This window comes from Nyctibius grandis, chromosome 5, assembly GCF_013368605.1.
Source record: "Nyctibius grandis isolate bNycGra1 chromosome 5, bNycGra1.pri, whole genome shotgun sequence".
Lineage (NCBI taxonomy): Eukaryota > Metazoa > Chordata > Aves > Nyctibiiformes > Nyctibiidae > Nyctibius > Nyctibius grandis.
Genome location: NC_090662.1, coordinates 57,712,709 through 57,782,778, shown reverse-complemented (window position 1 = coordinate 57,782,778; position 70,070 = coordinate 57,712,709). Strand labels below are relative to the sequence as shown.

At 46.1% G+C, this 70,070-nt stretch overlaps 3 protein-coding genes and 1 long non-coding RNA gene across 5 annotated transcripts; 3 read left to right on the top strand and 1 right to left on the bottom strand.

The window, feature by feature from the left end:
• The first annotated feature begins 12,203 nt into the window (after window positions 1-12,203).
• GSG1 (germ cell associated 1) lies at window positions 12,204-19,114 on the top strand. The gene is made up of 5 exons (XM_068401817.1): window positions 12,204-12,522; window positions 15,514-15,561; window positions 17,332-17,484; window positions 17,608-17,719; window positions 18,799-19,114. The coding sequence occupies exons 1-5, from the start codon at window positions 12,204-12,206 to the stop codon at window positions 19,112-19,114; spliced, it is 948 nt and encodes a 315-aa protein (XP_068257918.1).
• An 822-nt stretch (window positions 19,115-19,936) lies between these two features.
• On the bottom strand, window positions 19,937-41,855 carry FAM234B (family with sequence similarity 234 member B). Of its 2 annotated transcripts, XM_068402150.1 has the most exons (14): window positions 41,819-41,855; window positions 36,105-36,497; window positions 35,073-35,171; window positions 32,228-32,416; window positions 30,591-30,721; window positions 29,778-29,925; window positions 29,291-29,432; window positions 28,507-28,650; window positions 24,922-25,003; window positions 24,536-24,691; window positions 23,809-23,926; window positions 22,428-22,654; window positions 21,769-22,017; window positions 19,937-20,172 (listed from the first exon to the last, which is right to left on the bottom strand). In XM_068402150.1, exons 1-13 carry the CDS (start codon window positions 41,853-41,855, stop codon window positions 22,012-22,014), a joined length of 1,872 nt encoding a protein of 623 aa, XP_068258251.1. In that variant the 3' UTR covers window positions 19,937-20,172; window positions 21,769-22,011. The 2 variants fall into 2 exon arrangements, with proteins under 2 accessions (XP_068258251.1, XP_068258252.1); XM_068402151.1 differs by lacking the exon at window positions 41,819-41,855 and having other exon boundaries at window positions 35,726-36,191.
• A 7,306-nt stretch (window positions 41,856-49,161) lies between these two features.
• LOC137663944 (uncharacterized) lies at window positions 49,162-60,737 on the top strand. The gene is made up of 4 exons (XR_011048237.1): window positions 49,162-49,310; window positions 55,218-55,355; window positions 55,759-55,888; window positions 57,980-60,737. It is a non-coding gene; the product is annotated as an uncharacterized lncRNA (long non-coding RNA).
• Window positions 60,738-61,766: 1,029 nt separating this feature from the next.
• On the top strand, window positions 61,767-67,541 carry HEBP1 (heme binding protein 1). The gene is made up of 4 exons (XM_068401651.1): window positions 61,767-61,876; window positions 62,029-62,167; window positions 63,689-63,869; window positions 65,166-67,541. The coding sequence occupies exons 1-4, from the start codon at window positions 61,799-61,801 to the stop codon at window positions 65,335-65,337; spliced, it is 570 nt and encodes a 189-aa protein (XP_068257752.1). The 5' UTR covers window positions 61,767-61,798; the 3' UTR covers window positions 65,338-67,541.
• The last annotated feature ends 2,529 nt before the right edge of the window (window positions 67,542-70,070 follow it).

Sequence of the window (70,070 nt, the reverse complement as noted above, 5' to 3'; positions counted from 1 at the left end):
TTCTTCTGGGGCCTCAGGGGTCTGGGGCTCCTCAGGACAGCCTCCAACAGTATAGACAGAGGCAAAGAAGGCATTCAGTAACTCTGCCTTCTTTTTATCCTCTGTCTCCAGGGCCCCCACCTCATTCATCAGTGGGCCTACACTGATTAAATCTCTCTGCCTCCGGGATAGGAGGTGGAAGTGGCACTCCCTGCACTCCCTGCTGCTCTCTTCTGTGGGAAGTCTCAGCACCTACACATAACGTAGTAGCCAAGAGGGGCTGTGGGGGCTCAGAAAAAGAGAGAGAAGCTTTTTTGGGGTGGTCCAAGCCATGGGCATTTTCCAAGCAGTGATGGAATAAGCTGGCTGAGATCCTGCAGGAGTCAAGTCACTTTCCCTGGTTATGTGCTAGTGAGATGGGAGTCAGGGCCCCAGCAAAGCCTGGGAGTGAGGACATGGAGAGGGAATAATAGAGGAATCTTCCCATTAGGAAATACAGTAAAGAAGGCCAGATTGGAGGTATGGCTCCTCTGACATCCCTGCCTCTGCTTGCCAGGATACATCCCCAAGACAGCAGTTGGTGCTGTCTGGGACACCTTGTGCCTTACCAGATTTGATCTGTGACCCACAGGTTTTTTCTTTAGCAACAACAAAAATACTTCAGTAGCTCTTCTGTCCTAGAGGATTTCAAAGCCTCTTGAGGACTACATTTGAGCTTTTAAAAGAACAGTCTCCAGACCTTCAGTGCAGAGGTTAAGCCAGCTGTAAAAATGGCTATGAAGGATTGTAGGAAAGTTCAATCACTCTGGTTTTTAATTTTCATTTAATAATTATTAAATGCATCTTAATCTATGAAGAGAGGGGAACAGCAGATCTGCTCCAACAAAGCTGTGAAGCACACGTTTAAGGTCTGTAACAGACTGTGGGTGGAAACACCAGTAAATTCCAAAATGGTTTTGTTGAGAATCTTAGCAATATTGCACTTCAAATATCACCATCATCCCAAACCCGGAGCATGCATTTGCAGAGGGAGGTGTTATCCTGGACTTCTGTGATAACCCAAACCAGGAGGTGTTCCAAGGCTGGAACAGTAAAACGTGGTACAGTAGGACAGACAGACTTTCCTAGGGCTGACTGAGGGTTTCTCAACCCTCAGATTGGACTTCAGGTGCCCATTAGCAGAGCCCTAGGGCATTCTTAGGATTGCAACACAGACAGAATTACCAGGAGTGGTAAAGGGCTGTAGCACAGGCCAGTGACCTCATGAAAGGGAGCTGCTGACCTGTGACTGCATCCAGTCACGAACTGAAGTGCCAGGGATTTTGAAACTCAGGATTGTTGTGCATTGGTAAAGCTGCATGTGAAGCTTCAGGACTGATGGAGTAATTAAGGATGTTTGCTGTGTCCAGCACTGGATTAATGAAAGAGTGAAAGACCAGCTCTGCAATCTCTGTTTTAATCCAGCCCTCTGAAAGCTGATTTCAAACCAAAGCAAACCAGAAAACTCTTGTGTTAGAAGGAAGGAGGGTGGGAGAGAAGCCCCTAATCAAATGTTCTTCTAACAAAAATCCTTTGGTGAAAACTGTCAGGGGAGAGTCACACAGAGAGCTAGAAATGAGCCTTCCCACTTCTTGCCCAGTGCTGAAGACTGACCATGAGTGACCACAGCATGCTTAAGTAAGGTCACGGCTCTCTCAAAGCCACCCTCTTTACTATTGACCTAACCCATAATCCTCACCCACGGTGTCACCTGCACATGCATCAGCCTGGTGGGAGCAGCCCCTCTGAGCTGTGTTCCCTCCTGTTCTCTCCAGCCAGTCTTTCCAGTTTCACAGCTTCTTCGAGGCTGCAGGCTTCTGTTTTTTTTGTGTCATCCAGGAAACACACCCACCTCTCTTTCTCCAGACCCATCTTCTGCCTCACTCAGAGATTCTGTAACTTGTGTGAAGGAATTTAAAGCAATGCAAACTATAGCCAATATAAAAAAAAAAAAACAAACCAGAAATTAGAGATGGGAAAATCTTGCTAGCTCATCCAGTCCATCTTCTCACATTCTAGCCCAGCCCAGTTCCTGCAAGATTCTTGCCTACAGTACATTTTCCAGTGCATTATCCAGTGTGGTTGTGTATGATTTAAGCAATGCGCATCCTTTACTTCCCGTGAGAGACTATTCCGCAGACAACTACTTTTCGCTGTTTGGAAGAGGTTTCTGAAGTTTTCTTCCTGTTCTGCCTGACCTAATTTCTCTAAGCTCTGCCCGTGGTAGCATGCTAGCCAAATGTTCTCCTTCCTTCATGCTTACCCTGATCAGGTGATGGCAAAAAATTCTTGTTCAGTCAAGCTGTTTAGCCATGACGCTTAATACTCAGATGTAAAGCTCAGCAATTATAATCCTTGGCTACCTAGGGAAGACTAATGTTGAGATTAGCATGTTAATGGGTGCGCAGAACATAGAAGACATGGCTAGTAGCATTGCCTCTTCATTATAATAGTCACTTGACACATCCCATCACAAGGTTTGGCTTTGGTTGCTTTTGGCTTTGCCAAACTTGGAGCCAACATCTTCTAGCTCATGTCTGCTTCAGCTGTTTTATTGGGTTCTTTTTGGTTTTGTTTTTCATTTCAGTCAAAACCACTTAGCTGTTTCTGAGAACAAGGCTGGCGAGGGAATATTCTGTTTTATCCACATTTAAAAAAAAAAGTTCTTGATGACTTTTTCTTCTAAAAAGAAAGAGTCAGTAGTAGTCTGACTCTGAGTAGTCTCTTGCTTTAAAATAAATCACAATTTTTCTGTCAGGAACATGCCTTTTGCCATCTATGACAAAATCCGCCCCCCCTCCCCCCCCCCCCCCCCCCCCCCGAATTTGGCTAAATAATGAGCCTTTGAGTAATTGCAGCTTGAGCCGGCTCAGAAAAAAATAATGGGGGCCAGGAAGGACAGTTGTTTATTATTTTTTTTAACTGTGGGCCTGATGGAAATAATAGCACATTATTTCATGATTAAGGCCCGGGTTACAGTGCACTTGCACAAAGGGCCCTGGCTGTGGCTCCAGGGTCACCTTGCTCCGGCCTCCCCTGGCCCGGGATGGTGTCACCGCTCCTGGACCCTCCTGCCCGCGGCCGGGGCCACCGCGGGGAAGCGACATCCCTGCTCCTCCTGTGGGACCGGGGCTGCCCAGGCAAGCGGAAATCTGGCTGCAGGGAAACAGGGAAGTACAGAGAGAGGAGGAGAGAGGAAAGAAAATACAACCAACGAAAATATCAGCAGAGGGGAAGGAGACGCCCAAGTTCTCTGCCGGCCGTCTCCAAAATATTTGTTTCCGTTTCCACTGACCGGGGCCCTCCCTTCCCCCAGGACATGTAGGGAAGCCTGGGCACCCCGCAGTTCCCGGCCACGGCACACACGTGCTGCATCCACCCCGCGCCCGCAGCGTCGACACCGCCTGCTCCCGGCACTGCCTGCTCCCTCCCGGCCTCCAAGGCGCAGGGCTGGGGACCCAAACCTGTGTCTCTGCTGCCCTGTCCTGACCTGTCCCCTCCCCGGCACACAGGCAGCCCCGCCGTGCTGCCCACCGCATCGTGCAAGGGCACGGGAGGCATGAGGACTGGGGATGGTGCTCGACAGCGGGACTGTCCGTGAAGGCACAGCTCCTAAATGCCATGGAGGAATGGAAAGGGATCCGAAATCCTCATTAAATCTGGGAAGAGGAGATGCCCTCAATCCTAGATAATTACCAGGACATCCAGAAAGATAAAAGGTGCAATTATAATATCTAACACTGTTCTTTTCAAAGCACCCACTTTAATATAACCCCTCTGCTCAGAGCTGTAAAGAAAGCTGGTTTTATTACTCCGTTTAGACCAGCGTATTAGACCTTGGCTCCTCTGACCTGTGCTCGCTACCGCCTCTGCTCCGTCAGGGAAGCCAGCCTGAGAAACTCACTTGTGCCTTCTGGCCACCTTGGTTGCTGTACCTCTTGCCATGCTGCCTCTTTATTCATGAACCTTCCACTCCCAGTTTTCTCTCCCTCTTTAATTTTTCTTGCCAAAGCAAGTAGGTTTTAATAGCTAAAGAACGAAAACACCTCCCACGCCTCACCTCAAAAAAGCTAACTCTCTGTCTTACTCACTTCTTTTGATTTCCAAACCTCTCCTGCTAGCTTGGTCTTCCTTTGAAGCACTGGTTCCTCAATCACTAGCGCGTGAGTATAACTTTAGTAAACCATGTAGTTCCAATGGCCTCAAGGGGACAACCCACGTGAGTAAATATTTCAGATGTGAGATGGAGACCATGGCATTTAGTAGAGATGGAAAAGTTTTCTGTTGGATATTGTGATTTGCTTGGAATCAAGATACTACAAGGGAATATACTGACTTCAATCCAGGATGGAGTAGTATTCGCCTTGCAGAAAAATTTAACAGTAGGCTTGAAGGTCTTCAGGGTGTCTAGGTTGTATTGATGCAGGTGGATTGACTAGATAATCTTTGGAGGCTTTCTCTAGCTCTGCTTATTCTGATTCACCATCGTGAAATGGAGGAAAAGATAAATCGAAGCAAAGAACAATTGCTTTGATTTACTAATTTCCATACATGAAACTGAAGCACAGTGTGGTTCAACTGTACTGTTTCAATTTTTCTTTGATTTAAAACTGATATTAAACGTTTCTTTGACTTCAAGATCACCTGCATATGTGATGTACTCTTTGCATATATTAATTTTAGATCCTTGAGTTTTGTCGTTATCAAAACAGAGTGTCTCTTTCCCACTGGCTTTGTGCTGATTCCAACATCAGCAAAGGATCAGCTATGCTGTAGATTTGTGTCTGTGGGAATGACTATGAAGACCCAACTTTATAATGTAGGGAAACAGGAACTATTTTTGAACTATCAGTCCAGCCATGGCAATGTGGAGTTCAGCACAGCTTACTCTGTTTCTGGACTGAGGTTTGTACCCTGCATTGTGCTCCATATTGCTGGAGTGAAATTGCTAGCAACACTCAATTAAAACAAGCACTGGATGTTTACTCCCCATCACTGCCACTGCTTTGACTGCAGTGTAAATGCACCACTAATGACTTGGCCGATGGGAGGGGAAAATTACATGTCAGAGCCAAGTACAGAACGAGGAATTTGGGACATCAGCCAGCTTGTTAGATCACACTGTGTGCCTCTAATGAAATGCATTGATTTGTGACTCTTACAATAACATTTTTAGGAAATCATCTCACTGGCTATTTATTTGTGTGTTGGAGCAGCCTGATGAGGTTGGAAAATTAAAGCAGACATTATGCTTACAAATCAAGAGCAAAATTTTAAGAATAAGGTTAATTAACCATTGGAATAACTTTTCTAAGGATGTAATGGGTTTTCCACCATACTCTGTTGCACAGTCGATACTAGTTAGTTGTATAAAATATGTGCTATAGCTCCAGCAGGAGCTCTGTGTATCACTAGAAATGATTGTCTGAAGTTCTTTGTGTTCTGTTACACCCGAGATGAGACTATGTTGTTGTAATGGTCCCTCTTGATGATAAAAAAAACGATGAGCCTGTGACAGCCATTGAGTCTGAGTTTTTGTGATTCTGTGTAACAGACTGAGATCCTGTAAGTGGTAGATTTATAAACTGGCAACAATTTTTATAAAGAGGCCTACCAAATTACAAAGATGCATTCTGCAGAAGTGGATGCCCTGCCAATCCTGTAGCTGATATAATGTACCGTGATGAATTAGTGAGCTCAGAAAGAATTAACCCATCAATGAAATGACAGACTTGGTACATTTCAAAGCATCTGGTCAGATCTCATGGAATTTCTTGGCTGCTACATGTTCAGTCGGAGAGAAAGAAATAGTGGGGAGAGTCCATGATCACCTTATAGTATTTCAGTGGATGCCTCAGAAGAGCAGATGGGGATAGTGAGCAGTGGATAAGGTAAGCGTTTATGTACTTGGGGGCTTGTATGGACACCCTCCTGGACTGGCTTCTCTTTAATATCCTTATAGATCTATATAAAAAGTTGTCTTTTTCTTGTCTGCTTACAGTTTATGGTTGGCTAAATTTCATAAATAACATTTTTTCTGTGTGCTCAGGTGAACACATCCTAGAGTTTCCAGAGTTTAAGTACTCTGTGAAAAGCAACTCCTTTTAAGTAGCCTTATGTTGCCTATCGAGAAATTGAGGCATCTAGAATCTCTAGTGAGTCCTCAAAGTCTATGTTGTTGCATTTGATTTTTTTTCTTTTCATGTCTACTTTCTATGTGGTTTTTGAATGGTTGATAACCATAAAGATTAGAAAAAAATCCAGCCACGTAGGACTTGTTTTGAGAAAAAGAAAAAAGAAAAAAGAAGTGTGTGTGGGGGGTGAAGTATTTAGATCCAAACTGATGGCAAGCTTGTTTCTTCATCTTTAAGATGATGAAGAATTTACTCCAAGTTAATCTTTACTTCTGTTTTGCCACAGACTTGATGTTGCTCTAAGCTGTTCATGTTTAAAAACAGAATTCACCTTTAAATGTGCTTAGACTAGAAATAATATGCCTGGTGAGGTCATTTGCAGAGCAAGAGTTAATGCATCATGCAAACAGCTAAATAACGGTTACAATGTGAGCGGAATTATTCAGAGCTCAGGCAGAAATCTGGCATTTGCAGTCTGTCACTGGGTTTGAGAAGTCTGGCTGTTTCAGTGTCACTGCCACCCAGAGACATCCTACTTTCTGTGTGGCGGTAAGGGAAGGGACTGCAGCACTGGACAGTCTTCCTGTAAAAACAGCAAAAACAGGAGCAGTGGGAAGTGTCATGTGCGAGGAATGTGTGGAATGAGGGGTGAGTATGAGCCCATCTTTGTCCAGGTTTCACAGAGCGAAGTTATGGGTGCAAACAGACACTCTTCCGCCTCTCTTTTCCTCTTCAGGACAGCTGAAGAGCTAATGTCAGGACAACATGCGATCCCTGATATCCGTGGGGAGGATTGCTGCATGGAGAGCCCTGTGCCTCTTGAGACCTGCCAGTTAAGTATTGCAATTTTTGGGCCCTATCTGGTAAGGGCTTCTTGTCCTACTTTTCCACCAACATCCTTGGGAGTTGAGGGTGTCACTTTGGGGCAGGATACACCCAAAGTATGAATGTGATACAGCCAGGATAAAAATGCATCACTTGTAAATGCCCATGCTTTCTTACATTTGGCAATCTCCATAAAGGTGCTGTGCTAAGATTGTGTTTTGCATTTCGTTTCCTTGTTTTGTTTCTACAAGCCAAGTGCTTGGTTGATTGCGCAGGAAATCAACTGCTATGGGCATTCACTTCAATGGGCGAACTTTAAACGAGTCACCAGGGACCAGCTGCTGCTGAGTTCAAAGAGAGACATCCAAAACTTCTAGCCAAGCCAAGTAATGGTGGGAAATATCAGATACAAAGAGGAGAAAACTGAAAGGCACAGTAGGGTGAAAGACAGATGCAGTTTGGTTTTCCTGTCCATAATTGGTCAGATTAAGGCGAGGTTGGAATGGAGATTTTTTAAAAAAGCCCTACCCTTAAAATTTTGCTAAGGGAAGTTTGTTGAACATCAGGGAATGTGCTCTGGTGTTTATGTTCTATGAGCTGCATGCAATAATCTGGGTATGGAAACACGTTGAGAAAGTTAATATGGTACTTGGCAAAATATTGGAAAATGTATTAGAAAGGATAGTTCCGTGCAGGGCAGAAGGTGGAGCAAATGCCCTGCTAAGGTCCTCCATTCATTCCTCTTTTTTTCTTTCCCCGATTATGTCAGAAGTCTCCCTAGGCTCAGATAACTCAAAGATAACTCAAACACCCCATATCCCCAGGTAAGGTAAAGAAGTTGTGTTCATAGAAAAGGAAAAAAGAGGAAGATAGAGGGGGAAAAACATAAAGGGAAGGAACAGAAGTCTAAGCTTGGGTGTTGCTTCCCCCCAGCACACACGTGAGCAGCAGACTCACAAAAATAAGATTAGGGAAAGATTGCCATCTTCTGGAAGGATAAATATCTGCCATTATTCAGAATACTAAATCTGATGTACGTATATTTTTGAAAACATAGCACATTTCTGATATTTTTTTTTTTAAATTTGAATTCTTATCCATGTAAATCTAATTCAGTTTCATTTAATCAATACATATGCCGTGATCCCAGCTTTGGCAACTGACATAGCATCCTGGGTTTTAATGAGACTCTCATCAAGCTTAAAATTAAGAACATGTTCACATTAAGGATTATGAGTAGAGAGATGGACTTTATCTATTCTTGAGCCTGAAAACCAGGCTTTTTTTTTTACTGAGCATTTAGAAGCCAAACTTAAGGTGTCCAGCTGTGGAGAGACTGAACAATGAAAAATAATAAAAATTACCTCTCTCCTTTTCACCAGCATCAGCTGTTATTCTACCTATTTCAGTAAATTAAGTGCATCTGTGTCACACAGAACCTTTTCATTAATCAAAAAACCTGCAGACAGTCCATGGAGCATGGAAACATTTAGCATTGCTTTCAGTTAGCCTGTCTTAGAAATGATTATCTGTATTCAAGGAGCTTATGCAGTGACTAGGATTAAAATAACCGCAGAGCTAGCAACTGTTCTGCTCAGGGCAGGAAGGGTCAGGAGCCTGTGACAGCACAGCCCACGTACGGAACACGTTGGCTCCGTCTGCTGCCTGTGCTGTGGAGGGGCCATCACAGGCTGTGCTGTCACCAGAGCTATTCCTTCACCTGCCTCCCAGCCTCTGGGCTCTGGTGTTGGAAGCAGGGGATGGGAGCAGATGGACCATTGGATTCCTCTGTCCAGAGCAGCAGGGCAGGCATTCAGGGAACCTGCCTTGTTCCCTCCCAGTGGTGGTGGGAGCCTCACCCGCTCGGCACTGGGCAAAGTCTTTGTGGGGAAGATGGGGTGCATACCTTTGGGATGCTCCTCTCCCTTGCAGTTTGATTCAATGCGGCGCTGCTCCATGCCCTCCAGTGATAGTTCATTCTCATGAGAGATGATGCCATTCTTACTTTTCACTATTCTGATACCAAACGAGGTGTAGCAACACCTTCAGGTATTGTGGAATCCTTTAAACTTTCAGGACAAGAGCTCAGAGGGGACTTTGGGTGAATGTGAATCTTTCTGCCTCTCCTTGCTAGCTTCCCAAATTCATCCGATGCGAAGCTGCTGGGAGCTGGGATTCCTGGTGAACTTTGCGCCTTGGTAAAAGCTGCCACTACAAGGGACACTGAAAGTCTTCCCCATGTTCCCATCCCTTGAGTATTGGACTTCTTTGACTCCTCATCATTTCACATACCTCTGTCACAGTGGTGAAACCATGGTGCCAGTCTGCCACTCAGCAGCACATCTGCTAAGGGGCTCCTTTTGTCATTAAAATCTCCAGTGTCCATGGGGAGAGCTGGATTGACATCTTTTTACGGTCTGAAATCCTCAGTCCTCAGAGCAGATTCAGTTGCATAAACTTTCCTCTCCCCCTTTTTTTCTTCTCCCCATTTCTGCAGGTCTGGCCAGGAAGATAACCCAGGGCTGGGGTGCTTGTGGCCTTTGCCATTCAGCTGAGACTGTGCACAGGGCAAGGGGTGAGCTGATGCCCAAGGGTGCTGGTAGCTTCTGAGCTAAGGTCACTTGTCCCCTGAAGCACTGGCCAGAGAGCCGCCAGCTCGCTCTGTACAAGCTCCCTAAAAGCCACCGCATGGAGATGGCTGTGATCCTTCTGTGTTTTATGGAAACTTTCTTCTCAGTCTGTACAGGTCACCCTTTTGCACTTCATCCCAGCCTGCAGCACCAATCGCTTCCCATATAATCTCCCAGAACAGCTGTGCTGTGATTGCATTGTGGATTATAAAATGACCACTTTCCACAAAACAGCTGCTGCTGGAGGGATAGCATTTAATAATCACTGGGGGGGGGGGGGGGCAAGGGAAGAGGGGAGGAGACAAAGGAGAAAGGGGTTTTGAAGCAATTGGGTTTCTTGGAGGATCTAGAGATGAGCAAAACAGCAGACAAAGCGTGAGTCTCATTTCTGTGTTGCTCCTGCAAATTAACAGGACTTTGAGGACTTGCTGCCAAGGTAAATTCAACTCTTTCCTTTTGGGGCTATCTAGATACTGTGGTCAGTTATTGTCAGTAAGTGCTTGGCTTTTATGGGGGAAATTTTTCTGACAACGTTCTCATGAAGGAGTAGTTCAGATTTGCTTCTCATTCCCTATGTCCTCTGCATCCTTGATCCAGTTCCTTCTTCTGACTCATTTGTTTCTTATGTTTTTGTGCCTTTTACCTTACCACTTGTTCTGAAATTATATGGCCTTTCAAAGATCACAAATCAACTGGAGAGAGTATTTTTCCCACTGCTGAAGATATAAATTAGAAAAATTATTTTTGTCAATATTATGAGCAGAAAGGGTTTTTTAATAAAAGCATGAGCAAACTGAAACCTGATGACAGAAAATCTTATAATCAAGCATTGATGAAAACCTGAAAGAATTTGTGTGCTGAAGGTTTCTATTTCCAGATGAAAAATCATGTTTTTGAGGAGAGCAATTTTATCTATAATTTCCTGTCCAGTCATAAGCCAAATTTTCCACTGAAAAAAACTTCAGTTCGGAATTTGCCACCAACTTTAGCCAGAAACCTTCACATAATTAAGTGTTCCTAGCAAGTATCTGCTCTGTGAAGATGGTGATATCCAACATGCCTTCAGAACATGGAAGTTATTAGTTATGGTATCCCTGAAACATTACCATCTCCAGGGTGCAGCATCTCCATTGCTGAAAGAAAGAAATGCTCTGGGGAAGAGACAAAAGAAGCCAGAGCATAAGACAATACAGGCGTTTTTTGGGAGTTGGGTATTTTCTTGCCTTCAATGAGGGTGTTCTGGATCAGACACTGTTTTCTCAGTGTGATGAGATGCTAATCAAGTCCTGCCTTCCAAGAGGAGTTTCAGCACCATCTTTATTGACCGCATTTCCGAGCTTGCCGGTTAGCAAAACAAATGCTTCTAACTGCACCATTTTTGGCTGTGGTGCTGTCACAAACAATGCGAAGCTCAGTCTTGTATCGTTTATTTATAGTAGTGTCCACAGTGTGCTGGGCCTTTCTCACACGTTCAATGTTGAGTGAGTCAACCCAAGTTACGTGAAGAGGACTGGCAGCAGGCAATGTCTGTACAAACTGAATCTATTCATGGCCAAATAGATTTTGAGAGTCATAAATAGGAAAGGGTGGGAGTATCTGGATGAAGTTGTGCCAAACATAGTGGGTGCCATGTGGGAAGAGGCATGCGTTGATTACATGAAAGTTGATGTGTGGGTGGATGACATCTAATCAATCCATGGAGTGATAAGTTGGGGTTCTCAGAAGTCAGTGCAGGGTTTTGCAGGAACCGTAAAATCTTAAGCTTCCCTCTGAGTGAGAAACCACAGGACCCTGGTACACAAACTGCTTTCTGAATTACTTTTTCTGATGAGATGAAACGGGGAGGAGTGTTTGTGGCAATGTTTGCTCTTAAAAAAAAAGGTTTGGCACTTTGTGTGAGAGCAGAGACACTGTCATCCCCCTACCCTACCAAATTTCTGATGTGCAGAGCAGTGTTTGCTCAGGTGGGAGGTGCTGCTCTGGGGCTTGAACTCAAGCTGCCAGGTCTGGATAGCTGGGTGTCCCTCCCAAGCAGGTCGCTGCTTTAATGTGTGACCTTCAGTAATTGAGGAACATTGCCCTGCCTTTCACCACTGTGAAATCAATACACTCCATACCTTCAGTAACGAATTGCTTGAAAAATTCTTTTCGGACAGCAGCAGTTTTTGGCAGCAAGAATTCTCAGTTTAGTTGGACAGAGCATCCATCATGCCCCATCTAAAGGCAACACATGTTATTTGGGGAAGTTGGTTAACAGCTTTTCCCTGCCATCTCTGAGATGGAGTGAATATGGTGTCCCTTTCATTTTGCTCATGTGCTCCCACACCCCGATGCACTCAGCCCTGCTATGTCCACTGGGTCACCCTCTCTTCCCCAGTACAGATATTCAGTGGACTTCGAAATGGTTGAAGCTGACCTATTGCTCCACCGCCCTGGCTTTCAGGAAAGGATCTTCCATGCTGGGTCAGCTGTTGGGATGTTGTGAGGAGGGCAGAATGCTCATATCCCCTCCCCACACACTGGGAAGAGCTGGGATTTATAAGGCAAGGTGGGAGAAGTGGCTGGTGTGACAGTCCCTCCCATTTGTGTGTTGTAGATGGAGCTGCTGAAGGGATTGCCATGGCGCCGTGGTTTCCTGGCTGTCATCCTGAACCTGCTGGCTCTCAGCCTCTCCACCACTGCCTTTCTTGGCAGCTACTGGTGCACTGGGACCCAGAAAGTGCCCAAGCCTTTATGTGGGAAAACGAAAGCCACCAAGTGCATCAGTGTCCCCATGCCACCTGACACAGGTGCTAGCAATGTTTCATCCCAGGATGTGGTGCACTACAGCTGGGAGACCGGTGATGACCGCTTTGCCTTCAGATACTTCCACACAGGGATGTGGCTTTCCTGTGAAGAAAACATGGAAGGGCCAGGTAGCATCTTTCCCAGGCAGCCACAACTTCTTCCCTTGTATTTACTCCACAGGAGTCTGAAAATGAAAGGCAGGAGGCTGACAACACCTGGGAGAAAAGCCCTCTTCATTTTCCTGGATGGCATCGTCCTTGTTCATTGCTGTGGTCATTGTATTTCTGTCCTTCATTGAGATGTTTACAGAGTGGGGCAACGGAGAAGGGTTGTCTCTGGTGTTGCCTGTGGTCTGGAACAGGGGCTGTGAAGTGCAAGTGGTGGTGGTAGTAGCAGTGACTTTGTGATGGCATTGTTCATCCTGATGTGAACTGGAGTGAGCCTCCTTTCCCTTTCCCCATTTCCTCCATTCCTACACACAGCTTACTTCATGCTCTTCAGGGCACATTTGTGCATGTCCCCTCAGAAATCTAAGCAGGGTGATTTTATGCAGCATTGTCAATTTATAGTTATCACTGTGAGGACTGCAATAGTTGGTGTTCTCCTTAAATCACCAAACTGAGAGGTTTTGTGAATTGAACAGGGACTGGGCTGTTCTTAAAAAAAAAATAGAGAAAGAGAAGTACTGCCTTATAGATACAGAGAAAACCTGCAGGATCTGAACCTAGAGGAACTAAAGCTAGCAGACAAATTGACCTGAGGATTAGAGCTGCAGTATTTTAATTTTTTTAGTTGTTTTTGTGATACTGTGACAGGCTTCACTTGTGATTTTTGACCATGTGGGACTGGCACTGTAAACCCTGGAGTGCCAGGGGCTGGTCATGCATCCTGCACTAGACCCCTTTGGTGCCTTCCTTCACCCTTGCCTTGCTCCTGCCCAGCCCTGCTGAAGTCCTTCTGCTGCAACCTATGCCACGCCAGCACAGGTAGATGCTCTGCAGTGCACAGATGCTCTTTATGGCCTGGCACACACATCAAGGATCAGAACTGACCTGGAAGGTGGCCAACAGGGAGATTTGTATCTAAAGATACACTGATGAAAGTTGCTTTCATCAGGCCCGTTCCCCTGAGCCCACTGGTCTCCCTTCAGCTCTCCCACAAACATCTCACCTTCTCTAACTAAGCTACCGTTGAAGTATAGCATTTCTTGTTTTCTTATTTGTTTTTGTCAGAATTTGAAAATAAAGCACTGGTGAATAAAAGCTGACAGAAGTGGGTGGGAGTACGAGGGAATGTGCTTGAAACTCTCATGTCCTAACGAGAGGGCTGCTTTGTTATGAGCATTTCCAGACATGCTGTGGAAGGAGATGTGTTTATTTGGGACTGGTTTGGGCTGGGGTGTGTTTCCGTGTTTCTCATGGGAATGGGACTACATCCCTTGACAGCTTTTTCTGAAAGACTCGTCTGGCCACCGGGCAGTCCTGGAATAACCCTGATGCCTGAAGGAACGCAGAGAGCATGTTACATCTGGATCGCAGCAGAGCATGGGGTAGAGCACATAGTCAGTCTCAGCCCCCTGCTTCCTGTAAATCAAGTACAACCCACCCACTGCTGTGGGTCTTTGAAGCAAGTGCATAGACAACAAACAACAATAACAAAAAAAAGAGGCTACTATGAGCAAAAGGAGTTTGAGTTGAGCTGGAGAAAGGATTTAATTATTCAGGCTAATCTCAGGATCAGTTTAGATGAGCCATTACTGAATAACCTCATTAAAGTTCTAGGTGAGGCAGCAAACCACAAGTTAATGAGGACTGCAGATGGCACTAAAATGAGTAGTGTCCTGAGAGCTGTGGATAACAGAAGTAATACAGGAGATTGGGAGAGATTAGAACTGTGGATATGTCCTGGTTTTGCAGGGATAAAATTTATAGAATCAATTTTCTGTTACATTTTCTTTCAGTTTGTGGCAAGCTGTGGTATGGTGATCAAGGTCATTAGCAGTGAAAGCCAGGGCAGCTGACCCAGGCTGGCCCACAGGTGTATATTAATATTATTATAGCATTAACGTTGGTTCACTATAAATGGGAAAGCTTGCTGGGGGGTGGGTCCTCTTTGCTCTGCTCTCTTCTTCCTTCCCATCTTGTCCTTTTCCTCTCAACGGCTGCTATCCCTGGAGGGACTTGCCGCCACTGTGTGGGCTAAGTATAATTTGTGTATTTTGTATTCGCATCAATATTTGTTTCCTTATTTTGTTAAATCTGTTTAAATTTTAACCCCTGAGTCTCCCTCCTTTTCCCAATTCCCTTTCTCAGTCGTGGAGGGGACATTGGGTGACAGAAAAACTGCTTGTTGTTTAGCCCTGGGTGTGGGCTAAACAGAGTCAGGATAGAAATTAAGAAAATGAGATTCTTACATGAAAAGTGGCAGGCTGATACTACTGGGAGAAAATACTGTGTCAAGTAGAGGAGAGGATGCTCAAATGCAGTAATGCAGTAGGCAGTAAGAGAAACTTACAAGTAATAACGATGGACCTTCAGCTGAGACAATAGTTTGCATCTGGCCAACATAAAAGCCAAAGCAAATATGAACACCATTTATCTAAATAGCATGCTTAAAATGTGAGGACAGAAGACCATATTTCTGTGTGATTCTCTGCCACAGAAGAAGAACTCTCATCTCTGTCACAAAGCATTTCACTTGCTAGAACTGCTCTGCTGAGAGTGGGGTGAGTGGGAATTCATGTCCTCAGCAGAAGTGGTGGGTCTGCAGCCTGTTGTAAGATACACCCTTCATAGACCTGCCCAACAGTAATGTTGTGAATGAGTAGTAACGGAATTTTATATTCACTAGAGAATCATAAGATTTACAAATGGCTGAAGTTTTTGTCTGGAAAGGCCACTTCTAGTTTTCCAGGCAGATGTTGCCTTACCCTACCTTGCCCCAGTGAAGGTCTGGAAAGATGGTAAGAAAGAGAGCAGAGGTGAGAAGGTATGATATGATGGGTAGACTCAAGGATAACTGGAGCTATGCAGTGAAAAGAGAGTGAGAGGAAGAGATTTTCTTTTCCTTTATGTACCCTGCATCATTTTGCAAACTAATACCTTTGGTTTTTGTTTCAGAAGAGAAATGCCGTAGCTTTATTGAGCTTTCACCACCAGCAGAGAGAGGTAAGAGCAAATCCCCATACTTCATCATAGCTGCCCAGTGCACCTCCTTGGGATGGGGGACCTGCAACATTTCGCCTGTGTGAGGACAGCAGGATGGGTCCCCAAAGAGCCAGGCATGAAATTCTGGAAACCTCAGACCCCTTCCCATATAAAGTGGGATTTGTCTCATCTAGTAAGTTGCCCAGTCTGAGCTTGTCACCTTGCTGCAGTCTCTCCCACATATGCTACATGTTGACTCAGTGCTTCAGTTTTGAGGTCTACTGTGATGACTCTGGAAGCTGAATCACCTCTTACTTTGTGGTAAGTGATCAGGACATCCATTGCATATGTACACATGCCTCCAGGTATACTGAAGCTATTCCCCAGCATAATTTGAAAAATTAGTCCTGTGACAATGACAGGAGAAGTGAGCTCTCCAACCCAAATGAAGTTTTGTATTTGACTCTTGCATTTACCACAAAACACTCACTTCACAGGCAGTAGCAACGCATTTTTCTGCTTTCTCACCTTCTTGTGCTTAATTCCCTGCCCAGGCCTCTGGCTCTGTTGCTTCCAGCGTCTTCCTTATAGACTGTTTTCCTAAGAAAGCAGGTTTATGCAACCAGACTATGTGTCCTTGTAAATCTGTCCCCCCTCACACTCCTCCTACTGCTAGTTGTCCAGCTGCAGCCCAACATTGATAGAAAGGCCATGTTCTGTAAGTCATTGAGCTCCTACAAATTAATTGGAAGATCCCTGTGAGCTTAAGCATGATGGTCCTGCAGCAAGCAGGCCAGCTCCTTTAAGCAGGGAATGCAGCTCATCAATTCCTGCTAAAGAGCTGGGTGACTCTATGGCAGTAATGATGTTGAGGAGCCAAGTCAGTGCCACATTAATGAGGATTTTCTTTATACTCCTTTTCCCCAGATGAATGTCTCCTCTACAGCCATTAATAGTTGCTAACAGTAGTGGTCACAGTGCTGCTTCATTTGTCAGATTAATGTTTCTTCCTCAGTGAATCCCATGCTCTTCCACAGCCCAGAATTACCAAATGCCTTTTCTCATTCTCCTCCAAGTCCTACTGCACAGTGAGCTCAGCTGAGGACTGTGGTATCACTTAAGTCCCACTGATAATCCCAGCATGAAAGTACCTGTACTCTGTTCAAGCAGCAGGGTGAGAGATGAAGGTTATTGCGCTAGCTGGATATCCACCCCAAGGAATGTAGGCCTGCAAGGGGCCTCCTGAATTCCAGGGGCCAGGTCCCGGTCACTGCTGCTGCTGAACCATACAGTTCTTTTCTTAACCAGTTGAGTCCCAGGTTAATAGTCGTTTGCTTCCATTATTGTGATTAGAAACCTACTCTGAATGTCACTATGCTAATGGGTAAGAACCTACTAACGTCCAGCTCAGATGTGTTCATGGCCAACCTATGACCACTAGGTCTTGTGCTAATACTCAATACTCAGCTTTCCCCCCTGCCTTTTTCCCCATGGCTTCTTCCTTGCTGTTTATGAATGATGCTGACTTGTTTCCAAACGGCTGTTTTAGTTCCTCTCAGCTTTTGCAGTGCCAGACCAGACCAGCCATCTTTTGAGACAGACTCTCTGTCCCCTTCAGCATCCTTTGAGCTCTTACTCACAGGCTGAGGGGATTGCTTTTGGGTGTTTGTTGTTTTCCTTCTTTGCCTTCTTTCCAAAGGACATCCTTTCAGGATTGGGTTGGGAAGAGGGCGTATTCTCCCTTGAACAAGCCATCCTGTATTGATATGAGGAGTCTCTGGTTCCTGGCAGGAATCCTGTGGCTGTCGCTGGGATCAGAGATGCTGTACATCAGCTTGCTGCTCATCAGCTTCATCCTCCTGATGGTGGAAATGCTGCATACCAGCAATCCTGTTTGTGGATTGAAGCTCAATGCCTTTGCTGCCGTCTCGTCGGTGCTGTCAGGTAAGTGTGTTACTGCAGACTTGGAATCACAGCAGGAGGAGAGCCTCCTCTCCCATGCAAGGCTGAAGTATGCAGCTCTGGCTCCTGCTGTAACTTCTTTGCTTTCTTGTCTTTTGTGTCCAGGTCTCCTTGGGATGGTGGCACACATGATGTACACGCAAGTCTTCCAAGCAACAGTTAGTCTGGGACCAGAGGACTGGAGACCGCACTCGTGGGACTACGGCTGGGCTTTCTAGTACGTGAGCTCTGAAGCCATCTTCACCTCCCCAGCATTTTGGCCTTCAGCTACACTCTGTAAAAACTCACATCCTCCCTTCTTGACGTTCTGCGTTTCCAAAGACAGGTGTACCATGGTTCTCCTACTGCTAATCTCCTGTCTTTGCCTCATCCCCTGCTTTAACAAATAGTTGCTGAGTTACCTAAGTGAGTAGCTACCAAGGACCGGCAAAACAATGGGGTCACACCTAAACAAGGGCCTTCAACCCTGCTGACTAATCAGGTTTGCCCCTATGCTGGTTTGCCTTGTTTGGTCTCAGCTCTTCCCTGTGTGCAGAGGACAGTGTCATACCTGTGATGATGCTCTCAAACATGCCTTGTTTTTCTGCAGTTTAAATAAGTTGCGTGCTGGTTTGGTATCTTCACTAACCGGTGTCCAAAGGGCCTATTCCTGCAGCATCAAGGCTAGACACATGCTTAAAGAGGTGGACACAGTAGCCAGGAAGAGCAGCTGCAAAAAGCAGGTGGCTCAGGGTTCATTTCTATAAAGGCTAAAGAAGCCAACTGCAGCTGATATGCCATAAGTGACTTGAAAAACAGTTGGATGAGCTTGGGAAGTGCAGGGTTAATTTGCAATGCTGTACTGACGATGACCACATGGATTCTTAAGACTTAAACACTCCAGTGCCATGTGCCAGCTGGGGACATCGAATGTCAGCATGGCCATCCGGTTATGCTCATGGATACGTCTCATGTCCAGAAAGACACTGAGCAGCCCTGCAATACAGAACTTGCTTCCAAGCGGTGCTGTCCTGCTCTGACCAGTTACAGACTTTCCTGCTGCCCTTTTTATTTTCCTTGTATCCCTCCCTTCCCTGTGACAGGGATGACCAGTATTTACCCCACTGATCTAAGAAGGATCATGTGGTGGGATAACCCCTAAGAACTGTAATGTTATGAGCCTTAGTCTTTCTAGTTCATGTCCATGCCCAGCAGCTTCTGCCTGGCAAATCAGGGTGCATCGCGGTGCATGCAGTTCAATTCACTTACCGTACTTGGCTTCTCACAGCACATGCTATTCTTATGTCTCTCTTGTAGCATGGCTTGGGTCTCCTTCACCTGTTGCATGGCCTCTGCTGTCACCACTCTCAACACCTACACCAAGACAGTGCTGGAGTTCAAAAAGAACCACATCAAGGGCTATGATGGGAGCCTCAAGGATCAACCTCAGCACCACCAGTGCTTCATACAGCAGCAAATAAGCAGCTACTACAAGCCTCAAGACAGGCCCCTCCACTCAGTCTCTGAGGGAGTTGACTTCTACTCTGAGCTGCAGCAGAAAGTGCTACAGCGGGAACCAGAGCTGGAATTGGATGAGGTCTTGGGACAGACGATTGGGGAGGATCGCTGTTAGGGATGAGTGGGCAGGGACAGAGCAGTGGGGTTTGGGAGGCACAAGAGCTCTGAAACAAACACTAGCACCACTGTTAGCAAGTTCTTGGGGAGCTCTTCTTTCCTCTGCCATTCAGGGAGAAGAGAAGGTGGGGACAAGGCCAGGGCAACAGCAGTGCCAACAGTAGCAGGGTGGGTCCTTCCTGATCACAGTTTTGACAGGTGTCCTCAGTTGGGAAGGGTGAAACTGGAGGGGTGTCTTGTTGGTGACAGATGTCTCCAAGCACTTTCAGACAGAGTTGAGGCAGTTGTGCTAATCCCAGCAGTTCTGCACCTGGGAATAGTCAGTGCCATCCAGCTGGCAAATTGCAGTGCTGGGCCTCTTTGGGTGGTGTCACATTGACATTTCAGCAACCTCCCTGGTTCAGTGCTACAGTGAAGGGCAATGGTGCTCATATTGATTGGCTGTAATCCTCTCTGAACACCCTATTTATTCTTCATTTCCCACCCAACCTCCTCTCCTCCCTGCCCCCAGATTAAAAGTGCTGCTGCAGTAGGAATGGGGGGTTGCTTTCAGATATCTCTCCCCTTTCCTATCTGTAATGACTCCCACACGCTCCCTTCTTGCCTTTTTCTCTGAGAACCTCCCATTCTGAGGTAGTTCCCTCTCTTTCTACTGTGCTTCTCCGCAACCTTTAAGAATCCATGGCTGGGCTTTTGCTTTTTTCTTTGTTTCTCTTCATCTGTCCCCTTCTCCCCATTGTAAAAATATCGCAAACAATCCCCAAATCAAGCAAACTCATAATCTCTCAAAGGTGAAACACTGGTTCGCATGACACACTGATGCTGTATACAGTATTTATTTGCTCCACTGCAGTTCACAGTTCAAATACATTTTCCCAACAATATACAGACAGACTCTTTATTCACAGTGGGGATGTGTGTGTGTGCGGGCAGGCTGAATTCACATTACGGAGGAGCTAACGTCACTGCACTTGAATATCAGTTCTCTCAGGAAGAACCTCAGGAGAATAACTACTTCCGGTAACAGTCGCTTCACCTTTCCCAGCAAGGTGGTGGCTAGACAGGAGGGAAGGGGCACTCCTGTTTAATCTGCATATGTTCCTGGTCCTCACACTTTCAGTCACTATTATGCAGCTGTATTAACTGACTATATATTATAAACACTAAACACTGTCTGGAGGAAAATGCCAGGCCTAGAGCCGTTGCTACAGTTGTGCTAATATATACAAAGCTATTTACACAAAAAATACCATTAAACGTATACAAACTGTTCACAGGCTCTGACAGTAAGAGAGCAGGGCCCAAGGACCAGCCTTGGGGCTTGCAGCTAATCCTGAAGGACTATCCTGGAAGCTTTATATGGAGATGCAGGGACGGAGAAAAGAGAGGGTGATATAGCAAAGAGAAGTGTCAAGAGCCCAGGAGAACAAACACATGGCAGATGTGCCTATCTGGAGGGAGCATCAAAGTCCTGCCACCACTCACAGGGAAGCACGGGAAGGCTGGAAGGGCATGTGCCAGCAGGAGGACAGAAGAGTCCTTTGCAATCCTCATCTCAGCCTGGTTCTGCCTAATGTCAAAGGCCAGATCTAGAAAGGCAGGCTGGGAAAACAGTTCCTATGTTGTTGCTCTGCACTGTGGGGAGCTGCTGTGGCACCAAAGTGGTTGCTTTTTATATGGTCATTTCTATTACAAGAAAATTCATGTAGATGCTCTGCAACTATAACACAGAATGGCACACTCAGAGGCACAGTCCAAAGCACTAAACACACCGTGAGCAAAGGTGCCCTGGGGGCAGTCTGTTCTGCCTGGAACTGCACACAGGGATGGGCTGGCAAGGGAGTGGTAAAGTTGAGCCCAGAATAGGCGTAAAATGCACAGAAAAGCTTTCCCGTTCTGCCTCTGTCTGAGCCCCTAAACCCTGAAGCAGTAGTGTGAGATTCAGCTTTGCTGTGACTGGATCTAGTGTGATCTTTACAGTGCTAGTGGGGTTCTGCCGGGAATCTATCCCAAAAGGGCTCTGATGCATTCGCAAAGGGGTAGTCAGCCCCTTGGACTGCAGTGTGACGTTACAGTGACAGTTGGGTTCATAAAAATCTCAGGGATGGATAGAAATAAGGTAAGATAAAAGATAAACCTTTTGTTTCTACGTTGCCCACATGAACCTCTCCTGAACTTGGGACTGAGGAAAGAAATATACAAGTGCAAGGGCTGGCAAATGCTGTGGGGACCATCTTTCTCTAGATCAGGTAATGCAGCCAGAGAGCTAGTTTGTTTGTGAGTTTCGGGACAGAATGGAGAAGAGGACTGAGAGCACAGGAAAGGCTGTAGACAAGACTAGCCCTGCAGGAGCCAGACACAGGCTTCTCTCCAAAAATATAAATAATAAAGCAGGTGGTACCCTTTAGCCACACCATTTGCCTTGAGTCATTGTGGCCTACTCTAGGCCTAGAGCTTGTTTGACTGCCTGGGAATACTGTTTGGACATAAAAAGGAGTGTCCTAAATCTCATTCATAAATAAAACATACAAAAAATATACATATATTGTATAAATTGATACATATATATATATATATATATTAAACCTGGTTTTATATATATATATATATATATATATGTATATAAGTTCTAAATTCACATTTCTGTGTTACCTGGAAGGAAGCATGCAAGAATGGCATATGGAGGAGGAGATGCTGAACAAGGTTCCTCTAGTACAGGACAGGTCTGCCTAGGACAAACCTGCCTCCAGCAGCATTCCCAGAGAGCTGAAGAAAGGGGAAGTGCTTTTAGCCCCCATTCCCTCTACACAGCAGTTTTCCTGAAGATCCACAGAGCAGCTTCCTGTATTCCCCATATAGGCCACAGGTACAACGAAAATCAGAGGAACCACCAGGCTAGAGCTGGAGAAGGAAAGGCAAACAAAAACTAAAGCCAAAACGTATTATCATCTAGTCTGGTAGAGAAAAGTGGTAATTCACAGGTCAGCAACCAAACCTGAGCACCACTGTATGGAGAACCCTTGTTTGCCCATGTCAGAACAAGTAATCTCTGTCCCACCTCTCTGTTCCCTCTGTGAATCTCTCAGTCCCTTATGATCATCATCCCTGGTTCTTTCTAAGATCCCCCTCCTTGTCCAACTGCCAAAGTACAGCTGGGCCTCACAATCTGTCCAGCTTATGCCCAAAGGGGCGGCCAGTCATCTTGTAAACAGTCTCTTTGCATCCCAAAGAGCACCTAACTCTGTCTGTAGGGAAGAGATTAAATGTTTTCAAAGGCCTGCATTTCATTATGGATTCCTACACAATCTCACCTTCTGAGGAAAGTCAACAAATTTCAGCCTGGCAAGAAATCGCCTCACTTCTCCACGGCTGATTTTGGGAGTGGTGGTGTCCTTTAGCCACACCATTCGACCGTGACTCATCATGGCCCACTTCAGGCCCAGCTTGCTGACTGAGAGAAATCCTGGCTGTTTTTCAGAGGTTGCAGTTGTTGTCACAGTGATGTGAAATGCATCCTTCTGGAGGTCGTTAATTCCGACTGGTCCATCAGAAAAGGGAGAGAAAATATTGGTGAGAAGTAAATGATTACGTTTCATCCAAAAGAAATCTTACAGTCTTTACTCCATCAAAACATCCACTGGACTGAGGGTATGTTCAGTCTGACTTTACAATTGCATGTACCTTACTTAATCAGGGAAAATTATTTTAAGTTAAAATTTGCCATGGAAATAAACTGAAATTTAGATCAGAGATGGAAGGGTTTGGTTCCAGGTGATGTTTTTGAGCTTGGCATAGGAGATGAACATATTTCAATACTGCAGTTCACTTTCAGAGAACTTTCCTTCCCACACCTGTTAGCAGGTATCATTTTACCTCTATAGAAGGGGAAATTGGTAAGGCACGGGCAAGTCAGTTCCCTCCAGTCACTGCAGAATGATCTGTACAGACCTCAGAAAACACATTCTAATAAACCCCTGTAAAATGATATTCTGTTCTTGACTGAGTTGTGTTTTTGATACAAATCCAGTTAGATGTATCACTACGTAGCAGCTTTTCTGTGCTTCCTGGCCTCCCAGACACAGTGCTGGATGAACTGATCTTTTATCCCACATCCTGCCATGCTCAATAGGCTGGCTGTTGGTTGAACTGCTTTAGAAAGAGCAAGGAAATCCAACAGGGACTGTACAATCTTGTATAGGTGTTAAATCCAGATCTACTTTTCCCTGAAAACACACGTTTCAGTATTTTGGATTCCCCCTTTCAAAAAGAAAGAGGAAGAAGCAGCGCAGCTGCTATCCCAGACAGCAGGAGATGATGGCCAACAAAGGCAGAAGTGTATCTGAGGTGAGAGAGAAAAGTTTCATAGTGATTCTTTGCACACTGCCTTAAATCATAAATAGCTCCATGGAAAGCCAGGGGACTTCTCTGGTGTAAAACATGCACAAAATCAAACTTGGACCTTTCCTTGCTTAAACACGTGCAAGAAACTTGGTCGGTCTTTTATTTGCGAAATAGGAGTTGGTCGGGACATTCCTTCAGGAGGAAGATGAATCTTATTTCCCATTTCTGGCCTATGTGTGGTGGACCTCAGGTGCTACCTTTAATAGCCAACTGCACCCTGTTGTTTCTCACAGCTACCTCTCCCTCTGTATTTCTTTTAGCCTAGGTAGTTTCTTCTCCATTTGTACTCACCTGCTGAAGCAATGACTTTGTCTGTTGCATTGGTGAGGTCCAAAAGGACTGTAGGAAAAACAGGATGGAGGAGATAGAGGTGGTGCAGCCCTGGACGCTCAGGTCTGGGACCAGGTTGCTGTTGGAACAAAGGACAGACAAAAATGTTACAGCTGGCTATCAAAGAGGAGTCTAGCTCTGCCAAAGAAATAAGGAAGTTTTCTGACACTGCATGGGCTTTACATGGATCAGAGAATCAAAAATTTATGGTATTACAGAGATTAAATCCTGCCAAGTTTTTTTTCTAAAACAGAATTTGCTCCACAACTCCTGTTTGGTAAGGTTGAGATCTGGCTCTGTAAGCCAGTTTGACAGGTGAAGCTACAGTCTGGAAGTTTGAGTCTCTATGCTGACTTGTGCGCCTGCGTGCAGAGAAGCAGCGTTCTGGGGCTGGGAACAAATCTGCAGTAAAAATATCTCAGTGTTGCAGAAAAAAATGAAATTCACACAGAAAGTTTTGGTTTTGTGGATGCAAACTTTGTGAATAAAGCTTTCTGGTGAAGAATTTGCACACAAAAACTCCTGTTTTCAGGCTCAGAGAAGTTCAAGTGTCAAAGCAAGAGGAAAAGACGTCCCTGACAGCCTTCTTATACGGCAGGTTTAAAGTTCAATTACATTAGGAATAAAAGGCAGAGACTGCACGTGCCTCACAGAGAAACTGGAAAGTAAAGAAAGGATGCTTGCTCACCAAACTTTGTACCACAGGCTGTGCTTCATCAGCCCAGAAGAGGAAAACAGATTTCTTGTCCAAAGTCATGACTGACAGTGCATCGAGTTGTTGCTTCTGCCACGGGAGTTCCTGGTGCCAAACAGGGAGGCCCGATTTGCCGTCTATCACCACCACCTCAAGGCAGGGGAGAGATCTAGCATTAACGGGTGTCCAGGTGTGGGTGTAGAGAGAGCTCCCTTGCAGTGGCATGGCTTATGCTGTTCCCTTTCATGCCTGTGGCCACACAATGATGAGCGTCAGCCACAGAAATGGGAAGAGTGAGGAGCAGGGAATGATTGTCCCTTTCTACTCAGCCTTCCTCACTCCTGTCCTGCCACTGCCCTCCTTACCTTCACTTGTTTTACCTTTTTGTTCCCATGTCTGGTCTGTGCTTGAAGCATGAAGTCCAGCGTTTGGTCAGCACTGAAGTAACCTGGTACCGGCTGGCTGCAAATTCAGAAAAAGAAACACTCAGCCTCACAGCAGGAAAAACGGGGATTTCAGATGGAGGCAGCACAGTTCCTTTTATCCTCCATTCTGCCTCTTAAAAAGGCAGGATTTGCCATGCTAAATAAGATCTTTCATCCACTCAGAACTGTTCTGACTGTCAGGAACCACTTGCTGGTGGATCACAAAAGTGAAAAATGATCAAGCAGACCATGGTGCTTCTTAGTTATTCTTCAGAGTCATCTGGCGGGGTGGTGGTGGTGGGGGGTGCACACCCCTTGCTGGGCTGTGTAGACATCTGTTTATCACCCTGTGACATGACTCTGTATTATTCTTTCCTTAGCATGAGAACTTGTACAGTTTTGCTATGGTCATAAAAAATTACGCAGCCCTTTCAAAATGCATCGGCAGATTTGACCTCCTGCTGAAAGTGCATTTCCCAGGCTGCCTTAGCTGTGTGAAGTGACTCTTAATATACTCACCATTAATGTCAGCCCATGATTCTTTGTTTTCTTACTGCTGGCGGTTTTACAAGCCTTTTTATAACCTTCAACAGTTTAAATGAAGTCCCCTCTCATCCTCTCCCTTCTGGGTGACATAACACTATTACTTGACTGTCTCTCATTATAACTGTTTTCTAACCATCCTGCTTGCCTTTGGCTTTCTGAGTCTTATCTCTGTCTTCCTTAAATTCACCACAGCTAGACACAAGGTTCTAAATAAGCACAAACGATTCCTCAAAATTCACAGAATCAGACATTTTGTGGAAAGGCAGGATCATCAGAATATGTCCTCCCTCCTCTTGTTTATGACAGATTGCTGTATTTCACCCAATTAACCAAGCACCAGTAGGCTGACTTTGACTAGATCTACCAGCCATGTGGCTTGCTATGGAAATACAAAGTTGAGATGAATTCATCACTTCTCGTGACAGTCAGTTCTAATGATTAATCTCACCCAAAAAACCATGCCTGCCTATTCATTTTCTTGAACATGAATGGCTTTTGTTCCAAGGCACTTGTTCTTGCTATGGCAAGATTAAAATGGCTGTTAGCTCCCGTTACTTACACATGCCGATAAACTCGCCTCTCAGGCTTCTCTTTGATCATATAAACCCACTGACTTAAATCTTCCATGCTAAAGCATTTTTTCCAGCCCTTTTCTCCCATTTTTTCCAGGTTCCCCTTTAAAATGTGCATACCAGAATGGCTCCTAAACAGCAATGCCATAGTACAGCAGTGGCTGGACTATTTATACTTGCTACATCAAAGAATGTCATTTGCTTTACAGACACTTTTGGCAACCAGAACCAATGCTTTCAAAGCAGTATCATGGGACATTCCCATAGCTTGAAAGCTTTCCAGTAGCAAAAGGAAGTAGTAGGTAGTTCTATCCTACGGGCATAAACTTAAAACATCTCCTAAGGTGCCTCTTCTCATGTCGGGTATGGGTTACAGTCAGTGGCAGATCCCACAAACTGAATGTAGACAGACATATGTATTTTAGATGCTACCAATCAACTGAAAAATCACCTGGGCACTTTCTTAAATGAACCAGAAGGCTAGTAATTATTCTTGCCCAACAGTAATCCCCACAGCAACCTGCTATTAATCCTCTCTCATCTGAAACATCCACTTGCAACACAATTTTCAACTGCTTACTCAATTTCATGGTCTCTGAACTTCGCCCTTGTTTTATGACTACTGACTCTCCTTTATGGTTTTCCAGGGATCTTGTCAAAAGCTATCTGGAAATGCAGCACATGTGCAGCAGATTTTCTTGGTTGTTTTTCTTGGAGACTGTTCCCAAATGGTTGGACTCAGTCTGCCTGGCCAGAGTGGTATGCTTGGGGCAGGTTTACCCAGGAGAAGGGGAGCTCTCAGCTGGCTCTGTAAGCTTTGTCTGATGAGGAAATGGGTTTTGATCTGTTTGACTCTGTAATGACACTCCAGAGCTGAATTTGTCCCCCAGCCTGTGTTGCTTAAGCTGAACTTCTCTAAGTTCTAAAAAAAAAAATTTCCCCTTAAATAAATGCTTGCCCACAATATATTCAGTCTAGCAGATTTCACCTCTCAACTCCAAGAAAACAGGTAGTCCAGGACTTTAGCACAGTGGCCTTGAACAAGAATTGCTTTCATTATTTTTCAATGCCTACCTGGCAGCTCCTGTACGTGTGTTGTACTCTGTTCCTTGGGAGGTCATGGAACCAGAAAAAACATGGCTGGAGTGCGGCAACCTGGAATATTAGTTGCCCAGAGAGGCTGTGCAGTCTCCATCCTGGGAGATAATTAAAACCTGACATCACACAGCCCTGAGCAACTTGCTCTAGCTGAGCCTGCTTGAGCAGGTAGGTTGGACTAGGCAATCTCCAGAGGTGCCTTCCAACCTGAACCATACTGTGATTCTGTGAATAAAACAGGAAAAGCAGTTTTCAACCCTTCTTGATTTGAACCCATAGAAATTTTCCAGTTCATTAGTGGGTCCATTTAGAAATTTCTTGCGTATAACTGATTTTACAGCATCTATGAACTGGCTTTGCTCAGTCAGTACACACCCTTTAAACCAGACCTCAGACACATCCAGAAGTCTGCAGGCTCTGGGCCCAAAACACTTTCAGTCCATCTTCTTTCCTCACAGCACAATCAACTAGTCATAAGTCATTCCTAAAGCCATTGCTTATGTCACCCATCAGCCCTCAAGAATGTGGACATCATCTGAATGTCAAACCTAGCTGAACACTGATTTATTTTGCTTAATAAAGTTCCAGTGCCTTCTTCCTATAGATCCTCTTGACAGTCAGGTAACACTGAGCTGAGAGCTGCTTTTTTTCCTCTAGATAACAAAGCAAGCAATTTGTTACCCACCTAATTTCCCTCAACTGTGCCCAACTGCCCTTTTCAAATATTTAATACTGGGCAAGCTGAAATTGCTGGTTATTATCAACTCATGAGATCTCGCATATTACTTAATTTCCTTGTGTGAAATCAGAGAACGAGCAGTATTATTTTAAGGTTTACATTTAGTATAGATGGTGGGCTGACTGCCACCAGAGTGCTCATATTCAGCTTTCAAGGAACATCAAGATCTGTGGGCCACATTCAGACACCTTCTCTAAATACTTAACATCACTAACGTAACTGCTCCTCTCCACTGACCCGGCAAGTGGCAGCCCTGGACAGCAGATGGGCTGAATCACACACCAGTAATCCCCTGAATTCCAATGCCACGACATTCTCATGACATCAGCGTTGGGTACCTGAATCAAGCCCCTGATTTGTGATCACTCACAAGCACACAGCTCAGGTTTTCAGCCTTCTGTGCCTTGCTCCCCCTGCCCTCCTCACTTGCTCAGTGATGCATTTGCACAACTCCAGTTCTTAGATTTCTCTGTAGTCTTGGAGAATTCTTCTCAACTGCTTTCTAAGGAGCACATGTGCTTACAAATGAAAGGCAGGAAACGGTACATGAAGAAATAGGACAGAAAAATGTTAGCAGTATGTAACCTGCTGATGTTTTGCAGTTCCAGGGTCCAGTGGGGCTCCAGGTCCTGTCCCCGCAGTAAGATCAAGCCCTCTTTGGTTGTGATAAGAAGGTTGCTGCAGTTTGTGTCAGGTGTCTTCATCATCTGCAGGAATTCAACACCCCCACTGGGACAAATGGAAAGCAGAGAGGAGATTCTAAGACTTGTATCTGCATATCTCAGCACTAGCTGCCTGTCCACATGGCAATTCATCCTACCTAAGATTTGAACTATTCTTGGAGAAGCCCATCTTTTCCCCAGTGATGGCACTTAGCTTCCTCTGAGGGTTCCTCAGTTCAGTGGGCTAAATTCAGATGTTACTATAAAAGCATGGAGTTTGGGGGTTCACATTTGTTCCCTCCCTTTATTCCTATCCGGGCTGTCCTTGACCCCAATTTGGCAGCAAAGGCGGCGGCACTGAGAAATCCAGGCCTACAATGCTGTACACAGACTGAGATTCCCAAAGGGACTCCATTAGCTGGGAACACCTTTTTTTTTTTTTTTTCTCTCCAGGTATGCATAGGGGGTGGAAGAAAGGAACAAGAAGCAGGAGGAGCAAAGGACTCCCTTTTATCATGCTCTGCATTTTTGCTAGGACAATCACAGGACAGGGAGGAAACAATGGGTTCCCCAGGGTACTGTTATCAACTGGACAATGAAAAGAAGGATAGTATTGAAGTAGAAGGGACCATCTCTAGGAGCACTAAGAGGTTCCTACCCTTCCCTTCCTCTCCCAACAGAAGCAAGATGACAAGTCCATCTCCTACCTGTAAATGTCGATGAGCTCTGACAGGTTGATAGATCTGCGCTTTTCCCACTCCGGCTCCTCCTGCTGCAGCATTGCAGGAAAGCTGTCCCGGTTTCTGGCTTGGGTAAAGATATCCCTCAGGGCAACTGCCTGAACATTACCTGCCAGGAAGAGTAAAGATGAAGAGTCCTGCCTGCAGAAGTTAACTCCCTAGTAGCACAGGGGGTCCTTGGGACCACTGCAGTTGTGGTAGAAGGCAAAGAAATGCCCCAGAACTTCCCTGGCATGATGTGCCTTTGTGACGCCAAGGTATTCCAGGCTAGCAGGTGTTGGTGCTCCTGCACTTTTCCACACCATGGCATTGAGACTCATTCCCATGCCCTCTACTCCTAGCTTTTACAGCAGAAGGCATGGTAGAGATATCACAGGGATGCTCTGGGCCATTTTAGGTAAAATGAAAGTTTTCTCAGTAAGGTGAAGTGCTGGAGAGGCAAGGTGCATCTTACCAAAACCAAACAGGATGTAAATGGCTCCCCGGCTGCTGATGTGGACTTGGGGACCAATCACTTTCCCTTCTCCATTGGTGCTGTACTTCACAGGCCCACCCAAAGCAGTCCCAGTCTTTCCTGACACCAAGATGAAAAACACATCAGGCTGCAAAGAGAGAGATATAGAGATTTTTAGCAGTGCTTTCATGCACTTGTGCTCTCAGAATCTTCCCCAGTCACCACAGCATGAAGCTCCATTGCTCTTTTTCCCCACAGCAAGGTCTAGCTGGTGGTCACTTTCTCTCTGCTCAGTCTGGCTTCCTGGGAGTCTTACCTTTCATGCTCTTTTGACTGCAAATGCATCAAAGATGGAAGGGACTTCAAACACCTAACTCCTCTAACAACATCAATGCTAGAATTGTGGGGAGGGATGAGCATAGAGGAAATCTGCATCTGAATTAATCATACAAGTATTTCTTTCTTTTGGATAAGCTGAATGCTCCTTTCTCCAGAGATCTATCTCAACATGGCTCCCTACATTGCTAGAACTCAAACCAAGCCTTCACTGAACAGAAATAGATAAGTCTCAGCCAGGGGTAAATAATGACCCTTCTGTTCATTCCCAGCTGACAAGAAATGCAGGTAGTGTCATTACTGCTTGATCTCACTGCTCTGACCTATTGAAAGAAAAAGGGTGCTTTGCAGGGAAATCTAAGGGAATGAAAAGTAGGGGCTCTTGCAGCTCCTGTTACAGCCTTTCCACATCAGGCTCCCTGTTCTTCCTCTGTATAGTAAAGGTCCTTCCAAAACTTGAGCAGGGATATGCTGTACCTGCGTCTCTTTGAGCGCCAGAACAACAATATCCCTAATCCCATCTCCATCTACATCCGGAAGAGTTGCAGCCGGTGCAGCCAGGATCCCATTTGAAAGGTGGATGGAGTTCAGTGTCCAGATGGTCTTGCCTGCAGAAAGAACAGGATGAAAGAGACCTGCAGCACTTGAGGAACCAGCAGGCATCCCCAGAGGGTTCCACAAAACCTTCTTAAAGGAGGGAGCAAGAGAGGTTGTTTCCCACATTCTCTGAGAAGAGGAAAGACAAGCCTACAAACTGGGGCAAGCTGCAGTGGGAAGCAAAGTTCTTCTCCCAGCATTTCTTCAGATTGTCTTCAAGTCCTGCTGTGCTTCCTTCTTAGCATCTCTCTAGAAAGACCTGAGCCCAAAACACTTCCTGAAATAGCAGAGAATATTTGAGTTTCACTCTTGGAAGGGAGAACCTAAATGAGAGTGCTGCTCTGCAGGACAGCAGTTGTTTTCCTCAGCCAGCAGTAAAACCTGTAGGCAGATGCCAGGAAAGGGAACAGATGGGCAGTTCTGATATTCAAAGTGAAAATCTGTGTCTCAGTTAAATTCCCAGCAGCAAATAGCCACTCCAGCATGGAGTGGCTCACTCCACCTCAGGGTGAAAGCATGTTAGCAGACATGATGTCAAATGGTTCAGCAATCCAGCATGGACCCAGCTGGAAACTCAGTAAAACCTGATTTGCAAATTGGCAAATAAACACCCAAAAAAGGCAAAATTAAATTCAACGCTTTTACTTTTCCATGATTCTTTTGCCAACACTTCTGCTTTTTCAATCAGAGTTTAAAAATGCTTTTCTGCTGCTGCTGCTATGTAGGATAGGGTTTGCCCCTGCATCACAAAGGAAACCAAAGGCCAGACCTGCAACACTTGCATGCATTAGTAACGCTACTACTGCTGGTAAAGAGACAGCCCATGGTCCTGACCATGCAAACACTGTACAAGTAATCTGGTCCCTAAAAGCACTTGAAAGGTAAGTGCTGCTGCTTATTGATTGGATCTGTCACTTAAACCCCAGGTTTCTTGTATCTCTCCATTCTCTGTTCTGATTCCAAAAACATCCCTATACCTACCTATGAATATTTCTGCCAGTGAATTAATGTGGTAGAACAAACAGCAATCAGAGAATGGAAGTGCACACGATCAACTGATTAAAAATGCAACGTTCATGCACATCTAATCAATTCTTCTACAGGACTAATTTCTCTGGAAGGTTTCCTGGCTGTAGCACATGCCCGTATATAACTTCTCCAAGAACGATGTTCAGCTTTTCAGTCCTGTTAGGTAGGTGTTGAGTTGTACTAACAGCTCAATGTTGATGAGAACAGACTTTACCTACCCTTTATGCCATGGGGATGCTACAGGTTAAGATTAACACTTTGAAATGTTCTGAGATGGCAGGATGAGGACACTGCCACAAAGCAGCAATGGTTTGGATTCTCTTACTCCGTGTAACTAGAAACTCTATTAGTGTTTTGACTTCGTCCTGTGTGTCACTAGATAATAGCCACCATGAAGTGCCAGCACTGAATCATTCACGCTTATTAGTCCTGTAAAGAAAACAAAAAAAGCAGTAGCATATTTCTAATGTGCTGGTAGTTAACTCTACCTGTGGAGGCACTGAGAAGGCTGAGGAGTTTCGATGTTCCTGTAACAAGGCAGACGGGCTCTGCAGGTACCCCCAGTGACAGCCCTTTGCACTGCACACTCCGAGTCTCCTCTGGAAGCTGGATGGACCACAGGGTGCTGCCATTCATACCAGAAAGGGCCACCACTGTTACGGAGGGCCTAGAGACACCTGGAAGAGGCAGAAAAGAGAAAGTGAAATCCCTTGGCATCAGAGGCTATGTCCTGCTGCCTTTGGTCTTTGGGCTTGAGTTTCAGCTCTAGCTCCTAGAGCTGAGTGGCTCAAGCCAGCCAAATCCACAGTGCCTGAAGCAAAGGTCAAATCCCACCCCATGGCTGAGTCTCTCTGCCTGCAGAGACAGCAGTGATCTCCAGACAAGTTGGGCTGTCAGCCAACAGTGCAGACAATCATGCAGGTTGGACCTGAGCTCACAGCAAGAAATGTGCTCAGCTGGGCACAGAGGAATCAAGATCCTGGGGACAACCTGCTCAGTTGTGCTGGCTTCCTGGTGTGAAATGTACTGCTGCCAAACCAGACTGATCCTTCTGATCCCCTCTCCCTCAAGACAATGGAGGAGCACAAAGGGGAAACCTTAAGTGACTCCCAAGGCAGATGTCACCTCATGTGAAAGTCCTGAGTTGTTTGTAATTCCGGAGCAGCAGAAGGTGATTGGCAATCTGAGACCTTTTTCCTTTGTTTTCCAAATGAGTTTTATTACTGTGAAAAATAGAGCGAATGAAACCAATTGGTGTAACTCAGAGGTCTTTTCCTAATTCACCAGTTAGCACAAAATAATTGTAAGAAAAAAGTGCTCTATGCTGTTTCAATTGACTGTTGGTTTTGATTCCAAATGCAAGCAACTTTTAGCTCAGACTGCCCTCAGACATAATTGCGGTTACTGCAATCTCCACCTGGTACGCTCACATCACAATTTAAGATTAACTCCCACACATTTCAAAATAATAGTCCCAGATGACTCCAGTCATACTAGCAAAACAACATGTGACCTGACTACAGAAAGGGTGTATCTGGGCCACTGGCTAAAAGCAAGTCTGAGTCCACTCTCTAAATCAAACTTACTCTCTTCTCAAACTGAAAATCATCTGACTTATGCTAAGGGGTTTCCCAGCCCAAGTGCTCTTCATTGGGTTGGCAGGCACCAAGAACTACTAACTCCTGAATGCAGCTCACAGCTGTTGTGTGTACAAGCTGGAGAAATAGTTAACAATGTCATAGCTTACTTCACCAGGCACCTATCCCAAGCTTATCTCTACTGGACACTGTGTGAATGTTCTGAGCACAAGCTACAGGAGGGCTGATGTCCAGCTATATGGGTTTAGGATTGTGATGTGCTTACACCTGCTTTAGTATCTGCTTTTTGTCTTCCAGCATAGCTATAGCCCAGGATGCAGCTAGGTATGACTAGGTCCATTCAGAGCATGCTGAGAACTGTACATATGTCTGTGATGAAAGACAGATAAATAAAATGCAACAGAAAAATATAGAATGCAAGGACAACCTCTACAAACTGAATGTAGCCTTTACGTCAACAGTATCTCGCTGGCTCTCTTTCTTTCTTAACTTACTCTCCAGTTTTCTCTCTACTCATAGGTTTCTTTCTATAGGACTTGCTGTGAAATACCAAGGACCTTGTTTGGGCCATGGAAAAGCAGCATCTTCCCTGTCCTCTAACTATATTTTTATTACCCTACTCTTTGAAGAGCTAAGGCATTTTGCTCCCACAAGAGTTCTCTTCAGGCCATGCAACGTATTCTTGCTCTCTGAATATGTCTCTGAGACTGAACAGATTCATTTATTCTCAGGTGATGCCAGGCTGGGCAGACGCAGTACAGCAGGCAGCTGAGAACCTCCAGCACTTCAGAAGCCCAGTGCAATAGCATGCCACTGGATTTGGCAGCCCCTGTGTAACAGTGTCCAGTATCAGCAGGCTGCTGCTATGTTACCTGAGGGGTGTGAGGGCTAACAGAGAAAGCAAAAGCAGCCAGGAGGAGGAAGCAGGGTGATATCTGCTAAACAGCCAGGCACAGTAGCTTCCCCACCATCAGCCAGTCTATTATCTCTGAATTAACAATGATTTGGAGCCTGGCAAGTATATGGAGTGACCTGGAGAAAAAGGCAGCAAGGTGAGGGTGTTTCCTGCAACACTGACCTACAGCTGCTCTAAAAAAATCTACAAAGCTTCCCGTTGGCAAGCAATTGGCTAGTTCAGAAGAATCAGAGTGCTCCAACAGTCACCTCTGCCATCACTGATCCTGTTGCCAACTACCGTTGGTAATGACCAGGACGCTGGACCACAGATCAGGAAAGAGTTGAGACTCTACCACTGAATCTCATCTGTGACCTCTGTCAAGCCACTTCCCTTCTCCATGCTTCCCCCTCTGTGCTTGTAAAATAGAGGTAGTTAGGCTGAGCAAAGAGCCCAGTGAAGGGTTCTGAGAGATAACAAGGCGGGGCGGGGACACCATCTTGTTTCCAACTGCTATTTGTAGAGCAATGCTTTCTGATCGCTTTATCTCTGCCCCTAAACCAAGTGTGCACAAACACAGGATAAAGAGATGGACTTGCCCCAAGATGAGATAAGGAGAAACAGATGACAATGACCCAACAGGTATGGGAGCACAGGCTTGCAATGAAAATTATGAGCAGCATGAGAAAGCACAGGCACACCAGCCATTTTAAGGAACTTTGAAAAGAGCAATGCAGTGGATTTGCAGTGGCAGGAACCCTTCCTGTGCGTAAGACAAAAATACAAAGGTCCATACTGACAAGTACAGAAAGAGGAATGGAAAGGAGCTGCAGTGCTTACCCATGACGCTGGCATTCATCAAGGCAGTGAAGACAATGAGGATGTCAGGGAGCCCATCACCGTTTACATCGCACAGCTCCAGTGGGGATAACACTCCACCTGCAACAGTCACACAGAATGATCCCACTGTTGTCAAAAAGGCCACCCAGCCCATTCTCCACACTGGGAGCCGGGGGCTGGCTCAGAAAAGACTCATGGACAGCAAAGCCTCAGAGACTGCTAGGCAACCACCAATGCCAGGCAGCTCCCACCACTGCATGGAAAGGCAGAAATGTAGCATCTGAGTCAGAGAAAGGAAAGGGAAAAATGGAGGAGCCAACAAGATGTCTGCTTCCCACTTCACTTTCTGAGGTGATGTGGGAGCCATATATCTTATGAAAGGCTTAGATTTGGAAGCCAGGGGCAGAAAGCAAGGAGGGAGAGACATATCTACACCTGGCAGAAATTATTTCACAAACCACTGTTACTTTACTGCAGAGGTCAGAATGGGAGATATTTTAGAAATGTTACCAGTGGCCCGTATAGGATGACAAAAGATCCTGAATGTTGACTTATGGATTCAAGCAGGACAAGAAGACAAAAGAAATAAGATTAGCTAAGCCACTTAGGAGACACAAAGACTTCTATCCCTCTCCTCCCAAACACACACACACCCTTTAGCGTGGAGGTGTTGGTGAGACCCAGGATGTAGAAAGGGAGGCGCTGTGTTTTAAAGTGGGCTGGGACATCTCCATCTGGAACAGAGCGCACCATCCGGTCAAAAAGGCAGGACGGGAGAAGAGTCAAAATGTTTTTTGGTGTTGACAGAAACAAGATTTTGTGGCACTGTTATCTACTGATGCCAGATTTCACAGGCCTCAGCTTGAAGTGTGAGCAGGACACAGCCGCCTGTCTATTACCTCGGAGCATCTGCAGTGGTGAGGAAGGGCCTCTGCTCCGAGCTGGCTCTCCCAGATAGGTCTCTCCCACCGATGCCCAGCCTGGGAGCTGCCACCTCCCCCATGCCAGATGCTGTTCCTGGGGCTTTCTCACCTGCTCCCTGACCTAGGTTGCGGTTCCAGGTGTTATGCAAGTCTCTAGGGGGACAGGGAATTAGAAATGCGCACACCAACACAAGAATCACAGAGATCACCACAGTGAGCAAAAAGATCGCTGTGCGCAGGTATGGCATGAGGGAGGGAGCAGCCTTCTGCTCCAAACTCCCAGCCGTCTCTGCAGGATAACCCTCGGGTGCGCTCTCTGACGCGTGCTGCTTTGTCATTCCAACCTCCACATCGGAGTCAGGGTCCTGCACCTCCTCAGGGGGGCTCTTCCCATTCTTGACCCCCCCATTCTTCTGGATGTTGAGTACCAGGTCATCTTCACTTTCATCACTGTCAGCCTGAGTGAGGGGATCGTATTCCCCGAGATCCGGGCTCTTCTTTCCTGAGCAAAGAGATGGAGAGAGACAATAAAGCATGAGATCCTTGCTTTTGCAGGATCTCAGTGGACAAAAGGCTGCAGTGGAGGGCAATACAGAATGGAGGACAGCGCAGGCTGCATTTTGCATGGATCCAAGTGAGAGGTGGGAGAGAAAAGACAGGGTCTGTCCATGTTTCAGAGTAGGAGCTGCAGGAGAAAAGATGCCGACAGTTTATTTTCCCAAGATAAAGGTGTATATATAGAATATCTATATAAATATATATATACACACATGTATATATTCTATATATATGGAATTCATGGCTGATTTAATTCTAATACTTTCTTGTTTGGTAATGAGACACACTGACACGAAGTCATGTGTAATGCTCTGAGTACCTAAACTGCAGCATTCTCTTGACTTTAGACTCTGAACTCCTTTACCATTTGCAAACCTCTAATCCGGACACAGCCCCTCTTCACTTGTATTCTGTGTTCTCTGAGGGGGCCTCCCTCTGCAACTCATTTTTCCCCTGCTCTTCCAGCCTGGTCCAAGCAGCACTGCTGCCTTCTAGTGTGCCACATCTGCTGTCTTGCTTCGTGAGGGATAGAAGGGATAGAGAACTGCGCATGGTTTCTGTGCAGCGCTGGTAAAAATGGGTATCGACTCCCTGAAGATAAGGGCAAAGTGATTTTGCCCTTTTGGGTCAGTAACATGCTGGTGTCTGAAGGGATCAGGGCTGCCCCTCTAAGACACCACCTTCTCTGGATGGCTCAGCACTGCAAGAGGGACTGCTCCAGCACCTGCAGCAGGAAACCACAGTGTTTCTGCTCTGTTCCTGCTCCCATCAGAGCTGACAGCTTGTGCTTGGCCTTGCCAAGACAGATAACTTAGTACTGATGCCTTCAGGTGGTGGCACGACAAAGTAGCTTAGCTCTAGGTGTCTCTGCCACAGATGCCTGGCACATTGATGACTTCTCCTCCAAGCCCTAGACAGTCGCAGGGAGTGTGACAAGGGCAGAGCCCGGTCGTACATACTGGTGTAAGGCCCAGGGCCATCTGTTTATAGGGGCAGGCAAGATCACGCAGACTCACTGCCCTGAGCTACGAGTGGAGGATCACATCTCAGGGAGCTGCCCTGTGCCACCAGGCTGGGCATGGAGCCATGGCCACTGCTCTGATGTCTGCAGGGTCTCACTCTATTTCTCTCTTTCCTCTATGCCAAGGTGGGACTTTGCGATCCCAGATATCTGCCTCATTTCCCTTTGCCTAAAGCTGATCCGAGACAGGAGCTGACTTGTGCCTGGAGATGCTTGAAGTGATACATGCAAAGCATAAATAATAAGCAAAAACACACAAGCAGTAACTAGTTTCAGACAGTAAGATGATGGGAAGGCTTTACAGAGCGGAAATTTCAGGGCTTTCATGATTATTCTTCCTGCATGAGATGATATGCCTTACTTCTGCTTTTCCTGTTAAAGGCAGACTCAGAGTTACAGACATACTGTCGTATCTAGTTAGTGCAACACACCTGTTTTGCATCATCTAGAATTTATTCTGCAGCATGTGGATCTCATTTCTGTCTCATTTCTCACCCCATGAAAGGACCTTCACTTCCCCTTCCTGTACCGCTTCTAAATGGTACTTGATGTCAATTTCAGGATTTAAGAAAAACTGTCAGTCCCACTAAAGATCAAATGCCCCACACTAAGAGGAACAGCCAGGACAACCCACCCACACTGAACAGAGGGAAATAAAGATATCCAGCGAGATCACATCTCTAAATCAGACCCTTCCTTTTTGAACTAGGGGCTTCTACAAAAGACTTACATCAAAGCAATCTGGTGCACATACACACTCCAAAAAGCTGTTCCTTGTGGAGGCAGAGCACTCAGCTAAAAGATACTACGTTCCTATGGGATGGTCTGGTGTATCCCTGTGAGACACTGCATTGTTTCATGCATTCAAAGAGTGGGCTTTTCAGGAAGTCTTGATAACCTTGGCTCCATCCTGTGAGGAGCACAGAACGCCACTCACCTCGGTGGCACACAGCTTTCTGCTCAGAGATTGTAGTGACAGCACAGTGTGAATTTCCCAGATGTCTATACAGTAGGTTGTGCTGACAAGTTGCTGAAAGAGTACTCAGCGAAAACAAGAAATTCCAGAGAGGACTCACTGGCAAGGTATTTGCAGCTTCTTACTACAGATCCAGATGTGCCAGTTCAAGCCAGGTCAGAGTGGTATGAAAACCAAATGCTGCTGGCCCAAGAGTAAATGGTATTTAGCCTGGGAAGTCAAAGTCGGACAGTTACGTTAACCAGACTGCTCCCGGTTTTGGAAACTAGTGTGCTTTGAGTAAAACAACTCAACAGCATACATACACTTCAGATATACTGTGTTTTGTTTAATTATTTTAATTCCAGACAGTCAACCCAGAAGACTGAAACCTGCTGTTCACCCTTGGGAAAACTAACAGCATTGACAGGAATGAGCTTTATCTGGAACAGCTTTGTTCTGGATCTCTGGGGGACAGAAAGGACCTCAAAACTATGGCTCACCCACTCCTTGAACTGGCTGGGATTAAGATGTTGGGAACATCGACAGTGGTGTCAACCACCACAGATGATCTGTTACAGGAATAGCTTTCCTGCTGAGAACCAGGTAAGAATCCCAATCCACTATCAGAGGCTAGAAAATAGCTATTACACAGTAATGACCTACAGCTTTTAGTGATCTACATAGGAAAAGATCTTTTGAGTTATAGGAGAGCTATAAAGCAGAGACCTGCTCAGTCTTATTTCATATCTAAGCCTGACCAGGAACCAGAAACTGGCATTCCTTCTCCCTATCTTTCCTCAAAAGGTTATCTGGCACTCTCACAAGGCACAGCCTCTCAATAAGGTCAGGCATAAAATGCCCTGCTGATTTTGGGTTTTTTTAAGCCAAAGGGAGGGAAGACACTGCCCTTTAACAACGGCTGTTGGCGCACTCACCTAGCACATAGGAAACCCAATTGCATATCCAATCTCAGAGGATTCAAATGCTCATCTCCCACTGTTTGGATAGAGCCCTAACAATTGATCTGTAGGTGTTTTGTGAATGTGCGTGAGAGCTGGTGAGGACGCGCTCAGCCCAGCCTCCCAAGGCTGTTCTGTGGTGCAGAGAATACATAAGTCATGATTCACCTGGCTGATAAGACAGCAGAAGGAACATGACTTTTCATCTGAGTTTTAGATCACTTGCTGTGGGAAGGAGGGATACCAGCTAAGTTGCTGGTCATGTCGCCCTGGATTTTTTTTTGCAGCCACTGGAAGAAAAAGCAAATACTGAAGAGGGAGGTTTTCACAGGCAGAAGAGAGAGAGAATGCCCCAAACTTATCGACTTTCAAGGGCAGCTGGACTCTAAACCCTCTTTATGACTTTGAAAATCCCCTGTGCATTTTCCTAATAGTACTTTTTGCACAGGCAGCTCTTGCAACTATTGCAGTAGAAGAATGTGACTTCTCATAGAAGATGAATCATGTGATCATGACTTGGAAAGGAGGTATCTGTGAGGTGATCTGTGTTGGAATCAGGTCCCACTCATAATTAAATACTTATTTCTAGTGCTGATGGCTTGAAAGATATTAATTGTCATCTTTTTTCATGTTTTTAACTTACTGGAAAGGCTTTTCTTTGCACTCACTTTGGAGTGAAAAAGAGCAAATCTTGGACCTGAGACGACTACAATTTTCAGTACGTCATTCCAATTATGACATATTGGTTCCAGTATCCTTTGTACTCGCTTCATGTTCTGTTTATTTTTCTTTTTTCTCCCAGCTGGCAGTTGGCAGGCACCAGTCACTGGGTACTGCAGACATATCTCTAAGCCCTTGGGGAGATAAGTTGTCACATATTGATGTAATTAATTTAATGAGACGCAGCAGGAAAAAAAAGCTATAGCAATAGGCTTTCTGCTTTCTCATTGCTGTTGAAAGCTACATTTTTCAAGAGTTAACCACACAAATATATATAATTTGATATATGTAAATTAACCAAAGGACTGATGCAATAACTGTTTTCTTAACTGCAGTTGCAAGGCCTGCGCTCTTTTCCAAACCAGTACCTCCCAACAGCAGATATCAAATAGATCACACTGGATTCAGAGGTCCTGGAAGAGATCTGTACTTGTTATTGTACAGTCCCCCAGCGGTCACACCCCAAAACACACACTTATACCCACCAGTTAGCTCTTTTCCTAAATAAACTTCATGTAAAATGTATTCCTTCCCATTTAGACAAACTTACGTATATAACCAGGAAGAAATTGATTTGCAAACAAAACTTCTTTAAATGAGATCTAATAGGCACTACATAAACCAAATAAATAATGACTCCTAGTATGGGTTACTAAAAGCTGGCAGGAAAGGCCCTGAAGACATTACCATGATCTTCATGGACCAATGGAGGAGGAAAGTACGACCTGCCCACAGAGTGCACTTTCACAGACTGGGGCACTGCAGGACCACACTAGTGCATGGTGCTGGGAAGGAGCCCTCCCTCGGGAGGTTCACAGCTGTCTCTGTTCCACGGCTGTCCTGAAGGCCAGATATGGTCAGGAGGGGCAATGAGGCACTCCCATTGGGTTAATGCAGCCAGGTGCATTGGCACTGTCTCCAGTCCATCCAACAGCAACTAGCATGCTCCCAAGATCTGTTTTTGCAGTGTATTTTCATTCTCTTTTAATATCCTCCGTGAAGAGAACGATTGTTGGACAGCTGCTCACTGCCTTATCTCTGAGAGATCTGGTTCCCTGACACAATAGTCCCTTATGTTTGAATGTCCTTTCATCTCGCAGAAGATCTTTGGCCGAAAGGTACGCAGAGCTGGTAGGCAGACTTTAAACGTTTTCCTGGGTAACTGCAGTGGCACTTACCGAACACCTGGCCCGGCTTTTGGGGGTAAAACCCGTCAGGAGCGGATCAGAGAGGGGCTAACGCTTTCTCGCGGCGGTGGCGGCTGTCCTGAGCGGTTCCTCACAGGGCCGCGGCCAGGCCCAGGCCCCCCGCCGCCCCCGGAGCCCCGCGGCGCTGCCCCGTCCCCTGCAGCCCACCCTCCACCACAGGACCCGGGCAGAGGCCGCCGGGTCCCCCGCACCGCCTGCGCCCCCAGGGCGGCCGGGCCTGCCCCTTCGCCCCCGCGCCGGGCCTCGCCCCACATGGCCACATCGCCATGGCTACGCACCCCACCGCCCCCAGGCAGCGGCAACCGCGCCTCCTCGCCGCCGAGGGCAGACACGGACGTGGGTGCCCCGGTCCTTCCCGGCTCGGCGCTCCCTCCCTCCCGCGGGTGCAGACCCCCTTACCCGGCAGCTTCAGCGCCCGGGACAGCACCGTAGCCATGGTGGAGATGCGCAGTGCGCATGCGCGCCGCCGCTCCAGCTCCGCGCCTTCCCGCGGCCTGCTGGGAACTGTAGTTCTGCGGCCTGAGGCGCCGCGGCGGGGACCCCTCCCCGCCCCCCCCAACGCGGCGGGGGCCCGAGGGCTGCTTCGCTGCTCGCCCGCACGGCCTCACTTTGCTGGGGCAGAGGGTTAGGGGTGGCGGGGGGCAGCCCCAAGGGTCTCCGTCCCTGGGAGCTCCGGGTGAAGGCCACGTGGTGGGCAGCCAGGGGGTGCGAGGGGTGCAGGCTGCCGGGCCCTAAGGGCCTCTCCTCATGGGGCTGCCCCTGCGTGGAGCGGGCAGCCCTCTGGGTGGGATGGCACCGGGGCCTTAACCTGGGAGGTGCCGCTCTCCTGCAAAGGTGTCCCCCCGCTTGGCCTAAACTTTGGGATTCCCACCAAAACCAAAGTTCTTCACTGGCTCGGTCGCCCTTTCTTTGCTCCCTGTTGTTTTACAGGGGCAGAGACGTGCAGGGCGGTGGAAGCAGGTGGCGGGTGAGCCGTGACCAAGGACAGCCCAGATTTCTACAGCCTGCATGACTGCTGGGCACAGACACATGCAAAAATATGCTTGTTGTCCTAAGTGGTTTACACAGCAAGTGCCAGTCCTTTAAGTTGTTCTGGTATAAATATATGCCTTCATTCTTGGGAAGTTTTCGGTTGGAAAAAATCTTATTTGTTGGTTTTGTTTTATTTTGCAACGTTTTTTTTTGCGTAATTACAAAAGACCACCAGGGCGTTCTCCCAAGCTGTCCTCGATCTTTACCACAGCCTTCCGAGGTTAGTGAACAAGTGAACTCTCCCTTTCCCGTGATGGAGAAGTTGAGCAAGGAGGGTTTTGTGGCTTCCCCAAAGCCACAAGGCTCCAGCTTCTGGATTCCCAGGCCCGTGCACAGGCCATCTAACACCACCACTTCTTCAAGCCATGATTTGTGTGAGAACTCTAAAGGCTGACTCCTTTGTCACAAAAGAAGAGAAAGGAGTATTGGCTAAATACATCAAAAGATACTCCGATTGGCTAAAGAACGCATCATGTTTCCTCAGCATCTGCTGCTGCTGTTGCTTTCCCCTGTTTCAGGCACTGTTCCTGCAAATAATGTACTTACCATTTCCTGTCCAGATCTGTCCTGAAACTCCTTAAATAATAACAATAAAGAAGGAGCAGAAGAGAGACACCAAGTGGTCTAGCTGGTGAAGAGAAATTTTTTTTTCAGCTACAAATGGGAAAGAGAGTAGTTCTGATCCAAAACCTTTTGGTACCAGAGGAATTTTTTCCATTGATGTCATCAGGCTTCAGATCAGGACCTTCCTGAGAATACAGCACTGGCGGGGGCAGTCCCAGGTGGCAAACTCTGGAGAAGCCATCAGAGTCATTATTTTTCTTTCCCTTCCAGGTCTTTCTGAATACAGTCTTTCTGTTCCATATGTCATTTCCCCTCCTCCACTTTTTGATTTAAGAGCCGTGACGATCCTGTATCTATGTAAATATTTACGGGAGAGATCCTGGATCTTTTTCAAGTCTCGGTTAGCAAAGCCTGTGATACATAGGGACAAGAGCTGTCCAGCAGAGCGGCTCTTTCTAAGAAAATGCTTCTGGCACCAGTTAGAGCTGGGAGCAAAGGTACGGCAGAAAACAGCCAGAAGTGGGAACTGGAAAAACTGGTGTCCTCATTTGTGATCTTCTAACATCTGGCGCACACACACATACACTGCAAGAGCCCATAGTTTACAGTGCTTGTATGTTTGCGGTACAGCATAGCCCACTCTTAATATCATGCATCCCCACAAAAATGGCTCGTTCCCCAAGCCCTGAGATGTCTGTGAGGCTAATGGATAGCAAGGACAAGTGATTTGTGGTGAAAACTGATGCTTTTGAGGAATGTATGGCTAAGCAAGGTGTTCAGAGGGCGTAATGATTTGCAAAGCATGAGAAATGAAGTTTTCCTTCTTTACATTGTGAATGTAAGCTGATTTGCATATAAATTGGACCTGTCAAGTGTACTAATATCAATCAAAAAGCTTTGAAAATAAAACTGAAGTTGCAAATAAATCATTCATTTATGTGAATGCTGCTGTTCATTTTATTTATTTTTTCCAAAGGAGCTTGAAGAAGCTAGATGCTGAAAAATGAGATACTTGAGGTTAAGCTTGGAAGTCCGAGATCTTTAGGTTGGCAGTGTGACCGTTTAGAAAAATGTTATAAGCCCAAAAGCATGAAAATACGCACCCACCAGCCCCTTATCAGTGTGAAGCCTGTGCAAGCCCTCTCTGCCCACACTGACACCTGCAGTCCTGTGTAGGGTGAAGATCCTGCCTGAGGTAAATTTGCTGTGCCTTGCTGGATGTCTGATTTCTGACCTGACCCATGCCCTTTGAAATGACGGTGTGTTGGAGTCACTATACGGGTACGCAATATTCACCTTACCTACAGAAACTGTAGTGATATCCAGGGTCCACCTGACAGGGCCAGTGCAGAAGACTTTGCACTTGGCTCAAAAATGGTGGGACACACCATAAGGAAACCTTTTAAGTGTCACTCCTTTTGGTAACATCTTGCTGCTACTCCTTGAACAGCAGCAGGAACAAAATATGTGGGGACAGCTGCCTTGTCCAGAAATCCCAGATAACGCACTCTGGCCCTCCACCCAGGCTACAGCTATCTTCTCTTTTTCCCTTCCTTTCTTTCTTTCTGGGACAGGCCATGCGTTAACACCCCTCCTCCCTTGCAATCAGTTTGTTCAGTTCTCTTCCACTTTAGCCACTGGACCTACACTGAATGTCCCACAAGAGAAAAGCGCTGCCCTTTTTGTATGGTGATTCCTCTTGTACAGCTTCAAATCACTTAGTAAAGGATGGGCCTAATGCAAACAAGTGGAGGAAGAGGTTTGGGTTGGGCTGCAGCTGGGCAGGGTTAACTGAGGAGGTCCCACACCCCACTGCCTTGTGTCTTGCCACCTTTCTGCCAGAAATTACAGCCGTTTCCAGCCTGCCTGCACAAGAACCTCTGGTTGCTCCTTGATACCAAAAGGACCCACATTAAACACTGCTATCAAAGGTCCTCAGGCTAGAGCAGATCACTCTGGCAGAGCTGCACAATGGAGTGATTTCACATGCAGTTCTGCCGTAAGATCAGAGGGGCAATTGCCTTCCAATGAGCTGCTGGGACAGGAGCTATTTCCAGTTGTCCCTTCCTCCAGGTGTCCAAAGGGAAGAAATAACCTGCATCTTTGCACTCCTGTTAGCGCTAAGCTAATGCTTCTACCTGTCTTCTCATCCCACCCTTCTCCTTTGCATGGCTACATGGACAGGGCCAGGAGCACCATCTTCTTTCCTCCTGTGCCTGGCTGAGTCTCTCCATGACAGAGGACTCGCACAGGAGTAGATACTGCAATGAATATGAAATGCTTGTTCAAACAACAAAATAAAATGCAATCAAGCAGTGAAGGCTAACAGGGATAAATGATAAAAGCAAGTAAAACCAGGAAAAGTGTCAACAACGATTCTAGCAGGTGCAAAACACTCCAGGTTCCTACAGCAGGTGCACTTCAGGCAATTTTAAGTAGTGTAGATGATGGTAGAGTTTCTAATGAACCCAGGGAGTAAAACCATTGCCAGCCCTGTGTTCATCCCAGCACGAGAAAAGGCCAAAAGATGGTCAGAGCTGTGCAAAGGTCTCAGCTGTGCAGCCCCAAGGCTATGTGGTGTGCCCACGTGCCATCTCAGGGGCAGGCATGGGGTGTGTTAGTCAAAGGAGTTCCTGTGGGGGGCTGCCCGAACCAAACTCCTGACGAGTCCATCTCTAGAGACTCTTCCAGTCTCAGTGTTGTTCTGCTGATGCTGGGAGTCCTGTGGTTGACAGCCCGGAGGGAAGTACTCAGTGTTGTGTGAAATGGAGAAGCAATAAATTAAGAGAAGGAAAGGGTAGATACTAAGGGGATATGTTTTGCTCAAGGGGAGGCAGCATCTGCTGCAAAATCCTGCAAACTACCCAGCACCAAGCATACATCTCAATGTGCCCCTGGGATTTACCCTCTACCCTCTAACCAGTTGTGTCTGACAATACCGGGTCAATGCATGCTATGAAGTGCTGTGTAGGCTCTCAGTGCCAGACCTGTGTCCCCTGCTGTTCTTTGTGGCTTCCTCTGATGGCCTTGCCTCCCCGCATGAGCTCATGGTGATGCCACGGGTGGTCTGAGTCCTGTTGCAGGTGCCTGTGCCTGAAGCAGTGACATGCAGGCATCCCAGCTGGGAGGAAGCATCATGCAGCAGAGACATTTTGCTCACTGATTTGCAGCAGTCCAAGGCAGGTATGAAGAGAGCAACGCTTCACAGGTTCTCAGCACATGCCTTGATCTAATCTGAGAGAGAAGTGGCTGTATCTGCTGGGTGAGACCTCAAAGCAGCTGTGGTTTGCACAGGGGCAGGCAGGAGAACGGGCACAGCAGTGGTGGAGGTGTCTGGCCCCATAAGCCAGGCTGGGGAGAGGAGCTGTTTCAGGCAGGCTGCTTTCTGGCTCGTGTGCAGGGCTGAGGCAAGTTCAAGTCCAGCAGTGGCCAGCTGTCCCTGGGGCGGCTCCAAAGATGGATGCTCCCAGAAATTGCACAGGAGCATCTGTGGCACTTCAGAGCTTTATTGAAATCCCTGGTGGCTCACATGTGGACTTTTAAAAGGTCTCCAGCCCTACAGCTGTTAACATCTCAGAGCCAGCCTGCCTTCTGGTCCCTGGGGAACGTCAGGAATTCCTTTGCGACTCCATCTCACTCATGGCACCCAGTTTTTGCACTCTGAGAGTATTTTGGCTCAGGGTGTGTGTGGCAGCCAGGGCCAGACAAAAGCGGCAGCACTGGGGAGACCCTCACAGCTGCTGCTCTCCCACATGGCCCAGGGCACAAACACCCAGCAAGGCACAGGGGGTTACAGGGAGGGTTTGAGCCCCTTTTGTCCTCACCTTGATAAATCTGCACCCGCCCAAAGGCTGCAGGCTGAACCAGGGTCTGGGGAAATGACAACAAATGTTTCTGCAAATGTTGTTCTTGCCAGAGGGATTTTGCTGTCTTGGAGCTCTTGTGTGTCCTGAGAGACCCACAGACAGACACTTGCAATAGCCAGTTTGCATATCACAAGCAAGCTTCATGCTGAGGCTACTCAAGTTTAGAAAACTGACTGCAAGCAGCAGTCCTCATGCAGGAGAGCAGATCAAACACCCTGCAGTTTCTTACAACACAGTCAAAGAAATGCGGCAACAAAAAAAAGGGAGTTTCTTATAAGTTGGTTGTGTTAAAGTTCCCAGTCTCTGCTTAGTGTGGTACAGTGATGGCACATGGGCGCTGGGTATCCCTATCTGAATGCAGCCACGGTGGTGACGGTGGGCTGGGCAGTGCTCCTTTCACATCTCTGGGAATGTGGATGGTAGCAGGCAGAGGACAGGGGAGTGCTACAGCTCCCTCCTGTCCTGCCTCCCCCACTAATCCCCAAGGAGGGACAGGGAATGGGGAATTTCTGTGATACACACTCCTGCCTGCTGAGAGCCGTGCTGAGGTAGCACGCCACCAGCATGAGACCAGGACATCGGGCACACTGTGACCCTTCACCAGCACAGGTTGGATTTGGACTGGGGTTTTGGGAGTGCATTGCTGTGCCTGTGTGGGTTTCCCCATGAGGTTTGCTTGGCTGGTGTCTCTGTGCCATGCCGTGGACAGCTTCTTGCTTGGAGCATTTTTCCACCCAGTGACCCCATCCCACGCTGACCGTCAGCAATTCGTTTCCTCTTCACAGGGAGTTGCAATGGCAGTGTAACAGGAGTGTGTTTGCTGTATGCTGAATGGGGAACAGCTGGAGACAGATGACTGTTTGGGTTATTTGCCTGTTGCCTGGACATTTTGTTTGCTTGTTTAAGCCCTGAAAAAATAGGTTTCCAGTTCTCCCGGAGGCTGGTCTGTGTTAAGCCTACATATTATGGGCTGCTCTTTGAAAACTGGTGTTTTATAACTTTGCAAATGAGTGTTGTGCTGTTTCAGTGGCAAGGCTCCATAAACAAGGTGGTCTTCTCAGAAATTTCCCTGCCAGAGAGACAGTGGGATTAGGGGAGCAGGAGCAGCCAAAACCACATACTTCTGGTCTCAGAGAAGCAGATACCCCTGAGTGTGGTCCTGGCTGGACCTCTCTCTTGAGTGGATTTAAGTGGCTGACTAAATGATAGTGCTGGCTGATGTTATGGACTGTGCTTAGAAGGATGCCACTCAGCTTTCCTCCCAATCGGCTCCTCACCTTCTCACCAGCATCACTCTGTTGCAATCATAATACTGCATTTGTAACTGCTCTGTCTATAACATTTGCACATATCCTTTGGTTCCTTACTTTTGGGTGTTTACTTTTATTCTGAGTGGCTGGACAGTCCTTCGCCCTGTGAGAAAAAGCATCTTTTTTCTCACTGCTGAGTGCAGACGTTTTGGCTGTGGAAAATGGAGTTAAATAGGAATAGGCTGGTCAGGAAACAGAGAGGGTGTTGTTGCCAGCTGATACTGGACAAGTAATATCAGGAAGAATGCAGATTTGGCCAAGGCACTCACAAGCAGTGCCATGGGTCTAGTCATACGCCTGAGTGTGCTGCAATTGTGCAGCTTCGGGCTGTGGCGGCTGCACATCCTCTCAAATCGCAGCAAAATGTCAGTCTGACACGGACACAGGACTGGAGTTGGGGGTCCACCTCCTGCTTCACAAAAATCATCCCTTTAACACCTTGCGTTCCTTTGGAATTCTCTTTATCGAGTACTGACCAGACCTGAGCCTGTTTGATTTGGCAGGCATGGACCTGGGGGACGGGGGCGGGGAAAAAAAATAACAACGCTGCTGCCGATTCATCCCTCCTTGTTTATTCCACCAGAAATAGATTTGGCAGAGCATATCAGGAATGAACTAATCAGCAGGGACTTAATTGGCGTGTTTGTTAAAAGGCAGGAACAACACGGTGAACAAATTTATGGCTGGATGGCTGGAGGGTTCAAGCAGACAGAGAGAAGCACTGCATAGTGGAAACTGTGACTAGTAAGAGAAGTTGTACAGCTGTGCCAGAGAGCCAGCGGTTGAGAGCTGACCAAAAGAGCCAGGGGCAATGATATACGGGTGTCCTTGCAGACGGAGCTGCTTTCAAGAGGGGCTCCATCACCCAGGCTTTCCTTCCCATAAGGCTCCCATGTGTGGGGGGAGATGGCTAGCTTGCAGGAGTGGGAGGGAGGGGTGGGAGAGGTACAGCTGGAGGAGGTTCCACGGAAAGACTGTGGAGACACAGAGAGCGGGGAAATGAAGAGGGACACGTCACTCATTGCAAGCTGAAATGCAGAGGGCTTAGTGAGGAGAAGAGGAGCAAGGAGGCAGAGATTTGGAAGCCTCATCACAGAAGGACTGGCCTCAAGAGCACAGGTAACTCTCGTATGCAATTCTCTGCTTTCTTTCCCAGGAATGTTTTGTTTCTTCCTCTGGAGAAGACACATCCATGCACCTTGGAAAGAGCTTGTTGGGTTGAGGGACTCTAAAGGCACTTGTGGGAAGAGCAAGAGAGGAGGGAATGTGTGCAGACTGGCACAGACTTGGAGGTTGGAGGATTGCTGCCTACATTTCCAGAGAACAAGGGTGTGCAGAGAGAAGGAAGGAGGGAGAAAGGAAGAGTGAGCAAACCCTTAGAGACAGCCAGACAAGACGAGTGCAAGGTCTGTGGGTGCCTATCCAGGGAGAGAGGGTAAACTTCTTAAGAGGGAGCACCACGCTCTAAATGAGAGCGAGATGGAGACAAGGCATATCCTGAAAAAGCAGGTACACCTGGAGAAGAGGCAGCAGGTGTATATTACCTCCTCAAAACCAACAGTACTTTACTAATGTTATGATTCACAGTAGATGTGTGCTTTGCACCTGGATGGGTGGAGTCTTTTTCCTTCTTTAGCATTATTATGCCTGCCTGCTGGCAACAGCATCACCCTAGCAGTCAGTCATCAGGGCTGTCAATCAGATCCCTTTGTTCAGCAAGATGGTCAGGCTATTGGAGGGACTCAGATGATGCTCTTTGCTTTCACACAACATCCAGGTAGAAAATGAGCAGTGTAATTCTTAATTATATGCAAAAGCACCATATATTGCCAAACTTGAAAAAGTCAAGATATTGTTATTCCTACATAACCCAAAGCTGGCTGTGCGTATGTACCAACATATAGCATTATACCCACACATGTATAAACCAAAGAATAATACATTACAATAGATTTTTAACACAGACTTCTGAAACAGGTGATATTCTAGCTGTACCACTGTGGCTGGGTTAATATTGTAGGATCCAATTTTTAAAATTGCTTTTGGCATTTTCCTTGATCTTTCCACCATTACATAATAGTACAAGCATATGCTAATGTTTATATTACTCTGATTTTTTTTTGCTTGGAGAGCTAACAAATGCCATCCGGTTTGCATGTAGAGCTTGCAAATTCTTTGATTATTCTGGACTCACAGTCTTGGCAGCTTTCTCCTCTAAAAGCTCAGAGTCTTTTCAGGATCCCAGCCTGGGAGCTTTGGCAGAACTGGCATTAATTGAGAAATTGTGTGCAACTACTATATGTTTTTTTAATGTGAAGCTGTGGCTTATAGCACCTAAACCTTCTTTGACTTTATACATAGAACATTTTAGTTGGGTGTGTGTAAGTAATATAACCTTAAAATATTCTTAAAATTCTGCATAGGTTAATAAAGATAGAGAAATTCTATTAGTCTGCAAAAATACCTTTATTATCTATTGAGATCCTTTACAAAATTGAGAATCTTAAACTTACTTTGACGTTTAAATATCCATTACCATTGGAGTGTGAGCTACGTTTTATGTATTTATGATTTACCTGAGATCAAACTCCTTGATTCATTTAAAAGTATATTTTATTTCTCTGCAAATAACCCAAAACCCAATATCACTCTTCAGCTTCAGTTTCAAAGTAGCTCAAAAGGAACTTGGGAAAATTATGAGAGGAGAACGGGTCTCAAATGAAAACCACAAAGCTAATTCACTTGCAGTCCAATATTGCAGCAAGAAATCCTTCATTTTAGGTATCGCTACAGTGATTGCTAACTCTAATAAACAAAAGCCTCCTCTGAAAGCAAGCATGGGCTTGAGCTAACACACCAGGATGCTCCTGCATGGCATCAGGAGAGTGTATGTGTTTAGAGCAGCCAGAAGTGCAGGGAAAGGTTTCAAGCCCTCTTGGTATACAAGGGGCAGGCAAGCTCTGAGTCGTAATGTGACGACTCACATGTCTGCAATGGGAACAGCGTGTTCTCCTCAGGGCTCAGGGGAGATAGGGCTCTCTGGAATGAAGCTGTGTTTGGCTCTGGGGGAGGATAAGCCCAGCAATTCAACCATCTCCTAGCAGACAGCACAACCCACGGGCAATAGTGAACTCAAGCCATGACCTGTTTTTGCTTAGTGTGTCAAAATCTGGGGCAGGTACCAGTGAAATCTCAGTGCTCTGTTGTCATTCCCCACTGTGTGAAATGGAGTATACTGGAGCAGCGAGAAACAGAAAGGGTGAATGGGAGAGGGACAGAGATGAGAGTTTAAATCCTGGCAGCACTCCTTGCTTTGGGGCAGGGATTCAGGCACAACTGCTGATCCTGGCAGGGCTGTGCTCAGGGTATTGAGCTAGCAGAGCTCTTTTATCATGTCAGAGCGAGGAATTGAGAGGTTAAAAGAAGTAAAAAAATATTGTTTAATAATGAGACAAGTATGTCTGTCTTCACTGCTTGCAGATGAAGGGACTGTCGGTGAATCACTGAGCCTACCCTGCTCCAAGGGCAGAATATGATGTAATTTTCTGACAGACAGCATGCCATATTATTGCAATTAATAGTAACAGTAACAAAGGTACTATGTTATTATTGTCATTCTCTGGACTTAGAAAAGTGCTTTCATCCGAGGATGTAAGAAAGTTTTCCCTGCTTGTCAATTTGTGTTTTACTCTGACAGTATTTTCCAGTGCGACACTGCAACAGATCTGAAGACATATTTGCAACAGGCTTGGGATCTGGTTCCTATTACAGATGACTCTGCAGATTTTTTTCTGCCAGAAACCTGGTCAGCGAATATCCATTTGCCTTCTACAATTCCACCTAAGAGAGGGAAGGTTGCTCAGTTTCTGTGTAAGTTCCTGTCTGAGATACAGGAATCTATCTCAAAGATGATTATAACCTCATGTTTACTATGATAATAAATTACAATAGGCCCTCAGGAATGCAGGGAGCAAAGCTACAAAGAAACTGGTCTGTGAGGGGACCTGCAAATAGAGCGTGTAGGTCCTGTGATTCATTTGGACACCTGATGTTTTAAAGAGTTTGAGATCAAGTAGGATGGATTTTCAGTATCAGATGTAGGTAGAATTTATCACCACCTTTCCTTTAACAAATACAGAAAGATCAAAGTATCCCAGCCCTGGGGTATTGAAACAGGTGGGAGGTAGAAAGGGTAAGGAATGGACAGTCTTTTCAGGATGTTTTAAAATGAGCTGGGAAGCCACACTGCCTCCTTGATGTAAATGATTTTCAAATCATTTACAATTAGAGACCTTGGCGTCTGGTAAGTCCTTTCCCATTGGGGAGATTAAAAAGGCATGTGAAATGCATAGTCATCAAAAGAAAGAGAAAAAAAATGGTTTAAAGGCTGGAGTATTTATCTGGAAATGCAGAGGCAGAGGAACTGTAGTGTCAATGCAAGTAGGTTCAAGAAGGTCCACGAAAACCTTTTCATTATGTGCCTCAGTGATATCATCAAACCTCTTTAGAGATCTTCATTTTGGCAGCTCTGAGTTGGAGAGAAGAAGAGGTGTATGTATGTGCAAGATAGGAAGAAGGTAATTTATTTTTTCCCTTTAAATGAATACTGCCATTAGAAGAAGAATGCTGAGTACAAAATACATCCTGACAGGTGGAAAGCAATATTTTTAAAGTAGCATGGCATTTTTCATCAGTACGGTTATATTCATACTGCTATTTTAAATATATGGAAAAATAAATGCCGTTGCTATTAAAATACACTAGTGATTGAATGTAAGAAAGGCACAAAGTAAAAGGATTTATTTAGGTACTGCTTTATCTGCTTCAGCTTCTAGTAGGTTTTGAGGTGGCTGAATTCTTCCCAGGTGGTTAGATAAGGGTTATATGACATTCAAAAAGCAATTTAATGTCCTCATATTTTGCAGTGAGGTTTTAGACTTTTGATGCATATACCTGAACAGGGGAGTAATTTCGATTTTCTGAATGTGCCTACTCCTCATATAAGCCCCTCCATCACTATGACTACAGCTGACTGAAATCATCACTAAAACCCATGCTTTTTTCTATTTGCTATGTGCAATGTGTGCATAATTGATATTTCCAGCCAGTTTCTACCAGAACAGCTGTTCATGACATTTAAAAAAAATAAAAATATCCGAGTCAACACAGAGGGACTACTTAATTAAGACAGAATAACAAATTAGCATGAGTAAGCTGTGGAGAGACTGACCTATCCTCTTACATTTAGAGATGGTACTTGTCCAGGAGGGCCTGTAGGTTAGGATTGACTTCCACTGGCTTGGGAATGATGGTAAACTCGAAAGAAGACAAGGAGCTTAAGTAAATGCTCACATCAGTTCATATACCTGTCTTGCTTACTCTGAAGATTTGCTCAGGATGAACTGACTCTCTCACACCAGGGCAAGGTGGTGAGACAGTACATGGAGGCTGGGGTTGCCTTTGAGACTCCATCACTGGGCAGCATCTCAGTTATTGCCACGGGTTAGTGGATGAGATCAAAAATAACAATTTTTTATTGTAGCCTCTATTAAATCTTTGATGAAGTGCTTCACTGGTTTGAAGCTTGCTTTCCCTAGTTGCAAAGTGGGGATGCAGTTAGTTCTGTACCTCATAGTACCTCCTCTTGACATTGATAGAACATTTATAGCTAAAAGGTGCTATCGCAACATAGAAGCATAGACTTACAGAATCACAAAATCATAGAATCACAGAATGGTTTGGGTTGGAAGGGACCTTAAAGATCATCTAGTTCCAAACCCCCTGCTGTGGGCAGGGAAACCTTCCACTAGACCAGGTTGCTCAATGCCCCATCCAACCTGGCCTTAAACACTGCCAGGGAGGGGACAGCCACAGCTTCTCTGGGCAACCTGTTCCAGTGTCTCACCACCCTCACAGTAAAGAATTTCTTCCTAATATCTAATCTAAAGCTACCCTCTTTCAGTTTAAAATCATTACCCCTCATCCTATCACTACATGCCCTTGTAAAAAGTCCCTCTCCAGCTTTCCTGTAGGCCCCCTTCAGGTTCTGGAAGGCTTCTGTAAGGTCTTCCCAGAGCCTTCTCTTCTCCAGGCTGAACAACCCCAACTCTCTCAGCCTCTCTTCATAGGAGAGGTGCTCCAGCCCACTGATCATCTTCATGGCCCTTCTCTGGAATCGCTCCAACCGGTCCATGTCTTTCTTACGTCGGGGGCCCCAGAACTGGATGCAGTACTCACAGAATCACAGAATGACATAATCAACTAGGTTGGAAGAGACCTCTGGGATCATCGAGTCCAACCTTTGATCTAACACCACTGTGTCAACTAGACCATGGCACTAAGTGCCACATCTAGTCTTTTCTTAAACACCTCCAGGGACTGTGACTCCACCACCTCCCTGGGTAGCCCATTCCAATGCCTAATAACCCTTTCTGTGAAGAAATTTTTCCTAATCTCTAACCTGAACCTCCCCTGGCGCAGCTTGAGGCTATGTCCTTTAGTCCTGTTGCTAGTTGCCTGGGAGAAGAGGCCGACCCTCACCCTGCTACAGCCTCCTTTCAGGTAGTTCAGGTGGGATCTCACAAGAGCTGAGTAGAGGAGGAGAATCACCTCCCTCAACTTGCTGGCCACGCTTCTTTTGATGCAGCCCAGGATACAGTTGGCTTTCTGGGCTGCAAGCGCACATTGCCGGTTCATGTTGAGCTTCTCATCAACCAACACCCTGAAGTCCTTCTCCTCAGGGTCGCTCTAGAAATGGCTACATAAGAAGCAAAGCTACTTTCCTAGATGCTGCCAGTTGATGAAGCATCTCTGTGCCACTCAATGGCTTGAAAAAAAAGTAATGAGGTTTGTATTTGTGAAAAAGAACAGTCCCTATGCTTTTGTAAAAGCTAGGCTGAGCAACTTCAACAACATTTTGAAGAAATACATCATCAGAGAGAAATTTGGTGTTGGGGTGACAGGTGGGAGGTAGAGAAAGAGGAAAGAGAGAAATAAAGCAGTTAGCAAGATTTTTTGTCTCCACAGAACAGGGGGAAGTCAGGATCCTACAAACAGCCATCATGGTGACTCTTCTTCTTTTCCTCTTCTTCGTCCTCTTGCCCTGCAGTAAATCCCAGGAGGACTTTCTGGACCAGCATCAGAAATGGAACTACAGAGAAGGTGGTAAGAAGTGGTGGTGGTGGGTCAGCCTGGGAGGTGTTCAGTAACTCAGAGCTGAAAATTTACCTATTTTGTCCTTGGAGTGAGACACATGGTGCTTATTCATGAGCGCTCTTTTTTGATTCCTGGGTAGCTGTTGAGATTTCTGGAGAGAAAATGGTTTTAGAAATAATCAGGTGGGGTATCCAGTGACAGCAGAATACTTGGGCATCTAAAGGCAGAGAATTACACTGTGAGGGAGAGTTACCTGCTTTTAATTTAGATCCTCCATATGTTTAATATTTGGCATTTCATTGTGACTCAGTTCAAGTGATGGGGAGTGGAACCAAAGTCAGACCACTGGCTCATATTTTCTTGTTCTGTCACATTTATTTTCCTCTCTTCCACGGATGTCCTGCTAACCTAGCTGACAAGGTCAACATAGAAGGCATTAACAGCATTACTCAAACACTTGAGAAATGGGGAAACGGGATCTTCTGGCAAATGAAGCACACCCTGCTGAACAACCCAAATGCTTTATTGCCTGAGTTCTCCAGGTAATTCCCTTCATCTGGAGGTGGGATTCTGTCCTCTCTTGGTTGTCCTTCCTTGAGTGGGATTCCTCTTCTTTACGCGGGGAGATGAATCCCACTATCTCAGTATCTGTTGTGCTAGCAGCTCTAATTACCCTAGTAAACTGAATATTCTGCTGACTATTTATTGTGAAATATTCCTAATTGCCATGACTGTATTATAATAATTGTCCTAAAGAAAATGTAGGCTGTCCTCAGCGCCTCACTCCTGTGAGAACATGCTGTAAAAATGAATCGTGCTACAAATCCACACATGGACTTGGCCACAGGGCAGGGAGAAGAAGCTGATTTGGCCTGTGATGTTTTTTGTTTCAGTCTCTGTAACACCCAGATCTGAGAAAGTTATTCACTAGTCCATGTTCTTATATTTCGCCCTTTGCACTGCAGGAAATATTAATGATTGGGCACACTCACAAAATTTACTTCCATCTCATATTTCCAGAAATAGAGTGGGAAAGGCAATGAAAAAGAGAGAGGAGAAGGGAATACTGGGAATTACTAGAAACTTAATAAACTTAAATCAGAATTGTTCATAAAGCAAGTGGCCCTCTTCCATAACTCAGCTTTCTCTTTAGGAAAAAGAAAAAAAAATCTGTCTGCAACTGCTAGGCATTGAACCAGTTGAGGAGGAAAGGCTAGAAGAATAAAATGCCACTAGTCAGAAGGTCACACAATATCTGTACAAATTAGGGTTTCAGGAGGATATAGTTGATAGATTATGTGTTGGCCTTTGGCATCAAGTGGATTTCTCCCTGGCTGCACTGTGGCTGTTGTTAATAGCACAGAATTCATCATAACTTTCACACTGCCAGTGCTGAAATTCATTGGTGCCTAAGGTTATCAGGGCCGATATTAAGTCATGTATTTGGAAAGCTCTAACTTTCCAGGGAGATGTAATGAGACTATTCATAGAATCATAGAATGGTTGGCGTTGGAAGAGACCTTAAAGATCATCTAGTTCCAACCCCCCTGCCATGGGCAGGGACACCTTTCCACTAGAACAGGTTGCTCAAAGCCCCATCCAACCTGGCTTTAAACACTGCCAGGGAAGGGGCAGCCACAACTTCTCTGGGCAACCTGTTCCAGTGTCTCACCACCCTCATAGTGAAGAATTTCTTCCTAATATCTAATCTAAATCTACCCTCTTTCAGTTTAAAACCATTACCCCTTGTCCTATCACTACAAGCCTTCATAAAAAATCCCTCTCCAGCTTTCACTTCAACATATTTCCTGCATAGGGCTTTGAATTAAGAGTCTGCTGGTAAGGACACAGACTGGTCCATTAAAAGTGTTAAGGACTGACAGTAAGCTATGGCAATCACTGGCCCAACCTCCATGTCTGCTCCTGGTTAACAGCGAGGCTAATTAATACTAATTAATATCAAGTAAGATTAGAATGATCATCAGAGCTTTGTAACACCCAAAGGAAGACTGAGAGGATGCCCTCCAAGGGAAGGGTCAGGGTTACCCCCAAGCATGCTGGTGCATCAGTGCAGCCCTCACCTTGCCAAATCCTGACATAAAACCTGCCTCTTCCCCTCCCTCAGCTCAGGCAGAGGCACAGCCTGGAGCAACTAGGGGGCTGTGCAATCACAGCTGCTCCATGGCATGCAGCAGCCTGCCCTTTATCAGGAAGTCCTCACAGGTAATCCCACGTATTGCTGCTCTCTTCTCTACCCTTGCTGATTCCAGCCATGAAGGATGGTTTTCATCTCTGCCCTTAAAGCAGGAGTGCTGTGAAGTGCTTCTGGTACCTCATAAACCAGCTGCCATTCTGCAACGAGCCAGCTGCACGTTGGTGACAATGGAAAGAGTGTGTCACCTATGTTGGTCCTGAACCTCATGGTTTCCTGGGCTCAGACGGGGGCATCTCAGATGAATTCCCACCACCCAAGGGGCAGGGTGGTTTTGGAAGCATCTTTTAATGGTTGCTTGCAACTCTTTCATCGTGAAGGCCCTTCCCCTCCAAGAAACACAAGGCCATGGGAAAGTAATGTTGCACGCTCAGGAACACTCCCCACACTGACTTACTCTCCTGTATTACTCTCTCTGTAGTCTCCGCCCTGTCTCTGCGGCTGTCGATAATCTTGTGAGGGAAGTCCAGTCGATGAGGAAGAGGCTAGAAGAACTGAACGAACGCCTCAACGTCATCAGCAAAACTGTCCTTCCCATCCGAATGAATGCTCTGCAGAGCCAGAGGCGTGGAAATACTCAGCTGTGGAGACTTCCAATCCATAGGAGAAGGTTGTATGCTCGCAGGAGACCTCAGAGGAATTAATTCTATACCAGAAAAAAAAAAAAGGGAATTTTTTTTTTTAATCTGCTTAAGTCTTTCTCAGTGGGACACAGCTAGAGAGAATGAAGTAAAGCACATACAAGCCAGCTGGACTAAGGAGACCCGAACTTCTGCATTTTGTTGCTGCCTTTCAAACCTAGGTCAGCAGGTGAAATCTGACCCAGTTCTTCAATGATAGCTGTTTTGTGTCCCAAGCAGAATGAGTTGACAAGCTCAGTCTCCTTGAGTGTGAATACCTTCAGGCTATACAGTCATTCTTTCTGCTTACCAGAGGAAGCTGGTGCTATAAAGATCAGGTGAATTTCTTTCTCTGTCCTATTTTTACACCACTCCATCTGAAACAGCTGGGGAATTTGATCTTCAAAAGCACTGAATGCCTGATGAATGCAGAAAGATAGATTAGTGCTTGGCACTTCCAGCTGGGCGGGGAGGGGGAGAAGAAGCTATGTTTTAACCTGTTAACAACCTTAACCTGTTCTCCATCAGTGCAAAGAATGCCCTATTCACATGTTCAGAGGGTGGGTAGGGTTGGATAACCTTGGTCTGTGCATCATGTTTCAAGACTGAAGATGTGTCAGATTCTAGGGACCAAATCTGAACATCTATCTTCTGCAAAGAGATTTTTTTTAGCTACCTGGAACTGGGCACTCAAAACCTTATTATTCAGATATGTTCAGAATTTCCAGCACTCACATTGACTTCTGCCGAGACCCTTGGAAACCAGGGGATGTTTTGTCAAAACTATTTAGATACCTAATGGCATAGACAGGTATTTAGAAGAATTTTCCAAAGTAACTTATGAGACAGTTCAGTCCCCAAATTCACAAATAATTCAATTCGTGTCTAATTTGCAGAGTATCATCTCCACCCGCAAGCACAAATCTCCAGACATTTCCCAACATCCTTTAGCACAATTCAGATCCGTAGAAAAAGTACCTCAAGGACTTCGGTGCCTCAGGTAGCACCCAGAATACCCTGCCTCTAGCTTGTCTCTGCCTGTGGCTTCCAGACAATAAAACTGGTGATAAAAACCAGTGCAGAAATCAAATTATTCACTGAACAGAGGATAGAGTGGGCTTGCCCTTCAGGTCTCTAAAGGTAAATCCAACACAGAGATTCCCATCCAGTGCTGGCAGCCAACTGCATCCCTGAAATCTGTTGAAACATAGGCAGGAGAGTCAGAAAGGAAAATAAACTTTTTATTTAAAGATCTGGATGAAGCAATTTATGAGAACAAAAATAAAGAACGGATTATGGCTAAATGGTTGTGGAGGAGGCTGGCATGACAATTGTTTTCCAAACACTCTCCAGTCATAAACAGTGCAGATGCAGACTAGCTAATTTAAGGATTCCCAAGGCCTGAGTTTATGGAAAGAAATTCAGTGACACTACAATAACCTCCAGAGAGAAAGAGGAAAAACTAGTTTCATATGAAATCTTCCAAAACAAACCAGAAGTAGTAACACAGTCAGCATTTTGGCTGGGACCTGGGAGTTAGTGGGGCAGGTATGAGGAGTGTATGAGACAATCTGATAAATATTTTCAAGATGTAAATTATCTGAGTTCAGGTTTTCAGAAAATAACAAAACTCTAACTTGGAAGGTCTCTTCTTGGCTTTTGTTTGGGAATTTGGAATGCTGCTTAGCTAGACAAGGCAAAAATCAAGCCTGTGAAAAGGCTGATGAAAAGATACAGTTGTGCCTTTGGTGAAGTTGTCATAATTTCTCAGGAAATGTAGAGTATTTTGATCCCAGAATATATTTACCTAAACTACAAGGAAAAACACGAGGGAAAGGCCCCCTCCTTGTTATTCTGCATTCAGAGCTACTAGGCTGTGCTGTAGCATAAGCTGCATGATTGCACAGGCTGCTGGTCCCTCCAAGGGATGCTTTATACACTTTGCTTGGGGCTATAGGGACTGCTGGTCACTTTGGCCTATCTAGAGGAAGAATACATCATAAATGTCTGCTTTCATGTTCATATTTTAGACATGAGCATTTTATCAGGCAACTTGAAGTTGTATAAAATCCAACGTGAAACAGAAAGTTGAGACTTCTGGCTTAGGGAAGTCCCTCAGTCACAGGTGGCTGAGGTGGGAGGCCAGACCAGATCACTGCATGCTTTTACTTTTTACCTAGATGTCCACCACCAGCTTCTGCCAGAGAGAGAGGGCTGGGCAAGATGGACCTCTGGTCTGACCCAGTCCTTGTATTCCTATACAGATATGTGCAAGTTGGTATTTTTGACAAAACTCCTCAGCTCAATGGAGAAATTCAGAGTTTGTTTTAAAAGAGAACAAATATGCAGCACACAACGTATATTACATTTGTCCAATTTCTTGCATAATGAATAAAACAAATTATATAAATGGTTAATAAATGACTAGGTCTGTGGCCTTGTCACCACTGATAGCAGCCCCTGTCATTCACTCTGTGAAAGTCCATGTCAGGCCTCAGCCCTGTTCCCTGACCTGAACATGGCCTGTTTGATCAGATTACCATGGCCAGCTGCTTTAACTTCTTTGCTTTTGCACCACTCTCTCTCTCTAGATTGAAATGCTTTAATGTCACATTTCTTTTATCATTTTCTTTTTTGCTCTTTAAGAGTATAGGAAAGTTATGCATCAGCCTGCTTCCATGCCACTCACCTTCTGTCTGAGGAGGCTGAAGTCCAGCTGAAGTCCAATCTGCCTGGGGAGGCTGGTCTGATCCATGGCTCCCCCAGGGACTGGCCTTTAATTCCTGCCTCAGCTACCGACTTCTTAAACAACCCAGGGCGAGCCACTTTCTTTACCTGGCACTTGTCCTTTGACACGGCTTATAGAACTAAAACCCACTTGTGATCATGAATGACCCAAGTCCTCCATGCACATGAATATATCCAGCTATAAAAGGCCACATCTAAGCCCCGTGTTGTGTTCATTTCCATGTATTGCTGGGAAAGGACCTGGCTGGAGTTTCAAAGAGTTGACAGTTGGGCTGTGAACGCATGCGGAGGGAGAGCAAATATCGCAATCGGCTTCTAAGACCTACCCCTTACTTAAAGCTTACAACATCCAGAGAGACAGAGCACTGCCTCAAATTCACTGTCTTAAAAACAACAACTGCGATTCCCTTTAGTTCCGTTTATTTAAAAATAATAATAATAAACGTTATGATTTTGCAGTTTCAGGAGAGCTGTGCCCCCCTCGCTATACATTACACACTTTTGTCAGTACTTCCCCTTCCTCGTATTTTATTTCCTCCAGATTTCCTCTCTCCCCCCGATGAATACCACATGCTCCCGCATTTTATTACACTTATTATTCACACTTTTCAGCGTCCTCCGTTACTTCACCCCCGGGGCCGCCGCCTTCCCGCTCCCACCGCCCGCCGCGGCCCGACCTCCCTCCAGGTCCCACCGACCCCGGCTGACCCGGCCCCGCCCCACCCCGCCGCGGCGCAGGCGGCCCTTGGGCGCCCCCTGGAGGCGGTGCGCCGCGCTGCAGGCGGAGGGGCTCCCGCCGGGCCCTCCCACTTCGCCCGAGCCGAGCCGAGCGGGGCCGATCTGAGCCGAGCGGGGCCGAGCCGAGCAGCACCATGCTGGGCATGATCAAGAACTCCCTGCTGAGCACGGTGGAGGCATGGCCTTACCGGGTGCTGAGCAAGGGGGAGAAGGTAGGTGGCGAGGCGGGCGGCCGGGCTCTGTTTCCCCGGGGGGTTTCTGCGCCAGCCGGGTCGGATAAGGCGCTGCGAGGGAGAGCGGGTGTCCTGCGGGAGCGCTGGACACCGGGTGGGTGGCCGCTTCTCCATCCCCATCTCCTTCCCAGGAGCAGCTCAGCTACGAGGAGAGGGCGTGCGAGGGCGGGCGTTTCGCAGCGGTGGAGGTGGCAGGGAAGCCCTTCGACGAAGCCTCGAAGGAGGGGGCGCTCAAGCTCCTCAAGTATGTCGGAGGAACCAACGACAAGGGTGAGAGGTGCTCCCAGCCCCGTGGGGCTTAGTGGATGTTTGTAGTTGACTGCCGCTAGCAGAGGCTCTGTGAAAGTCGGATGGATGGAGGCGATGGCACTGTGGGCCTGCCTGACTTGTGGTTCCTGGCACCGAGGGTTTGTGATGGGGATGGCCCCTCACTGGGAAAAATAAAATTGCTGCAGGTCAAAGTGTGCCCAGCCAAGTCATGCTATGAGTCCACTCCTAACCCATCCGTGTTTCAGGGTAAAAATCTCAAAAAGGGTTTGTTTAAGCAGGAATGGGTTACCTGGCAGCTGGGATAGTGTAAGGACAGGCAACACGTATGCTTACCACAGCTCCCTGGGTGAGCAGTAGCTGATGAGATCCAGGGTAACTGGGGCGCTTTGGTTCTGTGATGTGCCCTTGTAGGCAGTGAAATAACTTTTATGACCTTGATATCTTATCATATACTGTGGCTATTTTTATTCATGAAAGGGTAATGAACAATGAGCTTGTTTTTTAATGGTTCCTCGTAATGTTTTATAGTGGTACTTCCAGGTGATTGCTTCTCATTCTCAACCTACTGAAGTATGTGCATCGGTAATTATCCATAGCAGGAGGAGAAGACCACAGGGTAGTTCTGAAGCGTGTACATTTTCTCTCACACCTTTCCCAGGCATCTGGTGGAGGGAGTTGTATAGTCCATATGGGCATAGGAGCTGGATGCAGAGGGAAATGGCATTTAGAGCAGCATGTTTTGGAAAGGTGATGATCACTGTTGCTGTAGGAGAAGGGGTACCTTCTATAACATGGCACAGAGAAGGTATGGTATAAAAGCATACAAATAAATGAGAAAGATGGCTTGATCTCAGCTGATTCTGTGGCTGCCTGATCCTGAGGGTTAGAGTTTCCCTACTGCTGAAAGAAGGGGGAAGAAAAATGTACTTCAGTGCCATGTGGTACCTCTCAGCAGTAATGAGCAGAAAAGAAGTGTGCTGTTCCTTGAGTGGTAGACAGCACAGGCAGTCCTGCTGAAACCCAGAACAACTCTGAGTTTTGGGGCATTGGACTTGTAGGATGCCTGGAAGCATTTGGAAGGGTTTAGGAGAAAACTTCTGTCATCTCATCGCTAAGTGCGGGTGATAACGATTTAAATACGGAGGTAGATCTAAATGTGCCACTGACCCAGAACAATAGGCCCTGTTGTGTTAGAGATCATTTGTCAGAAGAACAGAGTGTCTCAGGGGCATGAGATACATAGCTGAGAGCCACAAAACCAGGACTATTAATGAAAAGCCATTCAGAGATCACCTGGGGCCCTCATCTGCCAGGGTCCCTGTGTAGTCAGTGGAGAGAGAGGTTTGGCCCAAGCAGACAACTAATGTGGCTTTTCTGCTTTACCCACTCTCTCGACTGACAATGCAAGGAGTTCAGGATGAGGAGCCTTCCTAAATTAAAATTAGCTTTTGTGAATCCTGTTAATGCTGTGAGTTCTTGCGAATCTAGACTTCTTTAGTAATTTCTGTGTGTCTCTTTCAGGGGTTGGAATGGGCATGACTGCTCCTGTCTCCATCACTGCTTTTCCTGCTGAAGATGGGTCCTTACAGCAGAAAGTGAAGGTCTCTCTGCGGATCCCAAGCCAATTTCAAGACAACCCTCCTTGTCCTAGCGATGAAAGCATTAAGATTGAAGAGAGACAGGGGATGACCATTTATTCCACGTAAGGAGCGCATCTTAGGATTTCCAGTCCCCAGTGCTCAGGTCTCTAGCATGCTCTGAAGAGCAGTGCTGGTTTTACCAGGTGACTTGCTGGACAAGGGGTGCATGTGGTAGAAGGAGATGGAGGGGTCTTTCTAGACTGAAGGCAGGTGTTTTATGGTGTTTCTTATCATTGGTCACGCTGCACCCATTTGGAATATGGAGGTTTTTTTACTGGGAAAACAAGTGCAGAGGTTAGCCCTGAAAGGCTTTTTGTTTCACCTGGGGAGGTGAAGAGCACGGGAGGGTGAATATGGAAGTACTAATCTCTGAAAACCATTGTTTCCCCCACTTACTGGGATCAAGATAGTTAGTCATTAAGAATGTCCTTTGGTGGAGTTTGCATCAAACTACAGGTGTCAGCTGAAGCCTCATTTAGATGGATTCATGCCAGAGTCCATCGTAGAAACAGGCAGCCATTGCATTGCTTCAAATTGCTTTGAATGTCTTCAGCTGTTGACTGACAAGCTCGAGTGAAACTAGCATCACAATATGAGTAAGCTCTTCACCCTGTTTCTAGCCACTTGGGTGTTCCCCTGCCTCCTTGCCTGAACTATTTTGGCCGACTCTGAACTGTCTGGCTCCTCCCTGCCTGTGACTGCTGCCTGGCCTTTGCTACGGGCGTGAGCCACTTCTGCAAGAACAGGCTGTTTCATCTTGAACTTTGGCCCTGAGGCAGGGCAGTGAGGTGCAGGCTGATGTGGAAACAGTTCCTGTTGGTGGGAGGTCAACATAAAATGGACCAATTCCAGCCCACCGCTTTTAAATAGTATTGTGGACTGTAATTGCTGACATCTCTGTTCCCACCCCCCTTTTTCCTTGGGCTAGCTAGAGTTTCGCTTCCCTTCATGATCTGGCTCCCAGCAGATGCTTGTGCACACCACCATGAACATGGTTGTTGACAGCATTGGTGTAAGGACTGAGGGCTGAGCAGACTTGGAGATAACTTCGTAGTCTAGGAAGCTATTCCTCTGATATGGCATTGGTTCAAAGGGCAGGGCCATTCTGTTGACTGATACATGTGGGTCTGTTTGGTGTCTGCCAACGGCCGACTGCACCCTGGCTGTGTAACCCTTGACACTTAATCTATCACAAAGTGTGCTGGTTCACAAAGAACAGTGCCTGCACAAGTGCATGTTGGCAGGACCTGGATCAAAATGCATGGATAAATATATTGTGGCTATATATTGTTCTCCCTCTCTTCCTTTCTGTTCTCTGCCAGGACTGCTCAGCATCTCTGTGTTTGGTTTCTTCGCAGGCAGTTTGGTGGCTATGCCAAAGAGGTGGATTACGTGAACTATGCTGCCAAGCTGAAGTCTGCTCTGGGGAGTGAAGCTGCATACCACAAGGATTTCTACTTGTGCAATGGTTACGACCCCCCTATGAAGCCTTATGGGCGACGCAATGAGGTCTGGTTTGTGAAAGAGTGAGCATCTGGCTCCCAGTGGTGCTGGCTTGCACTGATAACCTCCCCACGCTATGTCCCTGTCCTTTTCAAAATAAACTAACAATTTGTCAGAGGCAGAAGACTATCTTTTCCTCCCTCCACACCTATGCTTTGGTCTTTTATGGACCAACCATTTTAGAAGAACACTGCAGAGCCCCGTGATGATCCTGCTCCTTCGTTCCGGACCAAGTCCTCAACCACACAGACTCTCATGATCTCTCGGTGGCTTGCTTTTATCTCCCTCTTGCTCCCAGAGATCGATGCTGAGACAGCCAAAAGCACTTAATTAGCAAGACTGGTGCCTGACAGGAGTCACGTCCAAGTGCTCGCAGACTTAATAGTCTCGCCTGAGGCGGGCAGGGGAACATGACAAAAGTGCATACAGGGACTTTTTTATCTTCTTGAGCTTGCTGCAGCTGTAAAAAGCTGCTTTTATCTGTGCTGTTCCCAAAGCAGTCTAAAGGGACATGGGCATCGCTACCAACACAGCACAGTGAAAATAAGCATCCTTTACATTGTCTCATAGCGTGCAGGAGAGCAACGCCTCTGTTGTCTGACTGAGAAATGTCATTTAGAGGAACATCAAAGTTTCTGTTTGTAGCTGTCCTGTTTGTGGTGGGACATTTTGGGGTGTGTTATGTCCTGGTCTCAACTATCAGCTGGACAATGTGATGTGGAGACCCCAAGATTATTTCATCACCTTCCTGTTACTTGTGTATAAGATTTCTTTAAAACTAGTCTACACAAGGGCCAAAGCCGAAATGTGTGTGGTAATCTAATTGAATTAAAAAAATACAGACTGCAAAAAAAGCAAGCTCCTATTACTTGTGATCTGAGGGTGCATTTGAAGAGTAGTGAGCATCTAGTGGAAATACCATGCATGCAGATCTTTAAAAAACCTCTCAAATGGTGTTAATTTCTGAAGGGCTACTCAGAGCAGCTGTCTTTAAAGAAAGAGGAAAACGTGGCTGTTCTTTAAAATGGGGATTTACGTCAAATAATGAGTAGCCTTTTGGAAACTTCAAATACAACAGTAAGGGTGGGTGTTGTTTTAGGAAGACCGGCAGTGTTTAACTGTTAGGCATCAAACCAGCATTTTAGCTGTTGGCTCTGCCAGGGAGGCAGCAGGATGCCTGTAGTGGGAACACACTCGCACACCATGCTGCTGTGGGTGCCTGTGTAATTCTGTTACCTCCACTAAAAGAAGTGTGCTCCTCTGGTGCTTAAGTGCCTAAAAATTCAGGCAATTTCCAAAAGCCATTTTCCCTCTGGAGCTGAAAGAGACAGTTGTCAGATGGCATCTCAGGTTCTGGCTGGTCAAGCTGTTTGACATGTGCCTGCTTTCCGAGAACAAATCTCAGCAGTAAAAGGAGAAAACCTGAGGTTCTGATGTGCTTGCTTTTCCTCTCTTGCTGAGCCATGTAGGAGCTATGCTGTGGACCTCATGAGAGAGTTTCAGTCACCTGTGTGCAAAAGCAGCTGGTCAGGATGGGTAACAAGACCAGATACCATTTAATTTTCAGAAAAACAAGGGAAGAGCTTTGGCTGCAGTTAGTGATTGCAGTGCAGTGGAGGAGGAATCAAAAGGGAAATTAAGGCCGACAAAGAGGCTTTTGGAGTTTTGTAAGGAGCAAAGGCCGTTCTAGGGCCATCCCTGAATCCGAAGGTACCTATTCATGTCCCAAACTATTTTTACTTGTGGGGTGAGGAATGGAGAGGCACAGTGCTGCCTGGTTTATGCATTCCTGGGTTCATTTTGGAACTTGTGTGTAGACTGTGGATAGAGTCCTTTCTGGCTACCAGTGATGAATGTCCTGCAATGATCAAAATCCTGAAATTTCTCAAAATATATCCTGTGAAATCTCGGATGTTAGGAAGACCAATAATAAACCTGGTATGGCAGAGCTGCACATCTCAGCAGCATTGTTTTTTTCATAACATGCATACACTCTTTCTGAACGGAGAGCGAGAGCTTCTGATCTAACAGAGAGGGTAATCACATCTGTAGGCACTGCCTCTGCAGCCCTGGCCTTTTGCATGCAGTAGGCAGGGTACAGTTTCATAAACAGTGTTAACTGATATCAAAAGCTTATGCAAACCGAATTGCCTTTTCTGTACAAGCAAAGATGCCTGTGTTCTGTCTGCATTTTCTAGAGTTTTTAAATAAATAAATAAGTAATACTGCAATTTACAATTCTTGTGCTGATCATTGATGTTGTGAGCTCAGTGGGAGTTGTTGATTTGAAAGACTTTAGGTTGCCGGTTTGTCTTTCTGTTTGGGGTACTAATCGTGTCACAGCATCTATAAATAGTCATAATGCTTTTTCCAATAAATTGCTATTTTAGATATCCTGGTGTGGCCCTGCGTTATCTGACTGTGTGAGATGGGAGCTGATGGAGTAATTTCCTTTTTCATTTCTTTTAGCCACTTTGACCGATGTATGTGCGTTAATGTAGAAATTAGCAGGCCCGCTCACCTGAGGAAAATTGTGAGTTCACTTGTGTATTCCTGTGTGTGGGTTCACAGACAGTGTTCAGGCAAATATTCATGACTGATTTTCAACGCGACCTACTATCTGGAAGTGTTAGACATATTGTCACATTGAGGTCCATCTAGCTCAGTGCCCTGCTGCCAGTGATGGGCAGTAGTGGACACCTGAGACAGATTACATGATCAGTGCAACTGTGGGCTGGTACCTCCTCTAAATATTTCCCTTTCTCTAATACAGTGTGGCTCTGGGATTTTTGTTACTGTGCTTGGTGGACCCAGTCTGACTTTATCCCATGCATTTGTCCAGTTGCTTTTTAGACTTAAGGTAAACTTACTATCTGTGGCATCCCTTTGTCCTATGGCAAGGAGTTCCTTGCATGTGGAAAGGCATAAATAGTCTTTGGCTGAGGATTTCCAGCAGGTTTTCTCTCTGCTCCGTAGGCAGCTGGGTCAGCCAGCTTTTTGATACGCCTCCGTCACTGCAAGTGCATGTTTGTTTGGACAGACAAACTCGCCATTGACATTAGAGGGTTTCCAGTAACCTCTTTGTGCTGGGGCCAGGAGTCAGAGGTGTGCTCTCTGGATTTTGACCCGAGGCCAGCATGGTCACAACCACTCCGTTACACACAATTGACTCCTGAACTGATGTTAAAAAAAAAAAAAGCTTTTTTTCTGCCCCTGCAGTATTTGTTCTCCAAGGGATAATAGTGCAGCAGATTGCCTAGAGACCTTGCTTCTCTTCTGTGCCTCTGCAGTGCCCTCTTCTGTCTCAAGCAAATGCTGAAATGGGAACATTTTCCTGTTTTTCTGATATTTGACAGGGCGTTGTGTCGTTAACAGCTGTGTGTGGATTTAAGAAGACAATGCAGGGGAAACTGGAAGGCGGATGTTTCTTCTTGCTTAGGCACCTTGGCGCTCTTGGCAGCTGCTTCGCTGTGTTGTTGGGATGTGGTGGGTGTGTGCAGCGAAGGCTGCATCGCTGCCCGGAGCCCCTCTCCCATTGCCTCACTCAGCGGTGCAGTGGAGCATCCCCGCAGCTGCCCGCGCTGCATGCTGGGCTGGACAGGCTCAGGGTGGTAATGGCCTTGGGAATTATCTCTGCCTCCCAGAGACAGGAGTGGTCTTGCTGCTAATTAGCATCTGGGCAGGTCCCTCCCAGTGCTATGCAAAGCAGTGGTATGATGGCGATAGGGCCAATCACAGAAAGGGCCACATTTAAACAGAGCCAAATTCAAAAGCATAACCTTGATGGGAATTATATGCATGCTGTGTAAATTTAGCTGTGCTGGTTATACCAGCCTGCTAAGCTACTCTACTTGTCGGTAACATAATCTGTCAGAGTTTTCCCGCTGGCCTCAACGGTGGCAAACCATATATATTTATATATATGTACGTGTGTATGTACATACACATGTATGTATATGCATGTGTGTAAAAGTACGTGTGTATGTATATATGTAGTGTATATGTTGGTGCCCTCAGGCCCCCTGCTTTGATCTATCGGTTGGCTTCTGCCATCGCTGAGTAACTTGCTAATGCGAACACAGCCACAGGGCGAACATTTGCAGACCAAGGTTTTAAGTCTGCTAGAATGAGAGCTTTGTTAGCTTCGGAAAGAAATACTTTCTTTTGTAGACACATGCCTAAATATATCTAACACTCCATTAAGGAGATGACAGCATTTATAAAAGAGCTAATTGGTTCACTTGTCTGTATAAATCTGGCCAGACTTATAATACCCTAGTCACTTTGAGGGGATGGGTGATTTATGGTGAACGGGGAAGTAACATCATTATTTCCCCATTTTCATCTATCACCATGGCAAAGGGTGCGTGAGCAGCTATTGTGCTTGTGGTAGCAAATTTTTAGCTTTGCAAAGCTACCCGAAGGCCATGGGACAAGGGAAGAAGATGGTGCCTCCTAGCTCACATCGTTGCTCCTGCTGTAATTACAATAATACCTCTTTTACAATAGCACTTTGAGCAGCGACTCTGTTTCTTCTGTGACAGCATTTCAGCCACACTGAGCTAAAAAAGAAATACATCTCTTTTAACGGGACTATAAGTAGCTTTGGATGTATAACGCCTCTATAAAACTGCTTGGCAATGTGATTTATTGGAGCAGGATCAGTGGTAAAAGTGACTTCTCTGACAGTAATGGATGAAACACTTCCAGTGTAGCTACTCTGTCTCTGCTTGGTGCCTATGCCAACAGCAGGCTGGTTT

Bases quoted from the DNA above. Each gene is read 5' to 3' on its own strand.
- GSG1 (XM_068401817.1), top strand. From the start codon at position 12,204: ATGGAGCTGCTGAAGGGATTGCCATGGCGCCGTGGTTTCCTGGCTGTC. The intron at 12,523-15,513 runs GTAGCATCTTTC...TTTTTGTTTCAG, and splicing joins AGAAAACATGGAAGGGCCAG to AAGAGAAATGCCGTAGCTTT. The intron at 17,485-17,607 runs GTAAGTGTGTTA...TTTTGTGTCCAG, and splicing joins CGTCTCGTCGGTGCTGTCAG to GTCTCCTTGGGATGGTGGCA.
- FAM234B (XM_068402150.1), bottom strand. From the start codon at position 41,855: ATGGCTACGGTGCTGTCCCGGGCGCTGAAGCTGCCGG. The intron at 29,433-29,777 runs GTAAGATGCACC...TCTTCCTGGCAG, and splicing joins TTACATCCTGTTTGGTTTTG to GTAATGTTCAGGCAGTTGCC. The intron at 22,655-23,808 runs GTGAGTACAAAT...CTGATGGACCAG, and splicing joins CAAAGTCATTGCTTCAGCAG to TCGGAATTAACGACCTCCAG.
- HEBP1 (XM_068401651.1), top strand. From the start codon at position 61,799: ATGCTGGGCATGATCAAGAACTCCCTGCTGAGCACGGTGGAGGCATGG. The intron at 62,168-63,688 runs GTGAGAGGTGCT...TGTCTCTTTCAG, and splicing joins CGGAGGAACCAACGACAAGG to GGGTTGGAATGGGCATGACT. The intron at 63,870-65,165 runs GTAAGGAGCGCA...GTTTCTTCGCAG, and splicing joins GGGATGACCATTTATTCCAC to GCAGTTTGGTGGCTATGCCA.